The following is a 60,948-nucleotide window of genomic DNA, read 5'->3' on the forward strand; positions in this document are numbered from 1 at the left end:
GAAGAGCCTGATGACTTTCAGTCGTGGACGCCCAGAGGTGATGCAGGAGAATATAGAAAATCAGGATCCGGAGAGGTATACAACGAGGTAGGTTAAGTGAAAACGTGGCCACTGCGAGAAAGTAAATTACAACACTCTATCACCAAATAAAAAAAAATAAAAAAACCCTGGGATGTATTGGAAACCACAAATAGATTCCATTCTGACCGGGGTGGCCGGGTTCCTCATCGTGTCCCGTCCGGCCTGAGCCAATAATTTGGATGCCATGCAGCAAATGGGGGAGTTTTATGTGACGACAATAGCTGTTCAAGCATGTCCTTTTGAATGCAGAGCGTAGCTTTGGTGTACGCCATGCTGTCAGAATCTCCAGCCGTCCCCACCTCTTGATTTCCACTGACCCAGCATAATTGTAAATGGATTGTTTTGCAGGGGAGTCGGGAGGAGGGGGAGAAATGCGACAGGGGGTTAGGCGAGGTGATAACAACAGGGGGCTTCAGCAGCAGTGACTCGCATATATAAAAGTGAGGCAGATTTTCTTCAAACAGCCTTGGAAAGAGTGTTGTTTCTCCACCAAGGCGGTAAGACGCATTGAATACCTCTTGTGGCAACGATGACACCGGCCATGCTTTGTCTCATGAAGGAACAAGAATATGTTTCTCGCTATAATTTACATCTTCGTCTGGTAAGATGGTGTCACGCACATTAGATACAAACTAACGTACAAAAGTTAGAACAAAACATTTTTTTCCAATTGAAAAATGTCGGCATAACGAGAGAAAGAATTTCCATAAACCAAGATTACTGTAGGTGTTAAAGATTTGGGGAAGACCAGATGGTAACGTCAAAGCTTTCTGAGCTTCACGTTGTATTTAATTGGAGGTACACGTGGACGCATTTCGATAAGGCTGAAAAGCCGTTGAATCCCAACGCCGAAACTTTTCATTGAACAACGTGAGCTCGCTACAATCGGTGCTTCTCCGTCAAGCAAATTTGTTTTTGTAATTCCAGTTTGCACCATCTGAAGTTCTGTGGGAAGACAGATGGTGAAATCGGACCAGCATCAGTTTGGTTGGAAGGGCCGCTCAGAAAGGAAAAAGAAAATACAGTACAATTGACAAATCAAGTTTGAAGATGACGACACCAAGAATGAAGGAAGTGGGTGTAAATGTCAGAACTTAATAAAAATCCTAAACATGTTTTATCTCATCGGTTTTTGCATTTAGTAAATAGAAGTGTTTGTACATGTAGTAGCTATGGCTTGAAATCATGGGATTTACAGAGAGCAGAAGCTGAAGTGTCGGTTAAAATAAAAGTTGCCTCTATTTGCTGATTCTCTTGGCCGCAGCTCATGGATTTTGGTAAGTTTGTGTCCCACATTTCCCAATATGCCACAGAAGGACGTCGGTATCTCATTGGGAAGCCTGAAGCCTTTTGTTACAATGCTGCAGCTTTGGCATTTAACATCAGGAAGGTTTTTTTTCTTTTTTTTTTAACAGCAAAGGGTGACTACTGCTCTGATTACTAATGGTCATGACTGCTGCCATTCTGACTGCAGCTGCTAAAAATATGATGTATGTTCAGGATTCGGCTGATGTTTTCTCTCATCTGCTCGGCTGCCCTTGGGATGCTGAATTACCAACGGTGAACATTTCCACCTGTTCATGATTGATTCCACCCTATCATGCGGGGCTGTTCACTCAATAAAATGTAAATGTACAACTTGAGTGATATTTCACATAAGCTCACGCGTTTGACCGAAATACCAAAAATTCACTGGAGATGAGTTGTGCTAAGTTGGTAAATTCTTTTAACACTTTTTTTTTTTTTTTACATTTCAGATATGTCTAAAACAAAGCAGCAGTAAAATGCCCTCTTAAATTGGAAGCTACAGGTGGGGCTCTAAACTAGAGCTGAATATAGGCCTAACATGTCTAAAAACGTCCTTGCGTTTCTGCTTCCTTTTGCAGGCATTTTTCTGCTGCTCTGCTCCGCTCTCCGTTTCCTCTCGATGTGTCTGAGCTTTTTGGTAAACCGTCGCTCGCTGCTGTAATGCGCATGCATGCAAATGAGTTCTCTGAAAGCCACAGGAGTTTCCCACCCAACTCTGTTACCGCAATGAATTATACACCACAGAGGTGGATGCAGTTTATTATCACATGAATATGCTGATCTGGGTTCCAGGGAGGGTGTTTTTAGGACAGATGCAAGGCAGGTGCAGCGATCTTCTATTTCTATTTTATTTATTTATTTATTTTTTACTGGAAGTTGAGTTGTGACAAATGCGAGTAACACAAACAAACGGTAAAGTTTGGAAAACTATACAGGAAGTACACAAATGCGAAAAAGTGATGTTTGAGTTTGTGTGCGGTCGTTTCAGCAGCGTATTTAATTTGAGGACACCGATTCATTTCAGTGAAAGCGCTTTTCTTTCTTCTGCACAAAAAGTCAGCTGGTTTGCTTCTGTTTTCAGCTTGTTTGGGAAAGGACGTTTTCTCAGCTGCCGCCCTGGGCCCTGCATCAACGTGGCAACACGAAACAAGGCCAAAGCTATTACACCAGAGGTCAGTGGAAGTCATGTTTTTTGTGGGTTTGAAAGGTGTTTTTTGTTTCTTCTGTTTTTTGTGTGTGAATCTGGTGTCAGCCGGTTTAGGTCTGCAGAATTAGGGATTTTTCCCCCCCTCAATTTCTTTCCTCTAGATTAGTGTTTCTCAACGGGGGCATTCAGAGGACAGCAGGGGGCGCTGGCGGAAATTTTTACAAAAGGGGGGGGTGTTTGCTCGAAGGTAAACTTTATATCCTAAATGTGCAACAATACCAGGTTAGACTTTGAGAAACTTGCTAAAAACTGTATTGTGTAACATTAAAACATGATTGGCTGTAACCGTATTGATGGCAGCTCTTTTACTACAGGTGGGGCCCTATTGACACTATGGTAGCTTCACAGCATCAGTTCAGCAGTTGAACAAAAATTACGTTTTGGTCATTCAATTTGACATGAAAACATTTCTTTTTTTTTTTTTTAAAAAAAGGTAAATGTTACAGTTTAGTGTCACATGTGCTATGTGAGACAGGAAGTTGAATTAGAAGGATAAAACAAAGTCATTGTTTTATTTGCTAAACTAGATAAATTTTACTGGTCGACATCGGTTATAATATTCAAAGTTCATTTTTTTAACTCAAAACTCCCTTACTTGATCCAATAAAATACTTTTTTCTTGTCACTGGCAGTTCAGTTGTAATACGATTTATGATTTGTATGTGTTGAAAGGGATAATCAGTGCTGCAAAGTCATGCAGAGAAAATACTTTGTCATATTTCAAATTGGTGAATGTCCCAGAATTAGATAGCAAGTTTAAGGGAACAAAAAAAAAAAAAATCAAATCAAATCAATCACAGAAATAAAAAAAAAGAAAACAAAACAGTCAGCTGGCTTTAAAAAGCAGGCAAAACCACATCCATAAAAGACACAGTATGAAAAATGGATGTGACAAAAAAGAACTGCAACTGTAAATATCCATCCATCTGTCCCGTAAACCAAATTTATCCGCGGAGGGTCGTAAGCGGAGGCTCAGTCCCGCCGTCAATGAGCGAGCGAACAGCTTACAGTAAATAGAGGGTGATTACAGAAGGAGTGATATAAGCGATGTTTACCTGATGGATTGCTGCTTTGACTACAGCAGAAAACCGAGGCAATCAAGTAAGAGGCAAAGGTGGAACGTCAGAAACCAGAAATTAAATCAAAGCACACATCTTTTTTTCAAAAACAATCATTTCTAAACTCCGGTTTTCAGACTCCCTCATTAAAATTTGTTTCTGCTGACTTCAGTTTTGAGTCAACGAACGAAGGTTTTTCAGCAAATCTTTACTGACAGAGCCATTTCTACAATTCCCAGAAGAAACGTTTGAAATCAAACAGGACATTATATGTAAATAGGTTATCTTCTTATTTTAGTGTAAGAATGATTAAACTGTTTAAAGAAAAGAAAAAGTTTGTTTGAAGCATTACAGCATAAAACAATTCTCTGTTCACTTCTTACACCGTCTGTCAGTGGTTTGGTTACCACTGACAATTTTTAGATTTGCTGCTCTCAGGCATCCACAGAAATTGCCTTTCTCCTATCTTTTCTCCTCTGTTCTTTTTCTCTTAAGTAGATATGGGAATATGACAAACAACAGAGTTCACCAAGCTCTTGCTGGAGCTATGATAAGGCATGAACAGAATCTGCTGGGATGCAAATAAACTGTGTTTCTGATCGTGATGTACATTGTCCTACAAACAGCTACTAATGTATTTTTTTCTTCCACCTTTGTACAGTTAAATGTTACAACTGCTGTTTATGTTTTTGAGTATTAGTATTATGACCGATACAATAGTAATTCACATTGCGTAAAGTGGAAGCATTAGCGGTTTCTGATACAATGTGGGCGGCTGCCCAGGGCGGCTTCTCCTCTGGGCGGCATGAGCTGCCACACTGACAGAGAGCTGTGCAGCTAAACTCGTTGGTGGTTTCTTGATTTTAAGAGAAGCATAAGACTTATTAAGGATTATTAAAAACAATCTTTCAGGCGTTCCTTGATAGTTATGAAGTGAAGTTTGAATCTTGATCAAAATGCACAGTTTTATAAACTTTTGTACAAATAAATAATTGTATTTATGCTCATTCTGAAATAATTGTATGTACAAATAAATAGTTGTATTTATTTGTACATTTACTTATTTGCTGTCTTTGCATGGTGTACTTTTAACTGCATGTATGTTCTACGAGTTTATAGTTTGCGTGTCTATATAGCATTTCTACCACATTTTTCAAACAAAAATGTTTAAAGAAATTTTGATTGTGTCTACGATGGTGCATGATAATGTAGGTGATTATCACCTGCAGGTTATGAAATCAGAAGGCTCACTTTGGACTTGACTCAGGGGTGCACAACACAAATCATTCCACACTACCCAGATTTATTCATGTATTTTTTTGTAAACAGGAAATGCAGAGTTGTGTTGATTCGTCACATCACCCCCAAGTAAAATCCACTAAACTTTGAGGGCGAAAACGTCGAAGGTGTCACCAGCTCAAGACGTACAAGAAAAAGTCAAACAATGCTCTTCGTCCGACTCGTCGGAACCAAACTCGTGTGGGTGGACAAGCGTTCTCGGCGGAGTGCCAAGGACCGAAGGAGACAAAGCTCTTTCCTGCACACGCCTGACAACTCGCAGAGCCGGCGGAGAACTGCTACGCTAACTAGTTTGTCAAGTGATTGGAAAAATAATGTTGGCTGGAAGTCAGAGTATTTAAAAATTTAGTATGGCACCGTACAGTGTTAGCAGAGGACGCCACGAGGCCCCTTCTTCCTACTACTGATATGTTTTCGGAGCTCATTTTCACTGCTAAGTAAATCATTTACATTCACGTATTTTAGGTCGATTGTGGCGGGGATCTGAAATGAGGGCGCACTGGAATCAAAAGTTTATACTTTTTCATTGCCTCTAAAGCTTGAAGTGTTGGTTTTCTTGTTCCCAACCCGCTCCACTCTGAGCACATTCTTAAATTATGCTAATTTTATTGTTTTTTTTTTTCCCCTTTTCCTGCAGCGAGCCGTTTTTAGATGGCGCGCCGCTTTGTCGCTGATCAAAATGGAAGGACTGTTTGATGAAACAGCCCCGTGCATTCGTTTCCTCCTGGAAGGATCAGTCCTGATCATTTTCCGTGATGCCTCTCTCTGACTTTTGAGCGCTGGCCCTGAGAGATGCGCCTTTGGGTTTTCAGTCGGATCGTTGAGCGGTTTCATTTGTCGGTGTCACAGGCCATAGTGGATGAAGGATCACACAGGCGGGAAACAACAAGGTGCTATGAATAAAATAAATTTAAAAATCAGAAAAGTGCAACAGTAACAGGCTTATATGCATTTTGTTCCGATTATACTGTAGATTTCTTGTTTTTGCTGTTTTCAAATCAAATCAAACTCAAAAGTTTCAGATTGTCAAATAAAGACAGTATGAGTAAATACAAACTAATGATTTTTTATTTCTTTTATGAAAAATTACTTCACCTAATGGTCATGTGGGAAGCAGTTGCTTCTGCTCCCCCAACTTCTCCAGTCAGTTCCTCCAGACTAGCCATCAGCAATTAGCAAACACCTGATGGAACTGTGCATCAGCTGAGGTCATTACAAGCAGTAAAAATGTCACTAAAGGGTTAATATGGGAGCGATGTTGTGATGACTTCCTGAAGGCGGAGTTTCAGAATGAGCAGGAGTTTTTAAAGCAACAGAGGTCTAATTTCAAGGCATTAAATTACAAAGTAAAATTTCTTTTAAGTCACATTTGTTATATAAATAGCAATTTTCTAGCAACTCTTTTAACAACATAGTCACTTGATTGTGCCTGGAAAACACGCAACACTTCCCACTTTGAACGGAAACGTAAAAACATCTACAGGACTGTGCAGCGTGTTAAAATAAGACTAAGACAAAAAAAAAAAGGCAATTTTTAATTGTTTTAAAGCTCCATCTCCACGTCTCTCTGTATCGCGCATCCCTTTTAATTAAGATAGAAATGAGTAAGGGTTCGGCTTTCTTCATGCAAATGGGCTTCTATTTGCATCGCAGCAACCCAAATTTGCATTTATAGTGTTTCAGTGAGCTTGTTTGGTTGCGTGTGTTTAATCATCAGGGGGGTTTTCTTGGAAAGAAGAGGCTCATTAAAGTCTTGTAAAGCCTTATATTGCTGTCAGCGTTAGTCAGGTCAAAAAAAACCTGAAGAGAAAGAAAGCGTCTCGAGGCCGAACGTTTTTGACGAGGGGGCGTGCGTGCGCGCGTGGGCATTCCCCCCTCCCTTCGTGTTCCGAGTGAAGAGGTTCCAGAATGAGTGAGATTTATGACTAATTTGGCTGATACAACAGTGGACACAGAGAATGTAAATAACAGCTGGAATGATTAATTCACCCCCAAAAAGTGACACGCCGCGCGGGAACGCAGGCGGCATGCCAAGGGGGCCGTGAGTCTGCGCAGTCAGATTTCATTATCGGCGGAATTACTCTCCCCTCTGTTATTATGATAGCGATAAAGACCAGCGACAAGGTCGCTGAACTTCTACGCGCTCCTCTGCATTGCTATGCTTTTCCATTTAATGTCCAAGTTTAATTAAATCAGGGGGGGAGTATAACCAAGATTTTGGGAATTTTTCAGTCCTCTAATGAACGCCGTCGTGTGTTTTTATTGATATGTTTCCCCCCAGCTAATTAAGTGCGTCACATGAAACAGCCGGTGTTGATTGATGGGGTTTCGCTAGCTTTCCTGGAGTGTCGCGCGCGAGCTAAGTGGCTAGACGTGTTTTACATTGGCGTTATTTCTCACGGCAGGCGCGGTGTTCATTGTAAGCTGTCGTCTTGTGTTCAGACAGCTGTTCTGTCCACTGCTGTTCTGCCAGGCACCTGAAGACACGTTCAGACCGCCGCTATCATGCGCGGGTTTTCAAACTTCGTCACGAAATGAAGAACTGCACACGGCAGGGTTGGTATTCAGCCTGCCGCACCAAGTCGATAAGTATGTCTCTTTTGGTATGCAGGAACTTTATTTTGAGAAGTTCTGTCTTTTTTTGGGGTCACTTTTTCAAGAATATGAAAGTCATATACTTATGTAGATACACTGCACACACAAAGTGAAAATATTTTAATCCTTTATTATTTGTAATATTGATTATTATGGATTGCTGACAATAAAAATGACTTAGACAGAATATTAAACAAGATCAATAAAAAAAATAATACTACATTTAGCCGGAAATGTCAATATCCTGTAAAGGTATATAGAATATTTTGACATCATCCTGATATCCAAGAGAATACAGGAGAAGTATCGCCAATACCGATACTTATTAGTTAAGTATGATATATCTTTAAATGTTTTTTACTTTTTGGCATTTTTGTGCTTTTTTTACCCTTAGAATTATTTTTGATAAAATCTGGGACAGAATGTAGATAACATCTATAGATGTCTATTTGAAACAAACAGAAAAAAATAGAAAAACAAAACAAAGTGCAAAAATGATCATCTGACAGCAAATCAAGCCCCAAACTTTTTTTTTTTTTTTTACAGTACAGTTGAATAATTGCAGTATGAAATAAAATTTCAAGTGGTAATTTGAAGTCTTACGCTAGTATCTATGCTAATAACTGCTTGGTAACAATATTGTCGTTATTTTGGATCGATCCGCTCACCTCTAATGTTCATTTCTGCACTTACTTGGTTGTGGCTCCAAATTTTCTCTCTAGTTGATAAGTTACAGCAAGCATTTTGGAAGAAATCGACCCATATCATTGTCTTATTGCTGAGAATGTATAATAATTGGTCTAAAAGTGTCTAAAAGCATGATGAAATTAGTTTTTTTCTTCCAGAATTGCCCAACGTTGAGTGTTTAGCAACATCTATGTTTTATTCTATTCGGTTTAGCCTATTTAGCAAATGCTAATTAGCAGTTCACTCTTTAATTCAATGTTTTGAATTGCAGTTTGTTGGGTTATATTTTCTGGATGATGAGTTTTAAACCACACATTGCTTTAAACTTCTCCAAAACTTCGTCCCTGACCCGTCTGCTGTGTTCCTTGGTCTATTTACACTGAGACTGCATTACGCACAGCTTAATTCAACTTGCTAATTGGACGAGACCAGCAGGAAATTGATAGACCTAATTTCACTCTGGGTCTTTGGACTAAAACGACCCGAACGCCTCATGACATTCTTCTGTTTTTTTTTTCCAGTGAGAAAAGTTTTAATAGTTTTTCACCTTTCTTCCACTTTGCAGTTACGCTCCAGTTTCAAGACACATTTTGTATCTCCACTGATATCTGTTGGTTTAGCAATTCTGTTTCTCACTTCTTATCTTATTTTGAAAGAAAAGGAAAACGTGTAAAATATTTTTCACATTTTTATTTTTAGAACCTTTATGCCATTTCTCCCTATTTGTGTTTTGCAAAACTCAGACTCTTTGTCGGTAAGTTTTCTCAGCCTCGTTCAGGTGTTTCCCTTTAGTTCCGCCCGTGTCTCTGTATTTCTACGAGTTTCATCATTTCTTTTGACGTTTTTCGGAGACTTCAAATGTCAAGCAGCTTTTTGTTTACTTCTCCTGGTGGTCCACTGTGTAGGACCTCTGCTGTATCTTTGAGCTACACAGATCTACTGTGGTTACCTTTACTGCCCTTCTGCAAGGATGTCACCAGTTTGGTAGTCGCCTCCAGGCTTTCTGGGATTAACTTGCATGTTCCTCATGTGGATCTGTGTTTTTCTTGGATTTTTTTCTTCAAAAGAAAAAAAAATACTACTAACCCTAGAATTGGGCATGGATGTAATAAACAACTTTATATTAGTTTCATATTTATGTCAAAGTAGATTTAGATGTTTTTTTGAAGACTGTATTCATATTTCAAGCAGCTTTTCAAGATTTACATTTAGATTTATTAATGTTGACTACTTTTATTGTTTCTCTGTTATGTTTTGGTCTACAGGATCATGCCAAGGGTTGAAAACTTGTAAGTCACATAGTTTAGTCTATTTCTAAAGATGCTGGCTGTTTATGGAGAGCTCTTGAATACAAGACTTGGTAAACAGACGATCTCTTTTTTTGTGGAGAGTGTCAGTGACTGCTGGGTGTGCAACATCATGTATTTCAAATCAATTGCCACATGCTGCCTTTGGCCACACAAAATACACTGCAATGATAATAATAAAAAGATTTTTTATATGCAATTTATTTGGTCTTGCGTAACGTCAAATTTTCTACAAAGTTGCATTTTTAGATTTTGTTTTTAAATGTAAGCGCTAGCCGTTGTAGTTTTTAGGAAATTAATAACTGAAATGTATCACCACGTGTCTAACAAATGCACACGAGGTCCTTCTCTTTCCATTTTACGTGATGCTCCTATGCCTGTCTAAAATGTAACAAAATAAAGTTAAGTAAAATGAAGCGATGGGTCCAAAAGGAGACCAAAAAAAACATACTGCAGTACACTTAGAAATTGGCCAGAAAACACCATGGGAGCAGCGACAATCTGGCACTGGAGGAGCATTGTAGCTTTTAATAGCAGCTGGGAGCTGATGAAGACGGGATGCAGTGATTAACGGCGGCCCACAATTCCACCTGAGAGAAGGATAAACTCGAGAAGAGGAGCAGAGTAGAAAGAAAAGAAAAAAGGAAAAGGAGACTGGAGATCTGGAAAATGACAGCAAAGGTCAGCCAGTGAAGTTTCTAATGAGCAAAATATTTAAAATTAGCATAATGGTAATAATTATAGAGCAAAACCGCTGATTTCAGTGCCTCTCTAAGGAAACATGTTGCATTTCCAGCGCACACTAGTATTAATCGAAATCCCAATTGCTGTTTCTAAACATTTTCTTGAATGGAGTCCAACAACGTGAGCTGAGTCCACAGCAGCTCCACTGGGCTTCTGCTTCATTTGCATGAGCAATTTGGCCGTCAATCATACCACGAAGTTTCAGAGTCCACAAGGACGATCTTGTCTATCAAAATGAAGACGTGCTGACTTTAACCCTCCCGAGGAGTCAATGTCTAATTTATGTGCTTGGATAGAATATCCAGATGTGCCGTGAGGGAGGAGAGAATGAAGCTGAGATCCTGCAGGAAAGTACGATACTGCAGGATGTTATGATCGCTAACTTCATGACGTATGCTGACTGTGGAGCTTACTGAGAAACACATTTTCTGATTTACAGAAAAGTATCAGTAATATCTTACATTAGGTCAGTGGTTCCCAAAGATTTTCAGGGCCTACCCTTTGGGAACCACTGCATTAGATACATGGTCTTGCAAAAGTGCTCATACTGGTTAAACTTTTTCACATTTTGAAACGTTTCAGTTGCAAACTTTGGTGTATTTTGCAGGTGGTTCATATGATTGAGCAACCGAGTTGTGCACAAATCAAACATTTGTGAACAAACAGCATCATGAAGAACTGTTTGTTCTTCACTGACCTTATATCACTGACCCATTAGGGTCAGTGATATAATTGTGAAAAAGTTCACAGCTAGGTTATATCAGAGAACCAAACCGGATTATCCATGGTAACTCTGGAGCAGTGATGATGGGTGATGCAATAAAGATCTGTAAAGATACATGTAGAGCAATCTTGAAAGACAAATAGTTGGACGTTGTCAAAGAGTTGAGACTAAGATGAAGATTCACCTCCCAGCAGGACAAAGATCCCAAACATTAATGGCAGAACTACAGTTGAAATGGTCTGAATGTGCTTCTGTGGCCTAGTTAAAGATTCTAAGCTAAAGTGAAAATTGTACTCACTTTGAACTGTTCAAAGAAGAACAGACAACGTCGGCTCCAGATGTACAAAAGTCCTGCAGCAACAAGTGCAGTGAAAAGTACTATTTACTCAAGTAGACGACGCACAACTTCATGATATATTTGCATATTTTTTATATTTTGAATGATAAAAAATATAAAAACCACATGTCACTTCACAACTGTCCACCACTTTGTGTTGGTCCATCATATTATCCCCAATAAAACTCTTTTTGTTGTTGCAAAGTGAGTCCAAGAGGATACAAGGGTAAAAAAAATAAAAAATTACCATGTAAACGTTCTTCAAAAATGTCCTGTCCAGCAGTGATTCACTCATAATTGTTGTGTGAGCTCCAAGAAGAAACCAAATAGAGAAAAGATCAAGAAGCACATAAAAGAAAAGGAAGCATAGAGAGAACACGTCAACACCTTAAGTCTGTTTCTAAACCTGCAAAACGAGAGAAAAAAAACCCCAAAACTGGTATAAACCCCACATGGATATATAACGGTAATTATAACGTTACTGAATCATCAACTTACGATCAATAACTAGTTGCGTAACCTCAATCAACAAGAAGAAAAAAAAAGAGATATAAAAAAAGATGACCTTCATTTCTGCTCAGCAGTCCTCAGCAGACTCTGATCGTTTGGATCAGAGTCTGCAGATGAAGTTTCATCTCTGACAGCCAAGCTCCAGTAAGTGACAGTGACATTGACTGAAGTCTTATCCCTCCACAAAGCCGAAAGAAATGAACACAACAAAAAGCCCGAGCCGCAGCTGAGACAGCAAAGTGAGAAGAAAATCCATTGCGGATGTCTCTATATGAAGAATATTGATGCGCTTTAGTTAATCTCTGGCAGCGTACCAGCTCTGGAGCTGACACGCACCTGTAGGAAGAAATCAATGTTTGTAATGACAGCCGCTCATTTTTTATGAAATAAAATTGCTTGAAAAATGAAAAAAAAAAAACCCGAAACCAAAAGGGTTTTTGTTTTGGAAGTGTTGAATCCCCAGCTACATCTCATTATCCGCCATCTTCCTCCAAGCAGAGACCTTAATGATTCAGCAAACCTCTCTGCTTGCCTGTTTCAACACTTTTCAGCCTGCTTTGTCCAATTAAAAGATTCACCCTGCTGTCCGAACTCATGTTTTATTCCGTATTTTTAGAGGAAAGGGCTGCACATTACGCCGGCAGTCATCGACTCCAATAAAACTTGTTAGCTTTTGCTGCTGTTTCTTTAATGAGACATGCTTTATATCTGGGTACGGAAAGCAAACATATGGAAAATAAATCTCTGCAGCGGTGGGAAGGAGTGAAAACAGTGATTTGTGTACTCGCTTGTTTTTTGTTAATTAATTTTCCTCCTTTTTGGCTCCCGACAAAGATGCACGAGGCGTCTCGTCATCCGCGTAGTATCTCTGCTGAGCCACTAACCTGATATGAAGGCCATTCATCACCCGAAGCAGCCTGGCCTCACAACAGGTTGAGGTCGCATCAGCCAATAAAGCATCGGGGTGACGGGAAAGGCGCTCACGCGGACCGGGGGACGCCGCGCCGCGTGAGAGCAGATGAGTTATTGCTTCACTTTATCGCTTCGGACAGTTAGATTATGATATCTGTAAATCTGTATTCCAGCGAGAAAACATCAGAGAAGAAGAGAGGAGATCTGGAAAATGATGCAACCGGGGTGAAATATCTCGAGTTGCCGAGAGACTTTGAGTCATGAGGGAATAGGGTTATTTTCGGAGAAAAGAAAGAGAAACTGATTGCCGTCATTGATAAGCGAACAACTCTTCTCCGACCTTGCTCGCGTTCACCCAAAAGTGTTTGTCCGTCTTTACTTTTTTTTAAGAACTTGTCATGTTTAATCCTGATGAGTTTTTGCCAAAAACCTCAAAGGAAATAGTTAATGATCAGATTTAATAGAGCTAATCTGTGACAGATTTTCAACAGTCATCATACCACTGATTGAGGTCTGGACTTTGACTGGATCTTTCATGACACTTCACTGTGGAGATGGTGTGTTGACAGCCAGACACAGTAGATTTTTGCTACCCAGGACGTTTTGAAAGTGGGGCAAAAAGTTTACCTTTGGTCTGATCTGAGCAAAGTCTTTGTCCTAAATGTTTGTTAACGCTAGCATTTAACATTTTTTGAGATTTGTAGGTTGACTGTTTCTCCAGTTGAAACACTAGTTTGGGTGGAGATGTGTCTTAGCAGCTTTGTAGTTGTGCCATAATCCTTTTACTTTCAGATGATTGGCAGAGCTAAGCTCCTCCTCCAGGATCTGATTGGTGGTTTACAGTTTAACTAGAAGGCAGAGGAACTCGATTTTCATACTGTCATGACATACTGACAGTTTCAATAAATATGTAAAAATATTTTCTTATAAAAGTTGCAATCTGCTCCAAAGAGAACGTACAAGTACCAGAGTTCTGTAAAAATGTAAAGGACAGCAAATTTTTTTGTTGAAAAACATAAGGTGATAGGATCCACCAGAAACCTTTGTTTTAAAGAGACTCCTGCATTCAGCAGCACTACACAACACTATAATAAAGACATATCAACACTACTGCTCGCCTGAGATTGACAGAAAAACTGTTATCACAGTTTAGATTTATGCAGCTTTATACAGGTTTGGGGTCAGACCAACCACAGAGGCGACTTCCATCTGAGAGAAAGTACCACTAATGAGCTTTGAGACAAATACGTCAGTGAAATCAGCAAGATCCTTTCCTGTATCGTCTGCTGTTGTTTCAGCTGCGCGATGCTTAGCAGCGCAGACCCGTCAGCCGTTGTCGGTGTACGACACATCATGCGGAGGAGAAACAGCAAAAGAATGACAATGCGACAATTTGCATAATTTTTTTTTCTAATAAATCTTTAGTTTCTGAAAACGTGGAATAAAAAGAAAAGATCGATGCGAAACGTAAATGGCTGATGTAGAGTCAGAGCATGTCAAACACACTGCCTGCAACCTAAATTAGAAGTTGTATCAAAAATGATCTTCTTCCTACTTCTTTCTCTCAGAACATTGACGTTTGTTTGCTCTTTGTTTCGTTGCACACGTATTACCTGAAGGGTCTCAACTCACCAGAACCTCCAGTTTCCTGCGAGGAGGCTTCACCTTCCTGTCGGGTTAAAACAGACACGTTCCTCAGCTGACAAGGCCAGGCTGCTGAACTTTAGTTCCTCAGTCGGTGCAAACTGCTCCAAAGGGCCGATAACTTATTTATGTCCTACATAATGAGCAGCAGTGTTCACTTGGACAGCTGATTAAAGACAATCGTGACTTTGGGAAGGTAGTTAGGCTTCACCGTTGGCAGTAAAAGAAGACGCAGATGGTTCGCCTTCCTGGATCTGTGGCTCTTCAAGGTCAAAGTTTGAGGTTTCTCCAGCAAAAATGTATCTGCTGAAAGAGTTCTCTGTGTGTGCATACAAAGCATACAAATTAGGACACTTTCTTTGTGAGATACAAGTGAGTCTGTGGCATTCATAACAACGCTAGTGATGAACATAGCGTTGCGAGTTCAGCAAATACTAAAACATTTTTGGCATCTCTGGATGGGGTTCGACCATCCATCCTTCAGCTAAAGCCCAGTTTTCATTTCAATAAATATGAAAAGGAAGCAAAAATCCCCAAAATAAAAAAAACAAACAAACCCCCCAAAAAAAGTAGACGTGACAAATTAAAGTGGAAAGAAAGAATCACAGAAAGAACTGAAAAATGATTTCAAATGGTTCTGGACGTTGTCTTTATTCATACAGTACCTTACTAAAGTATTCCTACCCCTTGGAAAACCACCAAAACTTCAGATTATTTTAATGGGATTTAAGCAACAGACTGACATAACATATTGTGTGTTTAAATATATTTATATATTTGTCTGTCTTTACTCTGATACACCCAAATAAAAATCAGGCACAAGACAACTGACTTGAGAAGTCATCTGTCTCAATCCCACAAGTTGTTCTTCTCTAAATTGCCTCTTCTTTTAGAGGCAATTTAGAGACTGTAAGGGATCAAAAGCAGGATCATGCATTGCTGGAACAACATTGCATGATCCTGGAACAACATTAAAAGTTGAATTTGTAGTTTGCCTCACGCCATGCAGAAGAGACTAAAATATGCGGGCAAAGGCGCTCTGGTTAGATGAAGCTAAAACCGAACATATGGCATGTTGGTGGAGGAGTCATGCTGTGGGGATGCTTTTCCTCTGAGGGTCATCTTTTTGTGCGAGAACTTTAAAAACACAGCAAGCGGTACAATCAAACAATTTAGGTCAATGCATATTTGAGCGTGAGAATGGCCCAGTCAAAGTCCAGATTTCAACCTGTTTGATCATCTGTGTACTGTGACGTGAACTCAAAGGGACTAGCCAAAAATGTCTGCCACGATTTGTAAAGATCATTTGGATAAAACGTAGAAGAAAAACAGAATCCTTTGCCTTCCGTGTCGGTGGTATTAAGTCAGAAGTAGTTTGTTCTTGTAACGTGACAAAGTTTAAGCCATATAAATACATTTTCTAAAACTGTACATCTTCTGTACAGCTTTATTTTTTAATTTTTGAACCTTTTCGAAATTAGGGTACCAGCTTCCTTCCTTTGTGGAGGAGCCGTTTTGGTTATTTTTAGACCTGCGGCTTTCTTAACAAAACCTCAATCACGAGGCGCCATTATTCGCGCTCAAACCCCACGGTACGCCATGCCAAGACTCCAGAACCAGTCCAAATGTGTGCGTAGCTCCTCTGTGTTTCATATGGAAATAAACGCCGCCCGTACATCGCCACATGAAATGAAAACGGAACCTCAGCGCTGATAGGAGGCTGCAATTACTTTTGTGTTTTGCTTTACCTTATTTTTTATTTATTTTTTCCCCCCTTTCCTCCCTTGTAGTTGGGAGAAGCAAACGATGAAAGGTGGGGAACGCGCTCCACCTTGTTGCTTCGCTTCTTCTGCTGTGTTGCGGCAAAAACGGAGCCGGAACACAATGCCTTCAAATAGACGCCGCTCCTTTCATCCGACCTTTAAATGTCTCCAAAGGAGGCTGGTTTATAGCAGAAGACAAAAAAGTGAGAAAAAATTAAACAGTTCTTTTTTTAATGCATATATATTTATATATATTAAGTGAGCATTTCAAATGACACTTGGCATCCAGAAACAAACGCGGATTGAAGATGAATGACTTTCAGCACAAACTGTTGTGGCTTCAGACGTGTGAGTAATTTTTGAGCGATGCCCTTTGGTGCGTAATCTTTGTCTCCTGAAGGACTTAAACCACGGGGCGGGCTTTCAGAAATCCTTTCAGAGAGCAAATTAAGAAGACGTGATTAAAGCCCGTGTCACAGCTAGGGTCACATACATGTACGCGCACGCCTTTTCACAATCTCAGCAGCAAAAGTGGAATAAACTTTAAGATAGAACGAGAAATGAGCAAAATGCAGGGTTTTCTTTTGATATGTCTAATATGGTCATTAAATACATTTTAAATGACTCACATTTTTACATTTTAACTGCTGGTAGTGGAGTCATGCTCAAATAAAAAGCATATAGAATTAACTAATAATGTTAACACTTGGAACTTCAATGTGTCTCATTAAGATTTTATGTGACCAACACAAAGGAGTGCATGGAAAGAAAACGATAGATTTATTTGTTTTGGCAAGTACAAAAAAAAATCTAAGAAGTGTGGTGTGCATTTGTAATCAGCGCTACCAGAGTGAATGATTTGATTAACCCCGTACCTACCACTGCCATAATCAATACACAAAATGAAATACAGCCCCCTGGTGGTGACAAGTGGTACAAAACAAGGAACTCTGTTCCTCCAGCCACAATTTCAGCTGCAAGACTTTTGGGGTGCGTCTTACTAGCATCTCACAAATAGAGAACAGTGAACAGCGTTACATGTAGAAGCGTTGTTTTGCACAAAGGTTTTCTAGCCATGAGCTAATTTTCAAACCCTCAATTTTTATGAAAAACATCAAAATTTAAAACAGTGGCAGTTTCACTTTTACATAGCTGGTTTGGATAGCTTGTTTTCTTTTTAATGAATAATAATAATAAAAAATTTAAAACTAGAATATCTTAAAACCGCTTTCAAAGATGACGTGAACAGAAGTTGTATCTGTGCTAACAAACATAAGCAGCTGTGTGTGGGGAAACCCTCCCAGGCGTCCGTTTCTGTAAATGTTGTCAAATGGCAGCTTTGGCTGCTTCTCGGTTTAACCTCTCGTCCCGCTTTTGGTGACAGTTAATATTCCGGTTTCATATCGAGGCATGAATAACCGTGTAATGTGAAGCCGCACACCTTGCACTCGGGGTGACACAATAATTATCTACCGCGGCGACCGATAATGTTGTGAGGTCATCGCTCCCACGGTGTGGAGAATTTCCCAGCCACCTGGGAGGAAATGAAACCCGCGGGTGAGAGACGGAGCGAGGCACGCTGTGAAGAGGGAAAGAGTGAAGGCCACTGACGAGATAAAAATTAGCATTTGATTTCAGCCGCCGGTTTGCCACATGGAATATTACATCAAAACTCTTCCTAGATGACAACAGCTATGCTGAAAATGATTGATGTTTTTGAAAACTGCCTAAAATCGGGAATGCATGGATTGGGATTTTCTGGCCGATCACCAAAAAAAGATCTTGATATTTGATATAAACAGAAGACCATCGGAACTAAAGCACAGCAACAAAAGAGAACATTGAACTAAATATGTTTGTATTTTATGCGCGAGGCGTCAAATTTGGGCAGATGGCAAAAGAAGAAGAAGAAAAAGAAAGAAACAATCTTGTTCGCCGTTCAAAAGTAAATCCACAAAGCCGCTTGGAGACACTTGGCTTCATGGGCCTAATCCAGCATGGCATTAATTTGAAATTAATTATGAGCCCAATTAGATTATTGACAGGTACCACATGATCAATACTGCAGGTGGGCAAAATGACTTTTCACAGCAATGGTCATTAATTCAGCTGAAACAAAGCGGCTCCGCATCGGGGTCAATTCAGTGGAACGACAGTAAAACGTCAATTTATCCTCTCAGCTATGATGAACTCTGAGCTCTGTTGTTCTGCATAACGGGATGAGTTTTTCATTTCAGGAGTGGCTAACAGAGGAATTATGGAAAGAAGCACTTGATTCAAAAAAACACATTTTATGTTGACAGAAGCTGCATAAATAGAGCTACACAATAAACGAGGTCGTTTCGAATCGTCTGAATGCGTAATTTCTTGGCAAATGCATAATGTGACAATTGAAATCACTGTAGATGAATACGTTGTTGAGGCTCAATTAAACTGGTTACACTCAGTTATGTGACGCAGACATTATGGAGCAGCTTCAAAATGAAAATGTTGTACGGAAAATAAACAACAACGCAACAGATCAACACAAACAGAGCAAACCTGTGAAGTGGAAGGATTTCCAAGTTTGTTTGTTTTTTTTTAACCAATGAAAAAAGTGAAAAGTGTAACGTGAATTAATATTCTGCATTTCGTCTGACGCAGTTAGTACTGTGTTGAACTACTTTTCAGTTGAAATCAAGTAAAAGTAGCTGAGATACATAGTTTCCCTTAAAATTGATCAAGTATTTTAAAATTTTGAATTCAATTTAATTCGAAATATGCTTACATTTAAAACAGCCCATTCACATTTTCCAATTTTTTTTTCTTAACACTCTTCCACAGAGGCCAGATGTGCGTCCATATAAACTAATACGTGTGACGTCAACAAATTCTTCCAAATTGGAACTTATGACAGAATCTCTGAAGCTCAGCAGCGTTTTGACGGTTTCGCCACCAATGTCCACCTGTCCTACCTGCTGCTGTGTGAATTCTCAGTCCCAGACTCAGATCCTCCACCTGCATGAGAAAATATGAACAGCGAGAATATATTAACAGGCACAGCTACTTGCTCCTAAAGTCACAACTCTTAACCTTTCGTGGTTCAACCTTCGCAAAACATTCTGTTCCAAACTTGCGTCTTCGTCGCGAATACTTTCTGAAATTTACTTTGATTATGGTGGAAAGATTGCACTTACTGGCTGTCTTGTTTCTTTTCTCTGTTATTTCTGCTGACCTGGCTGTCAAACACACAGACAGTGAGAACAGTTGTTAACCAGGCCTGGTTTTCCTGATGCATCTCCTGTTTCTCAGTCAAGGTCAAAATAAAGAGACTTTTTCAGAATTTTAACCTGACATCCTTGTAAGAGATGTCAACTTGACTTTTTAGATTTGAATGGTGCTGCTTACCAATTATTAATAACTATAACTATATGGTGTTGAATAATAAAGTTATAGTCCACATTAAATGATTCCCAGTAGGAAGTGACTTCGACTTCTTTGATCAAGAAATTTTACAATTGAACTGGCTCAAATGGGAATTTTCAACAACTGAATTAATCTCAGCAACGTTTTGACATTCACTTCCACAATTCATAAAAATAATAATTAATCACAATGAATAGCTTAAGCAGTAAGGGAGCTTTAAAATTTGGCAGGTGTGAAACAGAGACAGGAAGGGACGAAGTGGGAAAACGGGGATATGAATTTGTAAAGGGGGGGAAGATGGGGGGGTGACCCAGAGCTGCTACTGGGATCAGATAAACATGAGTGTTGTCAAACACACAGACTGCGATCAGCTGCTTTCAGCAGGCAGACATCCAAGCCGCCACATGCTGTGTTCACAGAGGAGGAGTGGAAAAATCAATGCTAATGGGGTTCTCCGCAGGGCCATTTTGATTCAATTAGGTCGCACTGATGGGATTTTTTTTCTTTTTTCTTTTTTAAAGTAGAAGAGTTGGAAAACAATGGTGATGCGTGGGCTTTTACCGAGTGGCACTTGTAGGCAGCATTGATCCCTAGACAGTGAACTGATAAATGAGGGGAAAAAAAGGCAAAAGGAACGAGAGCAAATGTTTGTCAAGACTGACATCATCTGATTAAAAAATGTAAATAAAGGAGACTTATTAAAATCACATGTTTTTATGTTCCAACTGCGGTTCAATGGGACATTTGTGGCACACATATTTACCTTCTGCCATTAGGAACTGACAAAATGTCTTAAGTGAGCATGCATAACAAAAACAGAATGTGTTTATTGGCATCGAGACACATCGAACACTCACCATCAAGCAGTAGGAAGTAAACATCCTGCCCGAAGACGCGTCGCCAAAGACAGAGAGCCAGCAGTGAGATGGAAGAAATGGCAGTTTTTCCTTAAATCCTTCCATCATCTTTTCACCACCACAGGCTGACGGGAATGCCAAATGAAAAGTCTGGAGCCCCAGAGAGAGCCTCATGCTGAGTGCATGAAAATCCCTCCTCCGCTGTCATCATCCCGGCCATCATGGCCATTCATCTTTATCCTTATTATGATAAAAAGAAGGGGCCGAGACATCTTCATAAATTACTCCGAGGCCCGCCGTCGCCTGAGTTATGGGCACAACTCCCATTCATTGTTTACCATAAACGGCCTCTGCAGGAAGGGCGAAGCGGCGCGTTGTTAAATCACAGAAAAAAAAAGAAAAAAAGATAAAAGGTTGGTGATTTAAATCCAGGGGCTTTGGGTGTGGAGCTCGCACATCGCCCTGAGCATTTTCTCTGGATGCTGTGGCTGCTAGAAGCATCCATGTTTTGCTTTTAGGATTGATTCTGGTTTGCGACCCGTCCAGGCCGGGAAGATGAGGACCAAGGACTGAGAAGCGATAGAGGTATACTTGCTAGAGTGATCTGTTTTCGGAAAGCTAACTACGCTGCGGCGCTGATCACCACGCTCTCATCAGCACCATTAACGTCAGATCAATTTTGACCTTTTGACGACGCATCGACTTATTTCTTCAACTCCTCTGACCTCTGAAAATAAGAATTCAGTTCACAGCTTTTGAGCTTTTTGCAAATTGCTCCCAGATTATATGCAAGTAGCACTGTGCACATGAACTACAATACAGAGATGGCTTCTAATAATAATCACCTAAATGTGAGGGGGAAAAAAACCAAATTACAATTTCTGTTGTTAAAAAATAGATTTTTCTAAAAGTTACATATTGCAGCTTTAAGGTTTGAACTAAATGGCGGTGGATGTGTACATCTCTTCCAGCAGGTATATACTATATATTAACGTATCAGAAAAAAAAATCCAACTTACATTGTGCAAACAAAATAGGGCATTTTGGTTGGCTGCCTGCATCAGCATATTTAGCTTCTCCTTCTTTTGGGAAATTGTCCAGTTGTGCTTTTTGAGTCATTGATGATCCAGAAGAAAAGAAAAGAAAAAAAAAGTAATCTGTGCCATGCAAATTCATCATGGAGGAGACTCTGTGAAAGAGGTTGTGCTCAGTATTCATAGCAGGGCCCGATCCTGTGTGTATTATGAATACTGTATGTCCAGACTGGCTCTGTATGCAATCTAGCAAGAGCACAGGCAACAGGTTGCATGATTGGAATAAACTAAAATAAAACCACATTTCCATGGAAGTCGGCATGTTGTGTGGAAGGTAAACAGGAGCAGAAAGAGGACATTTGCATACTGGTTTGACAAAAGAAAAAAGAGAAAGAGATGTCCTCATTTTTTTACGGGATACTGGGAAGATTCTTCAAAAACGATGGAACGGGGACAAGAAAACACTATTTTTATGTGATACAAAAAAAGGATTTGTATCACTGTTTTTTTAATTATTTATTTTATTTTATTTTTTACAAATGTTTCAAGTTTCGCTTAAGTTTTGTTGAATATTTGATAACATGGTGTTGAACGTTTTCTTGAGGTTGAATTTATTTATTATTTTTGGCAGGAATCGACCCACATCATGACTCAGTAATAAATACTGATCTGCATTCCTTATTCATAAATCCCTTCAGGTTTTATGACCACTGCAAAACACTTTTTTTTTTTTGGTTAAGCCAATTTTTCAAAAAGCAGAAAAAAAAGACAAAATCTTTTTGTTTTTGATGGATAGTTGGATTTAGTGAGAAGCCAAAGAAATAAAATTTCTAGCAGTAACCAATTTGACGAAGTTAAGTGAAACGTAAATAGTTTTGCTGTCATACTTTACATAAAAAACCAAAACACTGCAAACTTTATCAACTAGTTTCCCGTTTTTTTATTTTATCTCATTGGATCAATTATTTTATTTTTTTTAGCATTTAAAAATATTTTCATGAAATGTACAAGATTCACTTTTAATGAAAATGCACAAACATTCTTCAGTGGTTTTGTTTATAAAAAAATACAAACGTTCTTCTTTCACAGAGACATCGTGTCATTAATAATTTACAGGGTCCAATCCCTGACCAGAGCTCAACCGCGTTTTCTCATTTACATCGTGGCGAGTAGCCGGCAGGTTGATTCCAAATATTAAATACGACTTTAAATAGACTTTAATTATACAAACAAAGCAAACACTGGAAAGCAAAATAAATAAGTAAATAAATAATCTAATTTGCAACAAAAACAACTAGGATTTTAGCAAAGTACAGTGGACAAGTTTATGACATTCATGCAAAAGATTCGAGTTTTTAGCTGGAAAACTCAACACTCTGCAAATAAGGCATACCCAGACTAATCAGCAGCAATGAAAAGTTATAGAAAAAAATCTTTTTATGTTTTATTGTAAAGTCACTAGTGTCCATGCTCAAGAAGACGGAGCCAGAAATTCCAAAAGGTTCAAGTAGAGATAGCAGTTCAATTCTGATGAAGGAAACAGTTCATTGGCTGGTCTTGGTATCACAAACAGCAGCTCTTCTTCGTTGGTTCACATTTAGGAGTCGTCTTCAGTTTTTATGACATGAAACAGGGTAACATTAAAGATCACTTGGTGTCCGTTGTTCCAGGCGTACAGCGCCCGCTCTCTGGCGTTATAGTCAAGCATGGAGATGTGAAAGTACTGGTTGTGGAACGGGATGTCTATGTATTCGTAGCTGGATGTCTTGGTGGAGTACGCGTAGTACACCTTCGCTCCCGACAGGTGGGAGTTGGTGATATAAAGCGTCCCGCAGATCATGAATGATTCGCCCGCGTTCCTCTTGGAGTATTCCGTATTCCACGTCTTCAGCACCTGCAGGGTGTCGGGGTCTATCTGTGAGATGACAACGTTGCCGGCGTTCTGATTGGTGGCGTACACGACCCACATTCCCAGTTCGTCGGCCATGACGTCGATGTCAGAGTACCCTCCCCAGGTGTACGGGTACATGTTGTGGAAGCCGGCAAACTCCAGGGCTCGTTGGGCGAGAACAGTGCCCGTCTCGAAGTTGTACTTGACGATTATGTTGCTCTGATACTTGTTGTAGTAAAGCGAGCCGTTGTAGACGATGTGGTTGGTTCCCTCCCATTTAAACGGGAGGCTGTAGGTTTGAGAAACCACTCCCGACACAAAGTCGTCTATCGTCTTGTACTCGCGCACAATCTTGCTGTTGGTATAACTGTCCATATACCAAACCTATGTCAGAGAGAACGGAGGAATGAGTTAGATTTTGCGGGGACTGGCTACAATATCCCACTCTCTCAAATTTCTTCACTGTAACACCGCAAAGTTTTTATTTCACGAGGTTTTATGTGATCGACCAACTTTAAGAAGTGGATGATAATAAATTGGAAGGAAAATAGTTTGTGGTTTTCAGCTCTCTTCACTGTAATACCTCAACATAAATTCTGTGTCACACATGAGATGGAAGACTCTACTTCATTCACATCATCTACATTCACAAAAATGTATTGAAGTTTTCTTTGCATATCCCAGTAATCAGGGAATAAACTGCAGCATGCTTTTGTATTCAATTTACTCGTACTCCTCTAAATAAAATCCAGTGCAACCAAAAATCCACAATGTTTTCTGTGAAGGCCTCTGAGACAATTTCAAGGGTAAAAAAAAAAGGTGTTATTGGTAAATGTTCATTAGTTAGAAAAGTAGCTACCAGGACTATACATATGCATTCCAATCTTTTGGGGATTTTATTATTATTAGTAAAACAATTCCATAAATATTTTGTGTGTGTGTAGGACTAACATAAAATTTGTTAGTCCTACTCACTGTTAATACAGTGGCATTAACATTATGTCTATGCCACTGTATGACATCATCAGCTGTCATCATTGGTAATTCTCTATATGATTACATCAAAAAATTACAGAAAAAAATAGAAAATGGTCCAACTAGAATCACTGCTTTTCTCTTTCTCTTACTGTTAAAAATCTAAATCTACTCCACAAGCATTCTCCTCTCAGTACCTGCTCTGATCTTTGGGAAAAAAACCCAGCAACAAACCCAATCTTATCACGACTCACCCTGTTGTTTCGGGTTGTTGCAAGCGGATCCGTCATCCAAGCCCCAAACCGGGTTCCAGATGTCTTTATCGTAGCGGGTCCAGTGATTTTCATTAATTTCCCGCATGCTGTTGATACAGAAAAGCAGCAATAAGATGTTCTGGGGATGGTTTCAGTCTCTAACTAGATTCCTCAAGCCAATTTCATGCCTGCGTCGCCAGGGAGCGTGCCCCCTGTGCATACTAAGATAGCAGCCGCTTCACTTTATTTAACTCCAAGCTTAATTGTCCGACTGTTGTTTGAATCTAAAAGTTACTCGGCGTTCACAGGGGTTTCTACAGTTTCTTAACGCAGCCGCAGCGGGCCTCAGTTCAATGCCGTGTACAAAAACAACACTCTCTAAAATAAAACTGCTTGCTTCCCCTTAAGCAGAAGAAAACAGAGCCTTAAAAGCTCAGGGTTAGTTAGTGATTCAGACCCCGAACTTCTAACTAATTCATGGCATCACAAACTTCTCTGGAGAAGCGGGGCTGCAGTCGAAGAAGATTAACACCACGAGCTGCTTCGTTTTCTGCTCATTAGAAGACGATAAGGGAGGACATGTTACTCCTAATTGCCTCCTTCAAGAGATCGCGGAAGATTTTGCTGTTAAAAGCCATCAATCCAAAACAGCCGACACCAGCGCGAACTGGATTGGCTTCGTTTTGTCGCACTGGAATAAAAATGAGGGAGCTAACCATTAACCACTTGGGATTTCTTTGAAAGGAAGACAATGAGCCCGTGTTTTAATGCAGCGACTGATTGGACATAACCTGGCAAAATATGCAAAAAACACGTATAAACCCGCAGAATGGAGGTGCAGAAAAAAATCTGATTTGCAATTCCGAGTGCTTGGAATTGTGAATGAGTCAAAAGTCACACCTGACTTGAGCTATGCGTCTGACCAAAATAACTAAAACTAAATGTCAATGTTCAGTTTCCTGTATTATTCCCATAACTTCATTAGTGAACTAACTCCACTAATTTATTTTCATGTATGACGTCATTGCAGACAACTAATAATTAAAGTGAGAAAAACCCTTGTGGTGTTCAATTCGTGTTTTACCAGCTGCACACAAGCAGCACTAAGAAGCTGTGGACGATACTTGTTACTCATGTATCCCCTATGGTTATTTTTGCTATATGCTCCCCGGCAGCATAAAAAACGAGGAAGGAGAAGGAATGGATCTGACAACTTCTGGCTGCATCTAATATTTCTTCTGCTGGTGTTATTCATTTTCCTGTGCAACGCCGGGGTTGTTCTTTCTTTCTTTTTTTTAATAAGACTTGAGAATAACGCTGAGCTCATGCAGGTTTCACAATATGTCAGCTTCCTGGAGACATGATTGAAATTCTGACTTAATCCAGTGGGGAGCGCCGTACATAAGCAGCACTCACTTAATTTGCCCATGCAGCTGCGCAGCCTGGTGTCCAGCCGCAGGACCCGCTGGTACAGTTCGTCGTAGTCGTAGGCCCCGATCTCTTCCTGGATGCCCGTCAGCACCACCGACAGGTTCCTGATCTCCTCCTTGAACTGGGAGATGAGTGCGGCGTCCATCTTGTACTGCTCCAGCACGGGGATCAATGGCTTCAGCTCGTCCATCTTGTCCTTAAGCTCCTGGAGTGGGGGAGGGTAAGGGGCACGGTGGCGGCAAAAAGATGGGAGACGACATGATGATGATGAGAGAGGCAGTGAGTAGGGAGACAAGGTGCTGTTTGACGGGATCAAAACCTACTTCAAGACGTGATGAATGTGTGAAGCCAGAACAGCGTGGCTATTTGCTGGAAGGTGGGGGGGGAAAGCAGCCTTCTGCTACCGTGACTCAAAAGTTTACAGCCAACATCTTCCACAAATGCAAAGTTACAAAGCCCAACAGCTTTGAAGTCGGATTAAAGGACTGAAGTTGCGGCGAGATTCAAAAAAACGGAGCAAAATTGACTTTTTATCTTTAGTCGCATGGATTTCTGTAACAGCGTCTTCGCGGGCCAGCCTAAAAACAACAACCGAAAACATTCAGGCAGCCGCAACTGATCAAAAACGCTGCCACCCACGTTCTGACTAAAACCAGGAAGATACAGCACAGTCCTTCCACCGGCTCCCTGTAGCTCAGAGAAAAGACTTTAAAATAACTTCATAAGTTTATAAATCACTGATCGGCTTTGCACCACAACGCATTAAAGATCTACTGTTGCCATAGCAACCTTCCAGTCTTCTGGTTCTGCTCTGCATCCCCAGAACCAGAACCAAACATGGAGAAGCAGCATTCAGCTTCTATGCACCACAAATCTGGAACGAGAGTCCAGGAAAACTGCAAAACAGCTGAAACACTGAGTTCCTTTAAATCTAGACTGAAAACCCACCAGTTCAGAGCTGCCTTTATATTCATAATAAATGAAACGTTGACCAACATATTTGATATGTACTGATAATTTTAATGATGGCACTTGACAAATGCAATGTATGCTACTGGATTTGACTATTATTGATTGTATGAAGTTTATGCTGTTTTCATGATGTAAAGCACTGAACTGCATCTCCATATAGGTAAATATCAGAGGACTAAGTTGGAGAACCAACAATGAGGTCATAGATGATTAGCAAAAGATGTATTTTTAAAGCTTATTGACGAGAACCAATAAAACTTAAAGGACTGCGGAAAATAAAAAAGGAAGAAAATCTCAGCACAGAACAATGGTAGAAAAGTGCTGCGGCAGAACTGGGAGAACAATGACCGGGAGATCGAGGCAAAAATGGGCAGAGACATCAGCACTAATAAAACAATGGCATGGCAAGTCCGACAAAAATAAAGCAAAGCAGTAAATGGAACAAAACAAAAACCGGGGGTCTGCAACCTACGGCTTCAGAGTTGTGTTTGATTCTTTAGACTCTCCACAGTGCCTCTTAACAACTTAGAGCAGTAATGTTGTAAAACTGTTCCGATATTTAAGGTAAAGGATAATTTTCCCCCCCAAGGCTAGTGTAGATTCTGCAGCTCAAGGCAAAATGTATTTGGGAGTAGTAAGAAAACTGTTTTTCTGCATTGTAAATGTTGAAAACGCCTGATGTGGAACAAAAGATATTTCCCAGACATTACCGAGAAACAAACTCCAAAACCATATTTTACTTTTCTTCTGAAAAAATAGAATAAAAAGAAAGAATGAAAAAGGAAAACCTAATTACCACAAAGGCCAAGAATGGCTAACTAACTGCTTAGCCAATTAGCTCAATGGAAGGGGAGTAACTTGCTACATTTCAGCTTTAATTTCTTCTGTAAAATGTAGAGAAAAATAAACTTATAAAAGTAGTTTTATAGCACTATGTTTTTTTTACTTCAACATGAACAATGTTATTATGGAGTAACTTTTACTTTAGTACACTTTCTGCCTATTATAGTGCAAACAAGTTTAACCAAAGATGCACCAGGCACAGAAACACACACACACACACACACACACACACACACACCCACGCGCACACACACACACACACACACACACACACACACACACCCTCCATGGGCTGCCACCTTATCGTGGTGGGGGGGTTTGCGTGTCCCAGTGATCCTAGGAGTTCTGCTGCCCAGTGCAGACGGGTTCTAGGTGAGGGACCAGACCAAGTGCAGCCCAAAGATCCCTTATGATGATACGACCGTTGGAAACAGGGGTTGTTCTCTCCGTACATGAGGTCCCACCCTGGAGCCACCCTGGCCTGGGGCTGAGGCACGCTGGGGAGCCCCTGGTGGCCGGTGGTGGTATGACAATAAAAACCTTGAATACCTGAACTATATCAACAATATATGCACCAAGCAATACATACACTTAGCGTTCCACAGATAAATGCTTTTAATCTGGTTAAGAATAATAATTGTACTGTCAATAAATGACGTCTAATCAATGTTCTTAGTGACCAGAGGAACAATAAGGCCTTAATCAGCCCAGAGGTTCAAACTGATGAAACATGAGGATGGAGGCTCTCTATTAAAACATTCCTCACCATCTTCCATGTTCTTTCAGCAAACAGTTGAGACAGAGCTGGTTTTGGTTCCACCACTATTGACCTGCTGTTTTACCCGCCATTGAAAGTTTTCTTGAAAGTCTGTCTGTCAGTCTGCAGATCATGTGACCAAACCAGAAAAAACACTGAAAATATAGATTACAGTATTCTTTGTTTTACCTGGCAGCCATCTTGGTAGGCGGTTGCCATGACAACAATAAACAAGCCACAACAATACCAGAACATTACAACCGTTGTTTACGTCTATTTATGATACATTTTCTTTCCCACTATCGTTTTCTATCTGGCCCCAAATGGAAATCAGTCGGATGCTCCTGATATACGGGATAAAAACAAGTGAATCAGGAATTATTCTTGTTTTCAAGGTAAAGAATAAAGAGTAGGATAATTGGTGGTGGAATGATGTCACTCCACCAGCAAAGGGAGATTCTGTGATGAATCTGCTGCATGTCTTTCCCTTCTCTCTCCTCCCAATTTCCAAATAATTGGGAGGAGCTTAAAAAACTTAATTAGAGCCTAAAAACTTAATTAGACCCTTAAAAACTGAAACATTGACTTTATCTCACAAATGGACCCCAAAAAAATCAACTTTCTTTCTCTCTCTCCCACAAAATTAACAGATTACTTAACACACACACACACACACACACACACACACACACACACACACACACACACACACACACACACACACACACACACACACACACACACAGTCCGTGTTTAAGTGAGACTTCTTGTTTGTAGGCTTGCTTCATTGTCACCATGTAATTCTCGCTCTGCTGAGTCTGCTGTTCCATTTGAGGTCAAATGAATATGAAGTCAAAAAAAGATAACACCACAGGAAAAACTTTGTCCTGTTCTGCTGGATTTTCATTGCCTGCTGTAAGAATGGATTTAGAGAGCTTCATGTTGGGAGGAAAAATATTTGGAAACGTGTTTATTTTAGCTTGAATTTATTGTTTTATCACAATGTTCTCTTATTTAGGAAAGTTTATATTTTTGTTTTTTGATTACCTTATTTTCACAAATTAAATCAGATGTTACAAAACATTAAGTAGCCCTTTTAACCAAAAAGTTTTTAGATTACTCATTTTACCTCTACTTGATGCATTTCTGGCCACTCCACCCACCTCTTCCCACAAGCTGACCAGAAACACACACACACACACACACACACACACACACACACACACACACACACACACACACACACACACACACACACACACACACACACACACACACCTCCTCCCCCACACACACACAGTTTGTGTGCACATCTGAAAAGCTGGTGATGAAATGTTACAAACATGAAAGCAAAACAACAGAATTAATGAAATTGGCTTTTACCACTCTATTTTATGGGGGCACTTATCAATGAGTCGTATCAAAACACAGTGTTTGCTAATTCAGACACTTTAGAATTAGCAAAGCGCCGAGGTAAACTGCTTCACATGATAATATTGTCAGCAGGAGTGAGATGTCAGTTTTTTGTAGACTACAGTTGCATGTATTGGCGATGGCTCTTTTTGAGTGAGTTTGGGTCAAAATTGGACACAAAATTCTAAGCAGGAAATCTTGAGGTGAAGGACTCCAAAGTGCTTTAAATTCAGTGTGAAAAGTGGGTGGAGTCTCTCTTCTGGAGTGCGGTGGAGGGACAGGCCTGAAGCACGACTGAAGTCGGGAGAGGCCTTAGTTCATCATGTGGCCGTGACAGGTTCGCGTCCCAGCCTGATGACCTTTGCTGCATGTCTTCCTTTCTCTCACAACACACTTTCCTTTCTAACAACTGTCAAATAAAGGCCACAAGAGCCAAGAAAACCCATCTCTTCCACTTGTAGTGGAAAGAAAAAGGGCCTAAAACGAGATCTGAATGAAATACAATCAACCCAGGCAACTAAGTGAAGTAAACCCACTGGTTTAAACGAACCGCTGTGATAACAAAGTGCTTGGGAGTACCTGAAAATTCTTGGCCATGATGGATTTCCTGTCATCTTCAACCTGTCTGAACTTGGTCCTGAGGCCTTTCATCTGGTTCTCCATCTTTATGACATATTGGAAATCCCTCTGAGTGCGCAGGTTCAGCACTTCAATGGACTGAGACATGTTCTGCACCTTAAACGGAAAAGGTCAAGGTTAGCAACAACCCGAGACGGTCTCTGTTCACAGACTGAGCTAACAGCAAGTAATCAATACATTGTACAAATGACAGCAAACTATTGTCACTACACTGTAAAAAAGTCTCTAATTCATATTTGTACAGTAAAATTCTGGCAACCACATCTGCCAGTATTTTACCGCAATTAAGAGACTTTTCTTTTTTACAGTGTAGTTGGTGTATATTTTCTGAATATATATATATATATTTTCCTGCAAGATCAGCTTTAATATTTACACACAATCAGTGTTATTCTCCATAACATTAACTGTCGTTATATTGTGATGTCAGACCTGTGGAAAGTGACCGCCCCAGTCAGTATGCAGCCAAAATAAAGCTATATGAATAGAGTGTGCTTACATAATACACACATATTATATTTCAAAAAATTTCAAATTGAGTCATTCATGAGGATATATTTTGTTATTTGCAGCATTTTTCATATGCTAGGGATTATTATAGGGTTCTAAAATGTTCTAAAAGTATTGGAACTAGCCAGTTTTCCATTACCTTTTTCTATTTCTTTATGTGTAGGTGTGCAGGTTTTCCACGCGTTAGCTTGCTGTGTGTGGGTGGTGGTGATTAATGGACATGGGGTCATGGCAGGTCTAGCTTTTGGATGTTTGTCACTACACACCAAACAGTACAGAGGGCTGTGTTTTCTCTATGAATCACATTTCAGGTACAGGGGAAAGGATCAAAGACGGCATCCTGAAAAATGGTACACAGTCTCCACAAGCTGTTTTATTCAGTTCCACTATTTGTACTCGATTAGCACGTTTATTTGCATCAGGGCAAAACAGCGGCGTCACCGGAGATGTAAGCGAGATTGCATTTGAGGATAAGTAAAGTATGTGGAAGGAAAAATGTGTTCTCGAGGGTCTATAAGTCTTTGGTCAAAAAGAAATATGTGACAACTGGTTGACGTTCTGCTTGTAAGCACTGAAAATGAGTATCACTGAATGCCTGTCCAATTCTCTGGACGGGCTCTTCTCTCACTCGACTTATCAAGTAGCTCAGAGTGTTTTTGATGTTGTTGGTGACTCAACAACAACCTTTCCTTGATTTACAACCACAAACTAAAATTGAAAATAAAAACATATTTAAGTGAAAGAAAAATGTTTTTTTTTTCTTTTTTAATTGCATTTTCAGAAAGCGTGGCATGCAGTTACATTCAGTACCTCTGCGTCAATAGTCAGTGCAATTACAAGCGAAAGTGTTTTGTGTCACGTCTGATGGTTTTGCACTTCCCACGGCTGAAAGTTCTGCCCACTATTTACAGGATTTCTTAAGTTCAGTCACACTTAACGTCAAACTTCCATGTCTTCCGACACCATTTCAATTGGATCTATGTAGGGGCTTTGACTAGGCCACTGTAGCACATGAATATGTTTTAATTTAAACTATTCCACTCATGCTCTGGCTATACATTTAGAGCAGTCTGTCTCAAACTGTGGTCCACTGATCAGTGGTGGTCGCCCCCTATTGGTCCACTAGGTACTACATGTTATCAATGGTATATTTACCGTGGCGTCAGGTAGCTTACCACAGGATTGTGTTAAAAATAATAATTGAAAACTGGCTTAAAACTGGGTCACGCAAAAGAAAAGCTGCAGAAACTGGTGGAAAGCAAACAACTCCAGGCTGATGTGTCGTTGACGAGCGATCGGATTCCTTTGATTGGCTCTTTGTGGTCAGTGGTAGGACTTGACTCAGTTAGTGAGAACTGTTCTTTGATGTTCAGAAATTTGTTTGCTTGTGATGCTCTGCTTACATGTCTAAAGCTACTGTTATTTGTATTTAATTAAGAATTATTAAATTAATTAAATACTATAAGTAAATAAAATTGACAGAAATTGGTGGATTAATTTTATATTTTATAATGGTGCTGAAAAAGATTTTTTGTTTCTGCTAAAGCAACTCAAACATGCTTTTCTTTAATTGCTCTTCTAAATCACAAATAGCACCAAATGTTTTTGATGCACATAACACTTGGTAAAAAACAACTTCTCTTTTTTTTTTTTTTTGTTTCCATGTGCTTGACGTCATTAGATTAAATAACTAAAAACCTCCACGTAGACATCTTTGTCGTGGCCATGGAAATGAAAAAAGGTTGTTCTAAACAAACAAAAGGTTGCAGGGGTTTCAGGATTTTGTATGTGTGCTTGTGCGTGGCGCACTGGGGGAGGTAAACATCCCTTTTGTAACCGTGCTTACCTTCTCCAGCAGCTGTCGAAGCTGTCTGCTTTTGGCATCTCTGGAGCACAGGCTCTGTTCCGGCGCGACCACAGTGCAGATGCAGCGGCCGTCAGCATCCTGGGCTGAGCTGTACACCTGCCAGCCCTCCTTAGGGCCGATAGTCTGCAGGTAAAAACAAACAGCAACACTCAGAAGCTGCATAAGGAGTAGCTGAAATTACATTTAAAACCACATAAATTAAAATAAAAATTTATTTTATCACTCAAATCCAATAATTTTTTTTATTGAAAGGTTTGTCTCTTTGAGTGAAACACAAACATGCAATTATTATTTCTGTTAATTAAGATTATCTGCTTCCAGCCAAAGGAATAAAAAAATACATTTAATATAAGGATACTCCATCAGACCAATTAAAAAAAAATTGTAATACAGAAATTTGGGTTTGGATTTAATAAAAACTTTGTAAAGTACCTCCTTCAAGGTTTTGATTTTTCGAAAGCTATTTTTCATCCAAAATCCGAGCCTCGTCAAAACGCATTTGGTTGCGTAATACTGAATGAAAAGACTCAACAAATTAATTATCACATTTTAGATGGGTTGATCTGATTCAGTCTATAAAATGTATTTAATTAGATCATCACAGATCGTACTTCAAAAAGGGGAAAAAAGCAATCTGTTTTGCTATTTTCAATTTTCATTTGGAGCTCTTTCTAAAGATTCTGAGGCCCAATTTCAAGCTCAACACAGACAAAGCCACTGCTTTTCACAATAATTAACTCTCACTACATTTCTCGGAAAATGCAAATCTGATGAAGGTATGCCCCTAAAGACTAAAGTCTCCCGTTTCCAAATTTTATTTATAAAATCGATTATTTTCTCTCCATTTCTACCAAAAGCATTCCTAATAAAACACATATAGGTTTCAAGGGACACAGGCACTGCACTTCTCAGATCAGCATTCCTTTTTTTAAATATCATGTTTAGAAATAAGTGTCTTTGTCTTTAACCCGTTTTGCATGACGGTCATTGACCTTACCATCCAAACTGTGTCATTACTGTCATTAAATCCTGCAATATCATTTTTGAAGAAGTTACCCTACGCTGAGATGTTAAAGTTTTCTGACAGAGCATCCTGCTGAGGGGAGCAGATGTGGCCACTAGTGCTGGAATTAAACAGCAGGACTTTAATCACAATTTAAATTAAAGCAGTAAATTCTTCCAGTTTCTTGGACTGACGAAGAAGCTGCAACAGCCTCTTTCCAGTAGAGGAACTGAGCGGCAGGATCAAGCCAATCATGCAAATATGATTGTATTCCCTTTAAAGACACGCCACGCTGTTACCGTTGAGTTTTAATTGTGTCGAGCCAACTGTGGCTTGTCAAGAGTAGCTGTTTTGAAATGTCATTCTTTTAATAACCCATATTTAACCCGGTTGTGAATTTTTTTCGGTGTCTAAAGTTGTAATGTAGCAAACAAAGCAAGCTTAAAGGGGAAACATTATGTAAAATTGCCTTTTTTGCGTTTAAATTACTTTATGATATTGTTCACTCATCAAAAACGTTCCTGGAATGTTGCTTTGATACTTTCATGTTTGAGAAATCCTTTACTCTCCCATGGTAACCATTCAACTGTGCAAAATGCCTGGGTGGACCTGACACCCCTCCCCCACGCTGCTCCTTCAGACTAGCCAGCAGTAATTAGCAAACAGCTAGTAGGTATATGGAAATTTGCCAAAGAGAATGTGGACAAAGACAAGGATCTATTGAATGTTGTTATTTAGATGGAGGATTCTGAAATTGAATTGTTTGGAAATCAATATCAGAGGATGCGTTTAACTGTAGATGAATACAGAATACAAGAAGCATGGAGGTGGAAGGGTCATGGTTTGGGGATGCTTTGTTGTAGCAGCACTTAGCATAAATTTTCCTATGATTTTCAGTTTTTCAGAAAACAAATGTGGCATTATCTGAACCAAATTAAAACCTGAAGCAGAGCCGGGCCTCGCAACATAACAGGAACCCCCCCAAAAATTACCAGTACATCCACCAAGCATGGAAACAATGGACCAGTCAAATCAAAAACCCAAATCCTGATCTCACTGAAACACTTTGGGGTGACATGAAGCAGGCTCTACATGCATGATTTCAATGAAACAAGCTGTTTAGAGCAAATTGACACGTTGATGTAAGCATTACTTTTTAAAAGTTCTGAACATCTACTTAGGCGTTCTACTTTTTTTTTTTTTTTAGCAGTCCTGTTCTTTATTATTACCTCCCCTCAGGGAAAATTGGTTTTGGACTCCTTCCTGCTTCAGCTGATGCTGATACTAATTTCACATCACAGTTGAGCTGTCACAACACAAGCTTCTGGGCTGGTTTTATGACAGGAAGAGGAGGTTTCTAAACGCTTAAAAATCTTAAACTGTCCGCTCTCTAAAAAGAGAAACAGGGTTTTCTCAGACGTTTACACGTATCAACTCTGAAAACAGATAAGCTTTTCTAATACCAAAAAAATGGCAAGCTTTTTAGAACAATTATGGGATTCAAGTCCAAACTTTGACAAGGCCACTTCCGATTTTTAAAACAACATATATATATTAAAATCTTAAAATGTATTTTTTATTATCATGAAACATTTAAGTGAGATCTTTTGTGTATTATTATTTGGCTTTTTATATTCAAGAAAAAGCAATATCCAATGAGATATTGGACCTGAAGTCCAATATCTCTTTTAAAAGACACAAACATGGCAAAAATACAATTAAAAAAACTCAAATAAGCTAATAAAATATGTTTCATTTTTCTCTACAGGTGTAACTGTTCTTAGAAAGGGTGATTTTTTTTTTCTTCTAAAAAATAAGTTATGTTTGTGAGACAGGGATAGTTATAGTAATTTCCTAGTAGAAAGAGATGCAGTAAAAAGAGATAACGGGTTTATTGTGTGGGTGAATTATTGAATGAACGATTATGTAGGTAAACAGCTGCTGAAATAAACAAAGAAAGTAGAACAATGCTGACAAAGAGTTGCAGAGAAGCACACAGTCAGCAAGCATTAGTGAGCTGCAGAATGAAATGGATGGTATCTGGCAAGTTCTGAAAAGAAAAAGTAGGCCAGGAAAACCTCTCCTTGACTTTTTACCAAAGCCTCTTTAAATATTCACAAAGCAAAAACAAAAGTGAGACGCTGCTATCACAAAAAAACAAACCACATGCTGTCCGTCTGACATGTTTCTGACTCAGGCATGGTCATGACTCGTTTTTCCTTCCTCGTTTTTCACGATGTGGCAAGTCATCGGCCAACTTACAGTATGCACTGGAGGAGGCTACACCTAATTTGTCAGCATTTTCAATCTCTCAGCACGTTAAATGGAAGAGGATCAGGCTTTCAGGGCTACAACAGCTTCACAGAGCTCCAAGCTCTGTGAAGCCAAAGACTTGGTCATTAATCATCCTTACAAAACAGCATCGAGCAGTTCACCCCCCCCAAAACACAACCCCACACCCAGTCGTCTGCCCAGCAGAGTCGTGCTTTCTGCAAAGCCGTCACACACGCACGCCGCCCTGCTTGAGTGGTCAAACGCGACGCCCAGACCCAGATATAAACAGTTGCCAAGACGGATTCGCATTTCCTCTGATTTTGCCTGCTGTTCTTCAACAGCCTTCCCTCCTTTTCTTCTTCTTCCCTCTCTTTTTTGTTAGCCGTGGTCTGACTGACAGAGCTTGTTTTGCAGGCGGGTGTACAGCAGAGAATATCTTTTGTGATGGCACCACATTCTGATGGTGATCAACACATCTAGTGTCAAAAGTGAGGAGAAAAAATAATAAGACCTACATATTTCCAGATTTATGCTACGAAAGATTTAGTAGCATTTTTTTGTGTTCATTTTGCTTATAGAAAATAAGCTGTCTATTAATTATCCACACCTTGATATATGGTGTTGAATTTCTTAAGCCACACCTTCTCTTATTTTACAGATATACCTGCTGTGCTTAAATCCATTAGGTCTTCAAGATTGGGGTTAGAAAAAGTGCCTACAAATGAGAAGATGGTGAAATATTTAGGGCCCAACAATACACAAATACAGTACAGCACAAAAAAAAAAAAAACTCAATTGCCTACACTGCAAAATCACTATATCTTAGCAAGTATTTTTATCTAGTTTGTAATGGAAATATCTTAGTAAAATAAGACATAACTAACTTGTAAGCAATTCTTCAGCTAGATGTAGTAGCTTGTTTGAAGTCAATAATTCCTTAATATTGATCTAAAAGTACTTGTTCCATTCACAGGTTTGGTGACTTATCACAAGATTAATTTCCCATGTTTTGAGTGACATAATCTATCAGTGGAACTAGACATTTTTCATCAATATTAAGAAATTATTGACTTAAAACAAGTTCCTTTATCTTGCTGAAAATGTACTTGCAAGCTAGTTTTGTCTTATTTCAAGTGTAACGACATTTCCACTAGACTAGAGACTAGACAAAAATACCAGGTAGGATTTTGTGTTTTTGTAGCGTAAACAAGGATTCACTACCTCGGGATTCCTGATGCTCGAAACTGCAACGGACACCAACGGCTTAATCTGCATTTTGATCCACACAACAACTACTTAGAAATAAACAAAGACAGTAAATCAAAAACAAGATATTGTATCCCCATGCAGGACAACACTGTGAATTCAACACTATTGATCCCAGTATACAATTCCTATTAAGAACTGGAGGATATCAAATGTGACAAAAATACTTAGCATCATAAGACAAACTTTTCACTATGGATTTTTATTTCCAAGTAAATATTTGGTATATTCTGGCTTAACTTAGCTAACAAATGTCATCCTCTATGGGATAAAATTCAACAGTGTTCATTGTTCCGTTGTTGGAAACTGGAAGGCCAGACATGCAGTTCTTTTAAAAATTCAGAAAACAATCTTTTTTCTCAAATCTTTTTCTTCTTTTTCTACATTTGCCCATTTCGCACGACTACAGACTGAAGATTGCTCCCATCTGATTCTGAGCAGAATAAGCGGCTACAGAAAATGAGTGGATAGATAGATTTCAGGGAGATTAATAAATACTAAAGCCACACAAACACCAGTCAAAAAAAAGCTCAAACATATTTTAATTAATTCTTTTTGCCATCATTTTTTTTATTTATGCATCTGACTTTTACCAGTCAAGCATGCAACAAGTAATTTTAGCCAAACATATAGTGAACAAAACATTTATAAGGAAATAATATATTTACATTATTTGAGGGACTAGGAAAAGCACCATATAATGTATCCCCATCCCTTTTCTATATTAAAAACATAATAATTGTTCTAATTTCTGTTTAGCCTAACCCTTCAGAGGTTCTGTTTTTCTGATAAAATAAAAATATTTAAGTAAGTTAAAGGATTACGTCTACACATTAAACATACATATTCATATGGACTCATCAAAAAGTCATATTATACACATAAGCAGCACACATTATGTATGCATGCATTCCCATATATGTGTGTAACTCAACTGAATAACTTCTACAAACCTAATAGCCATTGATTTTTCTGTTCATATAACATCCATGAATTTTATGAATGTCTCATAAAAATTGTCTGACTATAATTACAAATGTTCAACCTCCCCATTTCTTTTTTTCCTACACACATGACCGGTTTTTATTCCTTCCCTCAATAATGTTGAACTCTGTTAATTTCCTCTTAAGTCCCTTATGCCTCACTGACATGCAGAAGGATATTCCCATTACGGAAATCTACGACCGTCTCCCAACTGGCTGAAAAGTGGGAAGAGAAGGATTGGCTGTGGCTACTAACACTTCAATTGGCTATGGCTTTGTGCTTACGATAATTTATTTTACACAAACTGGGCTAAAAGAAAGGCAAAAAATAAGTAAAAGACAGCAACACAATGAGGAAACATCATTAAAATCGCTGGAGAGCATAGAAAGGAAAATAAGCTGTCTATAGAATTATGATCCTATTTCCAACATGTTGTTATAAGGAAATAACAGAAACATGTGGGAGGAGTAATCAACGGTCTAAATTCTTAACAACAACCTTATCGAGACGGGATAAAAAAATTTAATTTCGCAGATGATTGAGACTTTTACCATTACTGCATGTAGGAGATGGAGAGAGCTGCAGGTTACTATGCAACCTAAAACCAAACTGATTGGAGGAGCAAATGAGGTCCAGAGTCAGCTGAGTCAGTCCATAATGCCTTTATACATCAGTTCTGTCAACACAACAGTGAAACTCAAGTACAACTTCCTCCAGTTTTGACTCTTTGAACTCCAGAAAGTGGCCCATTTCGCCATGATTAACACCAAAACATGTGTGCATAAAAGTGTAAGGTCTGCAGGTGCTAACTAGAGACTAAATTCAGTATTAAAGCCACAAAAACTCTGGAATCTGCTGGACATGGAGCCATGGGGACTGGTCCACACTGCATGTTATTAATCTATATAAACAGCTGCAAAGCTGTTCCAAACGAAAATCAGGCCTGTCATGCCAAAACATAATAATCAGCGCAATAGCCACCAGCAGAAATGGAACAATGCCAGACTAATTAGTAAATCTGAAAAACTGAAAAAATGACTTGTCTTGTTTTTGGATTGCTCTCGAGTCAACCATAGTCCACAGTTATGAAAAACTGACACAATTAACTCACAGCAGGGGGGAAAAAAACTTTGGGAAATGAAAAACAGTTTAAACCAGTATTCTCAAAGTTTGAGGACAGAAGGACAGTGAAGGACAGGAAATCCTTCACTCTGCAGGTATCTCCACAATGACTGAGATGAGAAAAATCTGTCCTGGCATGGCCTAGAATCCACACAGGTACCTATCCTCATACAAGCAAAGGATAAATACCTCACAGGTGTTGCATATTCTCACTTTGAAGCATTCTTTCCATTTGGGTTAATAAAGTGCGAATGAGAGAAGAGAAAGTTCTGGCAGGCAGCCGAGAAGTCATTTCAATGTAGAAAAGAGTTTGACAGTGACAGTACAGACACGTGAAAGGTATCCTTACTTGGCAGTTGTTGGTTCATGTTGGAAGCTGAAGGTGAAACAGGGGGGTTGATGATGAAACCTGGAGGCATTACAAGTTATTATGTCAATAACATGAGGCGACGAGGGTTTTTCTTTTGAGGAGTGACTGGTGAAAGCAATACCTTCCAGACCCTCTTGGATACAAGAGCAGACAGACCTCAACGGACTCCCTCAAAAGAGTAATTGGACCAGAGCTTTAGACCATCGACATCCAAAACAGAATCTGCAAAGGTATGCCACCTGAAGGTAGATAAGGAGCATAACAAGAGTTTTGTAGATTGGTAAAACTACTAACTAGTAAGGTGCCTGCCGAGTCCTTTCGCACTGGAGGAGGCATGTTGCCTGAACAACAGGAGGAAGAACTGAAACAGGATACATGTTTGTGGTATGATGGCAGCAGTAGTGCCTGAGGTTCATCATAGTGGCTGCGACTGAGGTGAAGTCCAGAGATCCATCTTTAAGAATAATCTGGTAGAGGGAGTGCTTTCTTCGCTAAAAGGCAAGTCTCGAAGCAGAGAATGGCCGCCCCTACTTCTCCTTCCCTTTCTCCTTGCATCATTACATATATTTCTCGGTACATAAAAAGAAAAAAAAAAAAAAAAAAAAAAAAGTAGTGACCTTACCCACTGTGTCTATTGTCTGGCTAGGTAGAAAAGAAAAAGAATAAAGGGAGAGAAAGGCCAACCTGAAAAAGGGCAAAAGAGCAAAAACCCTCACAAGAGAAACCCTGAAAACAGGTGAGGAAAACGTGAGCTAAAGGAAAGCAAAATGCATTTTTAAGGAGGATATGCCAATGAAAGGAAAGCAGCAGTGAGGATAAGCACTTGAAGCTTGATGACCCTAAGGTGTTTGGGGCAAAAGAAATCCCTTTAAAAATTCTTGTTTTTAGTAGATTACATTCAAATTCAATAAGTGTGTTATGAAAGGCAATGAAAGAAGAGAAGAATCAAATTGCAGAACTCGGGAATCAAAAACACAACATCACAGCATAAATTCAAGCAAAACTGCTTGGTTGAATAAATCCTTGTCGTTTACTTACAAAACCAAACATATGCAAGCTTTTTTTTGTGCTATGCTGTTAGATGTGATAGCCGCCATGTTAACTTGTGTTATTTTCAATGGTACAACTTCAAAATCAGGCTCAACTTCCCTTATCATGGATAATTAAATAAAATCATGCAAATCAGCAGCGTGCGTCGGAGGCGTGAAAAGTGATGATAATGAATGCCTCCCAGTGGAAGTCATGATTTGTGCTCCTCATGCAACATAAGTATTCTGCCAATTATACACGTCACTTAATCTCTTTTCTGTTTGTCACCAGAGCGATTATCTGTATGTCCCCCTGATTTGCCGTTTAATGTGTTTGTATGAACCTATTAGTCTGACAGAAGTGAAGATATAGGAGACTGATGAAGGACTGAAATTGAATGTATGGAATAAACTGAGGGATTTACTGATTACTGAGTCAAATATGTGTAGATCATTTGGCCACAAACCATTTCGTCCAAACTAATTCTCTTGTCTGCGGTGGATATGAGCAGGTCAACTGTGCAATTTAAAACTAATGTTAATATCACAGCAGCTTGAAAAGGTATTGAGAGCTTTTCAACATTTTTACACTTTTGAAACCTTACAAACAGAAACCTTGTCATAAAATGTGTATATTATTAAAATTTTAAGTCAACTCAAAAAAGGCAGGGAACAGCGGTGGAAGAAAATTCATGTATTTAAACCCCGTTAGTCAAAAAAATAGTTTTTAATTGGTCATAGTCTCATCATATGCAAAATTTGACAACATTGTATTGATAAATTTCTTTATCAATGTCTGGACAGTGCGGACCATCGCTTGAACACCTTCCTGTAAGTCTCAATTTTTCTGAGATGTGTAGCCTGTATTAGTTTGCAAGCTGTACTTTCTGTTTACTACAGAGAGTACAGAGATGTAGGGTAACGCCTACATCTGATTAAACTTGCAAAGCCTGACTGATTCGCTCCAAACTAGGAGGTGGAAACACGCCCAAAACACATTTTCTTTTGTGTGATATTTTAAAATATGTTGGAAATTCACAACAGTTCGATGGAAGCAATTACAAACAATACCTGTTTTTATGCCAAAAATCTACTTGAATGCAATATTTGACAGAATATCAAATTTTAAGTGTTATGAATGAGATCTTTTCTGATCCTTACACTTACCCTGAAAATATACTTAAAGTATATTTTTATGTAATGAGATGCTAAATCTTGCACAGATAAAAAATTGGATTTATCACAGTCAAAAAGGTTATTGCAATACTCAGCAATCGTTTCATGATTCCATAGGTTACTGACATGGGTTGCCAGGTATAATCCCACAAAAAAGTTTGTATACAAAAGTTTTGGAAAATGTATTTCCTGACTATATTATTCCTATCAAATATGTAGGGTAAACTCCAAGAGTGTTCTGTCGTGATTCAGTGTTTGATTTGTAACAGCAGCACTTGAAGTTATATTTTTAAAAATGTTGTTTTTCCCCCCGTTTTTCATTTGTGAAACTGGCAAAGAAATGATCCTGTTTATGTTTTTTATAGCTGCAATCAAGATTCTCAGTGTGGCTGTACATATTGCTGCTCTAAAGAAATCTCTGCTCCGGCATAGACAGCCTGGGCTCTATAATATAATTTCTTTAGGTATTTTCACACGGCCAATTCGATCTGTGGCTCTGCCACGGGATCATTCTGGCAATTTGTGAAAATTCTCAGAGGATTACCCGAGATGAGATTCCAAGGATAGGATAGGAGAAGATGAAGAAGAAAAAAAAAAGAAAGAATGCCAGTGGCCTTGGCAAAAAACTGTCTCTTATAAATACACCTTTGATAAGTAGTGACAGGTAAAGGACTCCCTCTGCAGTAATAGTGTGACCCACAGGCAACAAATCGTCTAATTTTGATAAGCTGTTGTCACTGTTTTGTTATGGTGGTGTAAAAGATGAAGTGTCATACCTTCCTTGCCGCTGAGCCAGGTCATTAAAGAAGAATGAAGGTAGCTTGGCAAATAATTCACCTAGCAGCAGCCACAACGTTACAAGCCTTATTGCTGCTGTCAGAATGTTTGACATCTTGCCATGTATGTTGGGGTATTAAAAATGTGAGGTACATGGAGCTCAACTTGATGAAATGAGGCAACATCAATTCCTGTTACGTCTTTGTGTGCGTGGCAGATTGTGACGCACTACTGTTGTACATAGTGCATGTGTATTGGGATGGCAGGTGCAGGGGTCACACATCAGGGTACACCAAAGTGCAAAATGTTTGCCGTGTCGTCAACACTCCTTTGATAAAAGAATGAGTTCAGTAAAGAGTTCAATGCTCTTTAAAAATGTTTGTGCGCAATATCCACATTTTCAGACTGAAAGTTCTGAATGAATGGGTGTAAATAAGGTTTTTGATTACAAATATGTGCCCATATTCTTCATTCGCCCCCTTTCTTATCTAATCCTCGAAAATACTCAATTAAATTCCATGAATGGCTTTCATCAAAAGTCTAAATTTACATAGAAATGCTTTTGATAGTCTTGTTTTTTATTAGCTGTTTTAATATTTTATGTATTTTTCTGCTTAAATGTGATTGTTGATATCTGTAAATGGTGCTGTTATCTTGCCAGATCCTTCTTGGAAAAGCGATTGTAGATCTCAACAAATTATTATTATTATATATTTTATCAGACTGCATAAGAACTTTATCTCTAGAGGTTGAATAATTATAGAACTAATCACACAATGGGTCCAGCTGCCATTGATTGGAGACACTCCAAGAATTCTGCATTAAGAGCTGAGTGATTCTTCACCAATGTAGACAGAGCATCTGCATACAGTAACATAACATTAAATAGCATTTAGTTGCATAAATTCCATAGCGGTAGTGGACAACAATTATATAAGTTGGTGACAGATGAGTAAAAAGGTATCATTTACCATAAGGTTTGATGACTTTCTATGCAAAAAGTCTTCAAATCCAGGCCTCCAGGGCCCGTGTCCTCCAACATTTCAATGTGTCTGTTCTACAACACGTTAGTCAAATAATGAATTTGTTAGCAGGACTCTGGGGAACTTAACTGCACACTTTGGAAGCAATTAAGCCATTTGATTTAGCCATGTTGGACCAAGAGCACATCTAAAGGATAATAGCCCTTAATCCCTGGATTTGTGGATTTCTGCTGTGTGCGGATGAAATGTAAGACAATTATGTAATAATCTAATGAAGGTAGGCTCAAACCAGTTCCAGCTGAAATGTCGAGATCAATTTCACTTCATCATCATCGCAATCGTCCGTCAAGTCAATTTTCTTACACAGAAGTCTCCCTGTATCCTAGCAAAACACAGCAGTGCTCTGATAGACGGAGTAAATTAGTTGGATTTTTGTACTATTCGTTTTACCTTTCTCTGAAACTGGGTTTGAATTAGCTAGTCAATGTTTGAAATTGTGCAATACAGATGTATTAATTACGCTCAAAGATAAAATCAGGGTGGTAACAACTTCCACAAAGCTAAGTCTTGATTACAACAATGCTGCCATGCTGCCTGGCATAAGACAGAGGCCCTAAACAGATGCTATCGCTCCAGTCATCGATCAAGTTGTCTAAGCAAAAAGCCACCAAGGGACTGGAGGCCAGTGAAGTAGTATGTGCACATCGCTACTGTAACTGATGATCATACCACTTAAACGAGTTAACATTTTAGCTCTAATGGGAGGGGGAAGATGAACTTGCATGTGCAGCCAGCTTTGTAACCACAGTGATCCAGACATCTAGGACAGCAGTGACAAATAGTTACGCCCATGAGCAGAGGAGCAACAGCAATAATCCCAAGGCTGGGGGAAAAAAGCCACAAGAAGACACTGACAAAGAAATAGCGAATGCTGTTGAGAGAGGTGGGGAGGGTGGGACAACACGGCAAAAAGAAAAAGCCATCTTCTCTGTCAGATTTGACTCTTGTGAAAGGCATGCGGGGAGATTAATTTCCTACAGGCGTGCCACCTCCTTGCCTTTTCTGACCTCGGCAAAGAGGAGATTGAATAGATAATTTTGCTGCACCTCGGCACATTCCGGCCCAGACAGACTCCGAATGAGCTGCCGTATTATCTTGTTCACACTCTCTCGCGTCTTCTCTAGGGTGCGCTTCAATGAATTCCTGCGGCCTGAACAAGTCGACGTGTCAGTCACGAGCACCACGACGGACGATAATGAAACAGTCATCAAACATTATCGGTGAGGTAAAGTCAGTGGGCAGCTCCAGGCCGTGCTGAGTGGCACACTGCAAGACTGGAGCAGAATACTAAGCAGCTGTCAACACAAACTTATTAAGGTGTAAGCAAAGATACACAACGAAGAGGTTCTTTGTACCTCAACTTCTTGCCACTAATTGTTGGTGTTGGTCTGGGTTAAATGTCTGCTTCACAGTGTTTTGCTGAAGTACAATAAGCTGAAAAGAATAAACAAATAGCCTTACAAGAGTTATTGTAATTAAATGTTTTGCACGGACGCGTAGGCAGTACTTTAAACTAGAGATACAGCAATCAGGATTTTGTGCCCGATTTCCACTCTCTGCTTTATGTAAAGCTTAGACTTGCTGACAGCAATTTTGAATAATTCTGATTTCTCTTTAGCAACTATAGCTAATATTCAAAATATTGCCATGTATAAGAAAATATATGCCATGTGTAAGAGAGCAGACGCTGTAATTGAGGGTTTTAATAACTTAAAAAAAATTTTAATAGTTTTTAAACTGAGCATAGCATCTTATATAAGTATTTAGTACATTAAATGGAGTTAACATTAGTTGCATAGAAAATAACAACTCCAGTGTTCATTATCAACAATGTTCACGATAAAATAAGAAAATTTGCTATAATACTTTCCTGTTACCTGCTGAAAATCCTGTTTTCTCTTTTGTGTTAATTGATTTCACAGATTTCAATACATTCTACTTTATTTCAGCTGAAACTGCTGACATGTCACAGTATGTTATGGCATAAACACATTTTCATTTTAAAATTGATTCCTACATATTTGTCCTTCTTCTGACTTCATCTGAACTCCAAACAGCCAACTGTGAGTTTTCTTAACTCAGTAACAACCCACACATAGAAGAGTGTCGGTGGTGGTAGAGTTACATTTAGTGGATTGAGTAAAAAAAGAAAAGATCAGATTTTAGAGTTTCAAAGTGTCTTATAATGTGTAAATCAAGCAACTCCAGTTAGCAGCTGAATTTTTAAAGTCTCCTGTCCAGCAACATGCCACTCAGAATTGTTGTCTGATAGTGAAGGTTAGACCCAACGTATTTACAAGGCGTAAATATGTGATTCATTAAGGTTGTTCACCTGATCTTTTTTTTTTTTTGCTTTCAAAGAACCTTTTGAAATGCTCTCTTTCTAATTACATTCTGCAGTGGTGTCAGTGGGATGGAAAGCTGAAGCTGCCTCAGAGCCTTTTAACTACACCTCCGTCTCGATCTGGAAGCAAGACGACGTCTTTAAATACAGCTTTTAGCTAGTAAATACCACCGCATTAATATGATCAGCACATTCCAGCAGGCTCTTTGAAGTCATAGAGCAATTTATTTGCTTCAACTACTTTCCTTTGCTTCACAGTAGTTCGAGAGAACTGAATATTTCTTGGTAAGACGTTCATCAAAGTGCTCTGACTTGTTGCTTCAAATAAAAGAAGAAACAATCTGCAAGCACAAAGATTCTTTTAAATGCCCAGCAAAGCTTGAAATTTACAGCCGTTACCTTTTGTATGGCAGTTTTTGAGTCTGAGACCTAATGGTATGTTTAAGGCTGGGATTTGTATGCGTCAATGGAGTTCATAGATTTCAATACATTGAAAACTTTGACGCAATTAATTATATTTGTTTGCAAAGGTTCTCGAGTCGGAACCTTTGCAAACAACATCTGCAAAGAAACAACACAGGCTCTTGGTCCACCAGGGGTTAATTTTTGCTTCACAAAACAATCTGGACGAGACTGTTGTTGTGTGCCAGTTGTGCTAAAAGGAGTTAGTCTACTATTGAAGCTATTCAAGCCTAAAATATGATCTTAATTGGGAAAGAAAATGTCAGCGTCCATAGTTCCCACTTGTAAAGGAGTATTTTTTAAAAGGATTCATAAAATGTTTGAAAACTGATAGGACATAATAATAGCACTTTGCACCAATCTAATGGTTGAAAAACCCAAATAAATTAAAAACAAAGAATATTTTTGTTGCTGAGCTCATATGCCCATTCAATAACTTATAAATTCTAACTGTTTTTTTTTTTTTTATCGATATATGGTTTTGATTAAACAATAAATAATTAGTAATCCAGTCCCACCGCTAGTACTTCTAACAACGTCTCAAAATAAGAAGATATATAGCAATTAATCTATCAAAGAGAGGGAAATAGAAAGAGCAAGAAATCTGGATAATTGTGGATATTTAAGATAATTGTTAAAGTACAACCCAAGACAAATTATCCAAATAAGTAATCACCAACAAAACATTTTCTGCTTTTATTTGAGACTGTCAAAAACCTTAAAATCTCATACGAAGCTGAAATAAACTCGTCTTCTTGTGTTTGAGTATAAACTCCTATATTTACAGCTACTAAGTAGGTTATTTTACATTTTGTCCTCATTACAGTAACGAATTAAAAAGTCTCCTGCGGCTGGAGTACAGAATAAATACATGGAGGTCACAAATGGCTTTCCCTCACATTCCAGCCTTTTAGCTCCCTTGAAGTGATATCTATCTGATACAGAGACTTCTTGGGCTATAATTACAGTCATCATGGAACAGGGAGAGAGCTCTAACTGTGCCCCTGGTAGTTTCAACATCATGTCAAAACTCCTGTAATTATGGCTAGACGTGTTATTATTGGAGCCGCATTCACTCGGTATAAAGGAGTTAAGAAAAATAAATAAATAAATAATGTCTAAAGCATCATATTTGTCATTTAAATCAAAGCCGCACTTTTGTAATTACAGATATTCATACCACCGAAATTGATGGATCAGTTTTTGGATGAGTACTTTCAGGTAATCATTTTCCTGTCGGATTTGCGGCCTTACTGTGTTGACAAATGGTGAAAAAGTGACATCTTCAGTTTACCACCCGGGTGAGGAATAGTCGCGTAAGAAATGAAACCTTCGGCATCTTTTAATTTGTCGCAAACCCAGATAAATTACCCCGGGCACGTTATCAGGATAAATGCTAATGCGAGACTGAAAAGGACATCAAATATACAAGAAATGGTAGCAGCTCGAGGCAGGCGATGCCCCCTCCGAAAATGACTTCAAAAGCACCCTGTATGTTTGAAATGAATGACAAGCAATAGGATGCTGTAATAATGACAGGGCGTCACATTTTCTCTGTGTGATCTCCCCTGTCATGGTCACCTTTCATTTCATGTTTTATTTTTTGTTTATGTGATCAGAGCCTCATTATGTGACCTAAACCATTTCAGTGGAAGCGGAGGCTTAAAGCCGGTGCCTTTTGTGTTTAGATGTGAGCTTTTTCTGTGGTAGCGTGTTATGTGTGCCTGCCACCTACTTACAATGGCTAACAAGAGGGCAAATAACCCTCCAGGTGCCGAAGCCCAATCTGAAATAGTTCCACATAGTCAAACTATGTGGAAAGACTCAAATCATCCACGCAGTGCTCAAGTTCAGGGCTGATGTGAAGTGCCTCGCAGAAATATTCACACACAAACCACATTTTGATGCAGTGAAACCTGTATGATTCTTATTGGAATTAGATGTGGCAGACAAAGTGAAATAAAAAGAAAACCTGGTTTTAATCCTTTTAAATTATTTTTTTTAAATCTGAAATGTTTCCTCTGGTTCTAACTTGATATTAAAGTTTGGAGTGGCTCAAACTTTAATATCAAAGTTTCACCCCAGTTTTATAAGCCTGGCAGGCCACCAGGCTTCACTTGCATCCCCACCAGGCTAAGCTTTGTTTGCTTATTTAATTTTACGACACTCGTAACAGTGACGGCAAAGAAGGGTTAGAGTCTATTTGGTGTAACAGTTGGAAGTACAATAGCAACAAAGTACAGGTGTCTTGAACCATTTTCTGTTTTTACCACTTTAAAGGCTAACAACTTAATATAGTGACAAGTCATGCCCCCCCAAAAAAGTATATTTAAAATGTATTTTGTTATGTTTGCCTTTTCAAGACTTTATAGTGGGTGTTGAAATATTATTAATTGTCTTCCAATATCATAATTACCAAGTGATACTTTTGAAATTTTCTGTCAACTTTAAACATTTTTTAACTCAAAAACACATTGGCTGACTGCCCTAGCATCCCTACCAATGGACTTGGCAGGTATTTTGGAAAAATCCTTGAATATGTTTTGCTTTGAAGCACCGTCTATGTGTTAAAGAAAAGAATCTCCATCATGTTATGCTGCAATTACCATTTTTGACAGTGGGAATGGTGTGTTCAGGGACTTGTGCATTGCTGGTTTTCTGTCAGACATAGTGCTTTGCATGTTAGGAAAAAAAATTATTTTCATGTACACTTACTGCAAATGGGAGTTTTTAAGGTCAGATGTGTGGAAAACACGACTAATACATGAGGATTTTTGTATCAGCTACAGTTTCTTTGGACTTTTTTGGATGTTTCTCTGACTATTGCTCTCGTTCCCCTGGCCTGTTATTAGCCATATTTTTTCTGTCTTCAGATAATGGATTGACCAGAAATCTGGGCGATATTTAGCGTTTTGGATACTATTTGATTATCGAACTGTGCTCTAAACTTCTCTACGACCTCTTTGACCTATCTGCTGTGTTTCTTGGTCTTCATTGTGCTGTTTGTTAACTAATGCTCCCTCACAGACCTCAGAGGTCTTCACAGAGCAGCTGGAGTTTATTAAACACAGCTGGACTTAGAGATAACAAATGAAACACAGATGCTACTCACAACTTCAAAAATTACAAAAGCAGTAAGCCTTTGCCTTTCACTTCAAATTAATGCGTTACGTTGTGTTAGTCTGTCATATCAAATGCCAAATATGCTGCAGAGGATAGATTTGTTTTAACTGTACTTGAAACTTTGGTGTAAGAGAGTTCAGCTCAAATACAGCATGAAAGTCATTTCATGCTGTAACATTAGAATAACAAAGTAACATTAGTCAAATGGGCAAAGTACATCAAATATGTGTAGCTCTATAAATATTGCATGTTCAGAATGCATGAAAAATGATTACAGCCTTAATACACAGTAAAACGTCTGTCTTTAAAAGTTATGTTTTGACCTTCATTATTCTTTTACTAGTGCTTTGCTTGCTTTGGAAGAAAAATGTGAAAGACTAGATAGAGATTCCATCAATTTCAAAAGAATCATCATCTCATACCAGTAAAAACAGTCATATTCAGTAAACTGGAATCTTATTGAAATTCTCAAGCCTTTATTTATGGCCAAATAAATATTTCCTTACTCTTGGTAAATAAACACTTCCATCAGACAAATACAAAAAAACCACAAAAAAACATTTATGATATAAAAATGTTGGCTTAATAAGAGATTAATACCTTCTTAATGGTTATTATATTTTAAATTTACATTAGCATGACAAATGTCCTTCACTGAGTCAAAAATTATATTTTACAAAATATGACAAACGTACAAATAAACATGCAGCATTGTTGTTACATGGGCTTCAATCTTAATCATGTATATCCAAATCAACACAAACTGAAAAGCACAGATTTAAATCTTTGAAGTATGATATTAACATAATGTCACTAATTATGTTTTATGTATGTTATGTATCTTCCTGCACTACTGAGACCCAAAGCAGAAATGCAGAAATGTGAAAGTGTTGTATAACAAAACTAATCAGGAAACATCCAACACATTTTCCATGATGTATTGGAATTGTTTTGATTTTGCTTTGCTGCACCAAGGTCATTTTAGCCTTGACCTATTGATTTAAAATTGTGCATTGCATCATCATATTTCCTTTAGAAGTTAAAGATTGACAGAAAGAACTTTTTAGTCTATTAAAAATCCCTCAAAGGGAGCATATCCAACTCAGTAGAAGAATGTTTCATATTTTGAAATACATATTTAACATTTTACTGGGGAAATAACTTCCTTTGTGAGTGTGTTATGGGCATTTGATGTTTCACAGGATGTCGGGTGTTTGTGTTTGGAAAATACACCAAGGCAAGGTCTTTTTTAAACCCAACTTTGTAAAGCGAATTAAGCTTCACGATGGAAAAAATTAGATGCACTTTAGCTTCAGCCCTTCTGTATGCAAAACTAAGTCATCGGGGTGTAAGTAGTCTTTAGAGTGGCAAGTATGTGGTGTATTTTCCCCAGACGAATTTATACAGAAATAAAAACTCAACTGCATATGAATGTTCACTGCAAAATTTCACTAAAAGCTTCACAAAGGTTTGTACTGTCTAATGACATCGCAACAGGCGTCAGGATAGAGCTGATCAGATGGCAGAGGAGATCTACTTTTTGAGACATTTTTTCAGCAGGCATTCTTTCTAAATTGTGTGTTTCGTTTGAATCGGAAGATGTTTGACCTTACACATTTGGCTACAACGATCCCCAAGCCCTGTCAGGTCCTGCTGTGGACGATGGAGCTGAAGCAAACGTGTGTGATTATCATAATTGTCTTCTGAACTTTAATCCATACAAATCTGTTTATGTTTCTAGTTTGAATCTTTCCATCTGATTGGCTTCCTGGCATCAACATAGGTAAGTGATTTGCCAACAAGAGACACTGGATGCAGTCTGAACTCTCAATTGAACAGCTTTTTTCTTCCAAGCTGCCAAGCGATTACATTTTTTCCCATCTGTTTTAGATTTGAGTGATGGCCGTTTGGTCTGTATCTTTAAGAAGCCCCTGCTCTGTCTGACACTCAACCTTCAGTACGCCATCCTAACAATTTAAAAGTAACAAACATGAACAAGGAATGCAAAAGACACATATTTTTTTGTACTACAATAATCTTAACTTGCACGAAAAGGAGTACAAAGAAGTAAGAAGTAGGGGTGCACCGATTAGTTTTCTGGGCTATTGCCGATTACTTTTTTGTCTCAAATGTTGCTAAATATAGCAAGAAATGTTGCTAAATATAGCAAGAAAATTGTTGAGTTGTCAACAGTGGGGTCACTATTGTTAATTATAAACGTGTAGATATAATTTGGAGGGCTGGTCTGTCAGTCAAACCTTTCTCACCAGAATGCAAAAGACGACGGTGGTTGATTCTTATACATTTGCTAAGCTCGAGAAGATCGGTGGATAAGATCGGCTTCACGTGTAAAAATCGTCCGACCACTGATCTCCCACAACTAAGAAAATCAGCACCGATAAATCGGTGCAACCCTAGGACGCAGCTTATGAACTCTTACCATATAAAATCATGCTATGTTTTCAGATGGACCTGAAAAGATAGCATGTTTTCAAGAAAACATGCTATGTTTTCTCTGATTGTTTTTGTTCTCTTATTATTAAATAATTATTAAATAAGAGAACAAAGACATATGCTTCTCATGGTGGCATAAACAACCGTTCTTAGAAGCGTTGGACTGAGAAGTACTTTGTGTGAACTTGCAGTTACGCCAGGTGTTTGCTATTTGCTGTTGCTAGTCTGAAGGAGCTGAGCGAGAAAGTTGCATGGGTGGGGTGCTCTGTGGGACTGCAAGTCCATGGCAGAGTAAACATTTGGGCTTTCATGAATCAATAACATTATGACATGACATAAAGTTCACAAAACTTGTTCATACATAACATTGCTCCCTTTAAGGTTATCCTTCTCCTTTAACCACATGTCTTCCAGTCACAGGAGTAAAACCTTACTGGAGTTATGATGAGAATAGAAACGGGGTCTCATTAGCAGCCAATATGCAACTATTCAGCAGGCCCAGATGATGAGGAAAAAAAACATTTCCATGCAAATATTTCATTATATCCCAAAAGCTCTTAAGGGATCTTTTATGAACACTGCAGCAGCAACAGATGCCAAACCGAATCACCACAACAAAGAAAAATCCATACCATCAGCTCAACATATACTCCCTTTATTTTAGAAATGTGGATAGTTAAAATGCTCCCCTTAAATTGCGAAGCTAAAGCTTGTGTGAACGGTTGCAGGGGTCGTTCTGGGCCATTCGCAAACAGATACAGCTAAATGTTGAGACGTAATGACTGCCACCCCTGAACAAAGCCTCCTGTACAAGGCCTGACAGCCCGAGACTGACAGCTTAATCATTTCCAGCTCTGTATAATACCATGAAAGGTTCGTCTTCCCAGACAAATCGAAAACACAGAGGCTGAAAGGCTGAAGCAATTTGCATGCAACTCCAGATAAAATAATGTCTCGCTCTCTTTTTTTTTTCCCTTAATGGCAGCTTGGCAATTATTATGAGAAGCCGATGAAAGATAAAAACTGGCTTCATAGAGCCAACAATATGCACGAAGATAATTGCACCAAAAGTAATTTCACAACTTTCTTATGTACTGAGAACTTTAAAAATTCTTCTAAAATATCAAGACCAGATGCATTCGCAGTAACAGGTAAAAACGCACCAATCCAGGCAATTGGTGCAAGCAATAACATTTTCAAAGAACCGTAAAAAAAAGAAATAAAGAAAAGAAAAAAAAAGGTTTAGAAAACCAGTTTTAATTTTTTGAAGATGCCTCTGATTTTCTGCAAAGGCATGGAAGCAGAGCAACAATGTCTCGGACTCACCAAGTGGACAGCAGCTCCCCCACTATCACTATCTTACAGAGACTCTGATCCTCACGCAGCACAGTGTCCCTCCCATTTCTCATATGCAACTTCTTGTTATAGCACTTTAGTCTTACCGTGATCTGAGCATGCATCTCCATTGCCAACAAAACCGCTCAAGGTTAGGTTTAAGCAATAAGCCAGCATCTTGACAGGAACAGGCAGACATAAAGATGAATGTGTTTGTTTTTTGTGCAGGGCACTGAGGTTGGGACACAAACACATGACAGTGACACAAACACATGACAGTGCAGAGCATACACACGATCCACATAAGGTATAAATGCATTATAAAATCAAACTGAAAACTGGAATTAATGGTCAAATCTTGCAAATTGCTGCTGCCAGAAATTTACCACAAACTACAAACACCCTGTAGAACATACCTTATTTCATTTCAGTGCCAGTTAATACCTTATTTTTGTCAAATGCTAATTAAGCTTCAAGTCTGACAGACTGAAATGAAATGATGACGTGGAGCAGAAAACCATCGCATCATTTTCTGTTTCTTTAAATTTGATACAGAAGAATAATCTTGATTATATGTAATTCTGCTTAGTTTCGGAAATTTCCCTCACTGCTTTTGCCTAACTGTAATATTTAATGTCTTTTTACATAAATGACAGTTTGGGGGGAGAAATGAAAGTGTAGCTTCATCACCATCAGTTATCATGATCAATTTTGACAGTTGTTTTTTCACAGTTATTTTCACAGACATTTTAACAGTGTCTGTGAACCACCACTGATGAAGGCAGTCACTGTTGCTAATGTTGACGTGCTCGTTGCTTATATCTGTTCATTTTCACACGTTTAATTGTCACAAATATATTCAGCCTGTCTTTTCCAGAACAAATGAGAAACCGTGCCGTGAAGCCGTTATCCCAACTTTAAAGCTAACTAGCCAGGTTAAATCCGGGTACGTCAGTGATGCTAATCTTATCTTCTATTAGGAGTTCACAGTTGAGTTTGTGTTGTCGGTCTGAAGAAACGAGCAATATTAACACCCCCCACCAAAAAAAAAAAAAAAAAAAAAATCATAATAAATTGGCAGTAAGTGAGGCATTTCAATGTCATTCATAAAGGAACGAGCGTGGGGACAGCAGACGAGGCGAAATCTAGGAAGAAGCAAACTCACCATGGACGGATAGAGTCCGAACACGGTGAGGGAAAGGAGCGGGTACAGGACGCTCAGAAGGACCCGCATGCTGCCAGGCTCCGGGCGGCCACTTTCCTCCGGGGAGTGCGGGGGAAGTCCTCGGTTCTTTCTTTTCTTTTCTGTTTTTTTTTTCTCACGCGAAGCTGCTGCCTCGCGGCGCCTTTGTTGTGTTGGGGGTTTTTTTGCGTGTTTTTTTTTTATGACCGAGAAACCGCAGAGAGCGCGCGCTGACAGCGGTAAGGAAGCCACGCGCTCAGCGGCATCGGTGCTCTGACTGGAGGCAGCGCGAGGAGGAGAGGGGGAAAAGGGAAAAGTTTGAAGTAGGGGGAGAAATATTTAAATATCTCAGTCCTTATGTGGACTGCAGGGGGAGGTGCACCAAGTGACATCACCAGATAGATAGATAGATAGATAGATAGATAGATAGATAGATAGATAGATAGATAGATAGATAGATAGATAGATAGATAGATAGATAGATAGAGATAGATAGATAGATAGATAGATAGATAGATAGATAGATAGATAGATAGATAGATAGATAGATAGATAGATAGATAGATAGAACAAGCACTAAGCTCTGTGTGATTTATTAGACTTTTATTTGAGAGAGTAACACAAATAATCATATAACTATAAAATGGAAGGGAAACTACATAAAACCATCAAAATAGGCAAATGTGGCATGGATTTGTGTGCAGCTTCTTGTAATGCGACACCCCGAAATAAAAAGCTGAGCAACCCTGTGTTGCTCAGCTTTTTATTTCCGGTTAGTAAATATAAATAACGGAGGTGTAATTTAATCTCAGCTGTACTGCGATGCCCTTGAGAGCACCCCGGTGAAGGTAAAAGTATATACAGCGGGCAGGTCGAACCATTTTTGTCATAAGAAAATGGAACATCATGGGACAACTGCAAGCGTAGTAAGACTCGGTTTTCTGGGTCCAGCTGAGAAACCTGCAGAAATATTTCCCATTGACTCCTCCCTGGCATGATAAGAGGCAGAGTCGTTTCAATAATTGTCTGTTTGGTAATTGATCTCTGGGCATACGTACATTCAAGTTTCCATATGCAGCTGCATATTTCAATGTCGACTAACATCACATAGAAGTTTGCGTGCTCTTAAAGAGTCAGGTAAAAGGGTGAGTATTGGCCAATGACCTGTGAGGTATATTTATTATCATAAGGGTGAAAAACGTGATTCTGCACTTTGTGGAGCAGCAGCTGTGAGTTCTGACCATCAGGTCTCAGAACAAATAGTTCTAACACCATCTTTACTGAGAATCTCTCTTTTTTCGTCTGACAGCAGGACACTTTGTGTGTTTCAGCCTACTGGTATATGGATGATACTCGCCCACTGAATACGCCAGCAATTCTCCCTCCTCATTTTGATCAGCATAGAATATTTGCTTGCTCTTTCAACTTTTCAACATTGAGATCATTTACTATGTGCTCATCATCAAAATATATGAATTGTGTATGGACACATTCAAACATGCAAGAAATTGATTTTTTTCTTTTGAAGCAATTAATTTACACAGGTTTTTAATAGCGTCTGACTCTGGTTCAGTATTTTAGTGCTTTGATGTTATGTTGTGTTTTTGTTTTCAAATTCTGTTCTCTTGCTTGAGTCGATGTTCCTCTCTCTGTTTTTTGCTCTCCAAATCCTTATTATTGAATTATCCCGCCTGCATAGAGTCGATGGTTTAGTTCCCTTGACACACAGGGCCACATGCACATGCTCACACACACACACACACATGTATGCACACCCACACACACGCACACACACATCCCTAAGGAAAAAAAAAAACTATCACGCAAACATACAACAGTGAATGAAGATGGAGTAGCCAGAGAGAATTCATTCACTCACAAGGATAACATTCTGATTCCATGTTTAGACCCTATATTGTGTTGGGGTGCATTCACACCCGCCCTGTTTGACCCTCTTTGATTGAGCTCTGGTCGATTAGTCTTGAAAGCCCAGTTCGTTTGGGGTTGGTGTGAATACGCAATCGGATTCTGGTCCTCCTAAACTTTAAATGAACTCTGGTGCAGTTCAGATGCATATCTGAACACAAAGCCACTTCAAAAGGAGGTAGCTTACTTTAGCCCAGGGCTTTCTGGGTAAATTCAACCAACTCCATTGTGACTAGCTTTATCGTGAGAAATCGGCTATTGTTAAAAAAGAAATTCTATAACCAAGAAAGTCTGATGCTACTTCATTTTTGTTTACATTCTGTGAAGAAGGAAGTTGCGTTCATTTCTTCTTCTGAACTTCTTGGTGAACGATACGTAGTTTCAGACGCCCCTAGTGGTAAAACTATGCATATTTATTTACAACACCCTTGCAAATATGATTTTTTTTTTTTACTTTTGATGCATGCGCACATAATTTTTGTCATGTTTGGACACACACAAGTAACAGTTATGCTCATGTTTTAGCTTTAAAGCATTTGGTTTTCTGTCTAGAGGTGGCCAACACAAATTACAACATGTGTCTAAACCACCGCGCATCGCTGGGCAAATTGCCACAGAGATTGAAAGTCTCATGCCCTGTGAAAGTGAACTCAATCGTAAAACCACAAGGATGCGAAACAGATGTGTAACAGGCTTGGCAACAATAAAAACCATTCAGAGGTAGAAAGAAAACACCACCTTCCTTTGCTCCCTCCTCTGTGGGAGGGGAAGGCAGTGAAGAACACCTGCTTCCACACGACGCTCGATCTGCACCGGGGCTGAGGGGGCTTTTTATTTGGAAGACTCACGCTTGGTTTCCCTGCTGCTCTGTGGTTACATTCGTGAAGTTTTTGTGAATATCACAGGTATGTCGTATTCATGAAACCAGTCGTCAGTGGAGCAGCAGCAAAGGGGGGATAAGATGCTGCTTTAGGCATCCGTGAAACGCAGCCTGGGGGAAATGCAATGCGGTGAGATTCTGTAGCAAGCTGAGGACATTCTAATCTGGTCCTTTATAGTCCAATATGAGAGTTGTGCATGTTACCTTGTATTGTTGATCTGAATCTATTGAGGCTGAACTGTGTGACATTTGTAAAAAACATGTTTTGTACATATTTGTTGAAGGTGTTACTTTGTGTTGATCTTATAACATGAGACAAATAATCTGCAAAATTTTTATGGGCCATCTGTAGAAATACACCACTTAATCTGAAGCAACCAATCAGAGCCAGGAGGAGGGTCTTAGCGCTGTCAAATATCCTCGTGTGCTTTAAGAGCTGCCCCTATCTCTCCACTAGCTTTGCTAGTTCCTCACGCCAGAGCCAAGGTCGTAAGCATGGCCACAAATGACAGCCGATAAAACAGCTTTCCTGGAACGGTATCTGGCTTATCCGCCATAACACATTGAGCAGCACGTACAGAAGCAGATGGTAGCAGGACAACAGGGAAAAGGCAGAGGATCTTGATTCTTTCCCTCCACAGATCATCTGTTATGCTGTGGCAACATAGTGACAGATGAAACCAACTTGTCAAAAAACATGTTCATAAAAGTTACATACTGCAGCTTTAATCTATAATATAGTCTCCTCTTTTTGTTTGGTTGTGAACAAAACACTTTTTTTTCTTTTTTCTTTACAGAGAGATTGCTCTTTTTTTGCGTTCGTATATATTTGTTTAACGGGATGTGAAGTTTTGCTTCGAAAGGTTCCTCAAATGTTTTCCTTTGATTTGATTGTTTTAAAATTCATGTTTGTCTAACTCGCATCATTAAGTACAGGCTAGAACTTCTGAGCCAAAGCAAACGATCTTCCATTTTCCGTTAACACAAAGAAAAGCAACAAAGACAAAAATAAAACCGTATTAATGATGCATGTCATCCCGCGGTGCGTCACCTGGCAAAGAGCAACAAAAGCAAAACCAAATGTTGGGGGAAAATTCTGAAAAAAAACTTTAAAAAGTTCCATCTTTTGGAACAAAATCCAGAGCACTTCCTGTACACACTCACAGATCCTCACATCTCTCTTTCACACAACAGTGCAATACTACTCTCATCCTCTAGAAAGACTGGACCAGGTTCTGTCGGATTTCCTCATTGAACCTTGTGGCCTGTATCACACCTTTCCCTTTTGCAAACACTTCATCACATCTCTCACCCACCAGACAAAAGATGGAGGTCGAGCATCCTTCCAGTTCAATAGTGTCACCGTGCCGACATGCCAAGACAATTATGCTGTACTGAAGAGAAGCACGTCTGTTTGATGTAGCACCAAAAAATGCTACAAATGGGAAAAGCCTTATAGATAGCAACCTGATAATCACGTAAGACGCTACAAGACCAGAACATGCGACGAGTGGCGGCTGCCAACTGATTGCACTCGGTATGATGTGTCTTCCTTTGGTTAAAGGAGCCTGGTGAAACATTTTAAATGAAATATGGAATATATAAATAGAGGATGAATGAACACGGCTGCTGCTAAGCTATTAAACCTCATCCATAATCTCTGCTCTCACATCCTATTCCTGGGCTGATTTAGCTGCAGACATGCTGGGTGTAAGGCGAAACGTCAACAACCTTCGAAAATCGAAGTTTTGACTTTCTGAATAAAGTTTTCCTTAAACAGTAATGCATAATGTCCTCCAGACATCACTGAACACGAGGAAGTATTTTTTTAAATAGTTTCTGAACCGTCTTTTGTTTTTTGTCCTCCCCAAAGCCTTCTTAGCAAAACCACTCTTTCACAGAAGCTGCTGGCATGCAGAATGAAAATGTTTTGGTTGAAATAAAATGCCTGTTGCAGCTTCCGTGTAATTTTGTGTTCAGGATGTGAAAGTATTAAATGTTTAATTCTGCCTAAAATATGCAAAGGAAGGAAACGTATGAGGTTGCTCCTCACATATTTTCTGCTTTTTTACCTCCACCACCCCCCTCCCCCGTACTGTGTGGAATTAATTTTCCATATCTCCAGGTATGAATCTGCACGACCCACACCTAGAGTGGAAGTGTAAACCATAGCTCCTGAGCAACCCAGACCAGATTACATCGCGCTTCGGACGACTTTTTTTTTCCACACACCAGGCTCGGATGCGATGACAGATGTCTCGTTTCTGATTCTTTGCTCGCATTGTGATGCGACGTTCCCTCCGTATCGGATACTGTCTGCCAGGGAACAAAGCTTTCTTAGAGTACGTCAGATTAGGATTCCGTTTGGCCATAAGCTTTTTCAGTTTTGTACCCAAAACAAAAAGAATAAGAAAAAAAAGAAGGAAAAAAATCTTTTTCTTGTGCTGGCAAGAAAAAGATCTGTGTCAGTATCTTAATTAGGCAGGAATAAACTCTAGTCTTTGTGGGGGAAATGATTAAAAGAATGAAATCCTATCTGCAAAGTAGATTACTGAAAGAAAAAAGCATAACCAGAGTGATGCAATGCCTATTCACGGCGGTATTATAGACTTTGACAGAGCCGGTCTTGACAGCGTAGTTTGGGGTAATTAAAATTAAACAGACCACTGCAGCTGGGAGACCGTTCTATATTTCTCTAGAAAATTGTGTTTTTGATGTCTAGGCTCAGGCTGATGTTTTGTCTGTCATGTGTGAAGCCACAGATTTTGACTCCTTCATTTAGAATAAAGCATACATTTATGTACCTTGTGAAGATCGACCTGCATAAAACACAATAAGGTTTGTCAATAAAACAATTACAAAATGCAAAAGAAATCCAGGAATTTGCATTCCTGACACTTGAAAGTAGAGCTGTAGCATGTAGACTATGGGTACAGCAGGATGCTGTTGGTCGAATCCTGCTTTTCTGGGTTGAATCTGAAAAAGGATGCAAATGCAAAAATAAGCACAAAAAAAAGAGAAACAAAAGGACTCTGTAAGCAAGGACAGAGGAGGCGAGGGAAAAACAAAAAACTTTTCTGAACTGGAAAAAATTTTTTTTTACTTCGATTCCAACTAAAATTGCTGAAGCACTGGGACTCGTGGGCTTTATTCATGCCTTTAAAAAAAAGAAAG

At 39.1% G+C, this 60,948-nt stretch overlaps 1 protein-coding gene across 2 annotated transcripts; it reads right to left on the reverse strand.

The window, feature by feature from the left end:
• Positions 1-22,477: 22,477 nt before the first annotated feature.
• Positions 22,478-55,261, reverse strand: olfm3a (olfactomedin 3a). Of its 2 annotated transcripts, none has more exons than XM_055037939.1 (6): positions 54,951-55,261; positions 33,004-33,147; positions 30,588-30,743; positions 26,009-26,228; positions 24,593-24,699; positions 22,478-23,747 (listed from the first exon to the last, which is right to left on the reverse strand). In XM_055037939.1, exons 1-6 carry the CDS (start codon positions 55,017-55,019, stop codon positions 23,070-23,072), a joined length of 1,374 nt encoding a protein of 457 aa, XP_054893914.1. In that variant the 5' UTR covers positions 55,020-55,261; the 3' UTR covers positions 22,478-23,069. The 2 variants fall into 2 exon arrangements, with proteins under 2 accessions (XP_054893914.1, XP_054893915.1); XM_055037940.1 differs by lacking the exon at positions 54,951-55,261 and adding an exon at positions 40,023-40,055.
• Between the last annotated feature and the right edge of the window lie 5,687 nt (positions 55,262-60,948).

The sequence above is a fragment of the Poeciliopsis prolifica genome, unplaced genomic scaffold, assembly GCF_027474105.1.
Source record: "Poeciliopsis prolifica strain line A6 unplaced genomic scaffold, Auburn_PproV2 SCAFFOLD012, whole genome shotgun sequence".
Taxonomy (NCBI): Eukaryota; Metazoa; Chordata; class Actinopteri; order Cyprinodontiformes; family Poeciliidae; genus Poeciliopsis; species Poeciliopsis prolifica.

Coding starts and splice junctions, on each gene's coding strand:
- olfm3a (XM_055037939.1), bottom strand. CDS start 55,019: ATGCGGGTCCTTCTGAGCGTCCTGTACCCGCTCCTTTCCCTCACCGTG. Junction 33,148..54,950: donor TCGGACTCTATCCGTCCATG/GTGAGTTTGCTT, acceptor TTTTACCTGCAG/ACTATCGGCCCTAAGGAGGG. Junction 24,700..26,008: donor CAGCTGCATGGGCAAATTAA/GTGAGTGCTGCT, acceptor CTGTATCAACAG/CATGCGGGAAATTAATGAAA.